At 38.0% G+C, this 64,006-nt stretch overlaps 1 protein-coding gene across 4 annotated transcripts; it reads right to left on the minus strand.

Annotated features, from left to right (window-relative positions):
• Positions 1-1,995: 1,995 nt before the first annotated feature.
• KYAT3 (kynurenine aminotransferase 3) lies at positions 1,996-55,612 on the minus strand. Of its 4 annotated transcripts, XM_068538056.1 has the most exons (15): positions 55,552-55,570; positions 48,213-48,312; positions 35,544-35,607; positions 32,616-32,674; positions 31,879-32,023; positions 31,086-31,235; positions 27,157-27,243; positions 26,247-26,372; positions 26,030-26,150; positions 20,057-20,133; positions 18,960-19,049; positions 14,769-14,955; positions 10,060-10,136; positions 9,461-9,547; positions 1,996-2,368 (listed from the first exon to the last, which is right to left on the minus strand). In XM_068538056.1, the coding sequence occupies exons 4-15, from the start codon at positions 32,669-32,671 to the stop codon at positions 2,306-2,308; spliced, it is 1,266 nt and encodes a 421-aa protein (XP_068394157.1). In that variant the 5' UTR covers positions 32,672-32,674; positions 35,544-35,607; positions 48,213-48,312; positions 55,552-55,570; the 3' UTR covers positions 1,996-2,305. The 4 variants fall into 4 exon arrangements, with proteins under 4 accessions (XP_068394157.1, XP_068394155.1, XP_068394154.1 ...); XM_068538054.1 differs by lacking the exon at positions 35,544-35,607 and having other exon boundaries at positions 55,552-55,612; XM_068538053.1 differs by lacking the exon at positions 35,544-35,607 and having other exon boundaries at positions 55,500-55,576.
• Between the last annotated feature and the right edge of the window lie 8,394 nt (positions 55,613-64,006).

Consider the following 64,006-nt stretch of genomic DNA (forward strand, 5'->3'; position numbering starts at 1 on the left):
GCCATGTATAAGTTTTACAATATATTTCATTACATTTATGATTTAGTTATTGTCTCTCCCCTATCTAGAAGGAAAGCCCTAGAAGGCAGGGATCTTTGGTTCATTTGTTCACTGATATATCCTAAGTGCCTGAATATCTTAGGACAGTGCCTGGCACATATGAGGAGTTCAATGAATATTTGTTAAAGGAAAAAATGAAGGATGGAGGGAGGCCAGTAGGGAGAGAGAAAAAAATGGAAGGAAGAAATTTTGCCCTGAAGAGGAAGAGATAATAGGGTTGTAGATAGAATCAGGGAAAGGATTTTCTAAGATGGGAGAGATTTGAAAGTATCTTACTGTTGAGGAAGGGTTCCAGTAGAGGCTGAAGATCTAAGAGAATAGGCTGAACCAAGTCCCTGAGAATGTGAGAAGACATGGGATCCAGAGTACAGGTGGTGGGATTAGCACTGGACAAGTCCAAGGCTGCACAGAGTGGATTTAAACCCTGGTGAAAATTTTATCAAGTCCCCTACACGAGTGGACAGGCACAATTTTCACATGGGATTTGTTTTGCTGCAACAGTTGGCTCTTGAGGCCCTGGCCTCCTTCTGGATGGCTGGGCCTAGTACTGTTTAACCACCAATCCTCCCCACCGTCCCCAGGCCCTGGGGGCAATAAAGAAAGGATGGATGCTGATGTAGATGTCACAGACTCACTTATTGGTAGAATCCCAGCTGGGAGTGCTGGTCTGGTGGTTCCTACTTTTTCATTTTTTTTTAATTTTGTTTTTCACAGAAGCTGGAGACTAGGTCATTTAATAGTACTGGCAGGGGTGGGCTTTGAGGTGTAGGAGAATGGAGAAGGCTGGATATTTTTACTATGGAGAAAGGAAGAACATTAGGAATTGCTGTTGTGGTAAAATGTAGAGAAAGCTCACTAGGGGAACACAGAAGAATTAAGTCAAGTTAAGGTCAATGACGTGCATTCATGGTTGTTAGAACCTGCCCAACTATGCATTTTGCTACAGCAGCACTCAGCAGCCCAGATGCAAGCATGGAACTTCAACCCCAGGGGTGAGTTGCTGTTTATTTATTTATTTATTTTGACCAGGTAGGTGAGATAGAACAATGAGAAAGTTATTCAAGGCAGCAAAAGTATCTTGGCTGAAGTTATGGATGATGAAATCTAACCTGGATATGGAAGGGGGTGAAGATACAAAGAGATTGATAGAAGGTTCTACAGACTACAGCAATGATTTTCAAACTTTAGTGGGAATAAGAATCACCTGGAAAGGGCCAGATTCTGAAATTATTATTCAGTAAGTCTGGGGTGAAGGCCAAAATCTATTTTCAACAAAGATCCTAGTTGATTCTGATGTAAGAGGGCCATGGACCAATTTTTGAGAAATAGTGGATTTGAAATGATAGTTTAAAGTAATATTTTGAGAGGAGCTGAGTGAGAGAGAGAGAGAGACAGAGAGAGAGAGAGAGAGAGAGAGAGAGAGAGAGAGAGAGGGAGAGAGAGGGAAATATTGGCCGGGGCCGGGGCGGGGGGATACTTAGTGTAAGAATAGGTGGTTACAGTGTGAAATGACTAACTTATTATCTCAAAGATGGAACAGCCTGAAATGATGAAAGGTTTAGGGTATGCCCAAGGGAGTGGGTGGCTGAAGTGGAGAGTGGAGTGGAGGTGAGTATCACCAGAGGTGAACAAAGTACCAAAAGCCTAGGTAATCCGTGGGGACCTTGAAGCCACCCCAGATGATGGCAGTACTTACAACAGAGAGGCAAAACTATGAGCAAAGTTCAAAGCCGTTAGTAAGTGAAGGGGAGAGAACTACAGGTGGGTAGAGACAAAGCAAAGATACAGAGTTGAGGGGGATGTAACTGGTTAAGGGTTTTCACGCAATGGCAGAGAAGTGAAACTGGCCAAGAGTAGTTGAGTGCTTATTGTTTGCCAGGCTTTACATACATCAGTCCATTTCATCCTCACAAATAACAACTCACAAACTTCATATAAAGTAGGTGCTATTTTTATTCCCCTTTTATGAGGAAACTGAAGCACAGAAACGTTAAGCATCAACCAGCATCTCACAGTTCTTACCACTGCACTATATTGACTCATAAAACGGTCTAAAAGGTGTTTTAATACATTTCAGCTGAAAAAAAAATCAGATCTCCTGAATATTGTCAGTAGTGGGATTAACAGTGGAAATAGTCCTTTAAATTTCATTTGTACTGACATTTTTTTTTCAATACCCAGCAAGTAGCAGTACTAAATAATTCCATACTAAGTCATTTAATAGAAACAATGCAGTCTGCATGTATCAAAACTTCTGTCTACTCCATGCCTTGATGATTTCTTCAGCAGCATCCAGTGTACTGTCTTTCTGTAAATTAATGAAATAATCATCATTACATATCAAAATAAATTCAAGATGAAATAAAGATTTAAATATAAAAAAATATACCAAAATCAGTCCATCTGTAACAGTCATGTAGTGATTTGGGAACCTAGTGCTTCTCAACCCCTGATAACGTGAGCTGGGCCCAGATGGGCTCCAGCCAGTCCTTGGCCTCTGCAGCTAAGACAGAGCCCAGGAGCATTCATGGGGTGGGGGCAGGGGTGGGGGACACCTTGAGTTGTGTCACTGGAAGCTCTGCCCCATATTAAGCCACTTCATCTCAGCAGGAACACAGAGACTGGGAAATGGCATCCACAGCATCATGCCTTACCTTGGTGGCCAAATACACAAGTCCCAAGCGCTTTAAGGAGCCCAGTAGCAAATCAAACAAACCAATTATTTATAATGCTATATCCCATTGCCGTCAGGCTAGAAAAGTGAATGAACCTCACAAGAATTCAATGTTAGGGGAGCTAGAGAAGCATCACGGCAATCACTACATCATACTGTTTTGTGATGCTGGCTGCCAATTCAGGTCACTTTATTACTACTTTCCTGACACCAAAGAAATCTACAAATTAACCAGTAGAGGGCCAAAGAGCATCACCAAAAAAAAAAAATGACTGACAAACTGTATATACAGCTCAGACTGAAAACAGTTTAACCTGATCCCAGCCAAAACCATGTCCGTCAGTGTGAACACCCTCACTCATAACCACCTGTGGCAGCCCAAGGGGCCTGCAGCACCAAAGACCCAGACTCGTAAATTAACACTGATGCAGGAGGAGAGTCTGAAGGATGTGCTGATGGGATCCATATTCACTGTTTCGTCCATTTGGGTAGGAAGTGTACAAAATCACAGACCTCTTTCAAAGAGGCTTCTAGACAACAGAAGAAAATCCCTCCCTTAGCTCCCAACACACACAGGATGCCAGGCGGAGCAAGAATGGAGGAATAAATTAATACACTATTACAGAAAAGAGTCCAAGAGTACAGAAGAGTTTACATTGAAAAATAATCATCTGCTTCTTCCCTCCCCACCCCTTCCTACTACTCCCACCATCCCCCAACACAACAATTTATGGCAATTTCTGGTTTTAGTTCTAGTGGTTGCCACTAAAATCTAAATAATGTGTGTTTCTAATTTTTTATTTATCAACTTCAGACAATGTTCACCATTCTCTGCTCTGAATGAGGAAACACTGGTTCATTCACACTCGTCTGCCCCCTCCCATCTAAGTCTCACAGTTATAAGCCCCTAACTCCCACAGTTTGAGGGTCAACTGTATTGATAAAATTCATTTGTTTTTTGAATAGGTAATATCTACATATGGTAAAACATTAAATTGATGGATAAACTTCCTCTTCCGCTTTCTCTATTTCTCCTTTTCCTTTCTGTTCCATCTCCACAGAGTGATTTAGTCCAAAAGCCATTACATGGGGCTGAGTGAAATAGGAGATCATGTATGGGAGCAGGGGGAGCCTTGGCAGCCTGGTGCAGGGTGCTGCAGCCAGAGTGGAGTGAGGAAACTTTCCAATGTTGGTGGCATGACGTGGTGGTGATGGCAGTGGTGGCACTGACCAGGAACAGGGTGTCAGAGTCGAGGGGGGTAAGTAAGCAAGGCATCTGTATGGCAGGGTGGTTCCAGGCAGCTTGGAGCCTGGAGGGGATGAGGCAGACAGGCATGGAGTGTCAGAGCCCGTAAGGGAAGAGGAGGGCTTCTATGCAGTGGGTGACAGTGGTGGCCTAGGAGACTTAGAGGAGGGTATCTCTGCAGGAGAGTGACAGCAGCAGGTCAGCACAGGGTGTTGAAGCTCAGGTGAGGTGAGGATGGTGGCCATACAGGGGACAGGGGCAGCAGCCTGGTAGAAGTGTCAAAGCCTGAGAAGGGTAAAAGCTGCCTGTCAGGGGTGCTGGGTGGAGGGGCAGTGGTACTGACAGGAGACTGGTCACATACAGAAGTACTGATTAAAGAAGTGGTTACGTGATGAGCCAGGTGTTTTACTGTCAAAGAAGGGAGGGACAAATATGGAGAGGGAGAAAGCTAGAATAAACTCTGTGGTTTCAATATATTTAGATAGACATAGAAATAAGTAGAATAGACACACACATAGAATGTATGTATATACATTTACATATTCCCTACGTCTGTCCCCTGGGAGGGCCTGGGAATACTAATACCCCAACAGCAATGAGCACTCCTAATGCCCAGATCTTGGTTTCTTAATACCATTCTCCACTAAAAGGTGATTCCAAGTTGGGCTAGATAATGACAAAATGAACCTGGTGCATCTTGCTATGCCAGAAAGTAAGGAAGTGCTCAAAAAATGATGGGGACATGTCAAAGGAAACAGAGGCCAGCCTAAAGGGGCTCCTAATGGCCAAATCTGGGGAAATTTGAGCATCAAAATAAGTAATAATAATGATAAATTATAACCCACTGAATGAAACAGGAATCCATGGGTCCTTACATATATGAATGGATAAATAAATTGCTTGATGAGAGATGGAATATTTTCATAGTTTCAAAGTACCTCACCGCAAAACATTCATTATTTGTCAAGGGAAAAAAGTGAAACTTTACAGTAGAGAAGCCTGGCAGACACCACCTCAATAAAGTAATTAAATTTAACATTACCAGCAGTAGGAAAAACTAAAATCATGTGCTGATAGGATGTAAAACAGTGAATAAAGCATCACTTCCATGGTTCCCTGCCAAAGGTGCATAATCTGAGTCTATTCACGAGTAAATGTCAAACAAATGTTGAGGGACCTTCTTCAAAATAATTGGTCAATAATTTTCAGAAGTATCAAGGTCATGAATGTCAAGGAAAACTGAGGAACCATTCTAGCTTGAAGGAGACATGACAGCTAAATACAATGCACAATTCTGGCCTGGACTGACTGATTGATGACTGGCTGACTGACACGATTATGGCCTGGATTCATTTATTTACTTGCTTGTTTGTTATAAAAAGGACATTATTGGGGCAATTAGTGAAACTTGAATTGGATCTGAGATTAGATAGAATGATATAGCAACGTTAAGTTCATGATTTTGATGGTTATACTGTAGAAGAATGTTGTATAATGGGGAATACATAATAAGGTATTTGGGAGTGATAGAGGCATCAACAATTCAGTTAGGAACTTATATAAAATTGTTTGGAAAAACAGTTCTTGAAACTTATTTATTAAGAATATTTCAAAATATTTTTTTAAAGTAACCCAGCCTCCCACCCTCCTCCCTCAACCACTCAGTTCTCCTTGCCAGAGGCAACACCGGGATTTTATTACGTCTCCTTCCAGGGACAGTCTAGGCACTTAAAAGCTTCCATCTCCCTCCCTCCCTTTTTCTTTTTATACAGATGATAGTGTTCCTCACAAACTGGTCTGCTCCTTGCTTTTACCTTATGCTCTATCACTCCCTGGAGCTCCTTCACACTCTTATGGATGTGAATGTACCATAATTTATTCAAGCAGCCTTCATTGGTGAATATTTTGTTTATAATCCTTTGATATTATAAACAGTGTTTCACTGAAAATCCTAGAACACAAGACATTCAATGTACAAGTAAATCCACAGGAAAAAATCCTACAAGCAGAACTGCTGGGTCAGAAGACATGTGCATTTATACTTGGATGATACATTTTCATACTACTGCAGAGATTTTACACATTATACTTGTACTCTCAATCAATGCATGAGAGTATCTTATGACACTTTTCAGTTGTTTTGGTTGTTTCCAAATTATCAGATAAAACAAAATTTCACTGCAGTTTTATTTTTCTTTTCTCTTATTATGAGTGTGGTATAGCATCCTTTCATATATTTGACAGCTACTGAGGACTTTACCCATAATCATTGTAAAGTGCTGCTGCTTTTGGCTTGTTTTGCCCTAAATCCAACCTGCTTTCTTTCAATTTCCACTTTCTTGGCACGTTTTGCCACCCTTTTATTTTTTGCTTTTCCAAGAGGTTGGATGAGGTGTGTCAGCTTTCCCTAGGGACTTCTTGGTGTTGCTCCGCTATCTTCCAATATTGAATGCTGATGCAAAGGAGGTGGGTCCACACTGATCCTCCTCTCCTGTCTCCACGGAGGCCTTGATCATCTTGTCTAGATGCCAAAGGATCACTTACAAAGTCCAATAGATTAAAACAAGGCATATCTCAGTGTTATTCTGTGACAATGTTCCCTGAGACAAGCCATTCCCTTCCCATTTTTAGATTTACTTGTTTGTTTTCAGTGGAAAGCATTCTCAAAATAAAGCTATACAATTCTTTCCCAGTTCCACTGGTCTGCCTCCCCGCACCACTCCCTCCAGGAACTCTAGGTATTTCATTTGTCTTCCACGTCTAATTTTTCTAACATTTTAAAATTCTTTGTTCCTGGGAGTTCCCTGGTGGTCCAGTGGTTAAGACTCCGCACTTTCACTGCCGTGGCCTGGATTCAATCCCTGGTTGGGAAATTAAGATCCCACAAGCCACACGGTGCCGCCAAAAATAAAAATTCTTTGTTCCTTTCTACTTCTTTTTGCTCACTCTTCTCAAGCCTCAGTGTGCTTACAGAAGTATTTAGTGTTCTCTGCGCTGTTTCCAATGTCACTACAATTACCAATAGCTTTATTTTTTCCCTTCAATTTCTTACCTGAGCTCTGACAGCTGCCATTTCATCTTCTTACATTATCTTACTCTATCTTCCCCGAACTTTTAAAAACCTCTGCTGTAACTCTTGTTTTACATGTTTTGAATTTGAAATATCACATTTTTGGTTTGCTCTATGGAAACAGGTTTTTTCTTTTTTTGGTTGAATATTCTCTGTCTGATACTTGTTTTTCACTGTACCTTTCTCCTTTTCCCCTTATAGTATCTTTTTAGATTCATAGCTGGTTCCTTTTAATTACTCATCTTTGATTGAATTCTCTTTGTAAGCTCCCACGGCCAGCACACCTACGTACGGCTGGCTCCTATTGTTCTGGGTAATGAGTAAGCTACCTGCTGGCTCTGTCTATGATCTGAAGACGTATTTGCAGGTTTGTATAAAGGAAGATCCAGGGAACCACTAGAAGGGAGTAGAAATTATCTCTGGCTCACAAGGTTAAATATGATTAACGTAGAGTTCAGAGAGAGGGAGTTCTTTTAGACTTTATTTCTTTCCAACTAATTTAATTGGCTCCCTCCAATTTAATGTATCCACACTGCCTCAACACAGCTTTAGCAAAAATGACAGAGGTGAAGAGCAAATCTATACAGCCCTTTCTTTCCACCTGGTTTGCACAGGTGCTAGATGACATGACTGTATGTTTCTACTCTGCCTCTTCCATGGGGCCAAATGGCTCTGGAGAAGTTCCCACTACCAGTGCACTTACTGTTCCTGCTGTTCTGGATAATGAGTAGGCTACCTGTTAGCTCTGTCTATAATTTGAAGATGTAGAAGCAGAAGCCTTTCTTCGTGTCTTCCCTCTACCATTACCTTCACTGATTTGGCAACTCTTTCTCACTTCCTGGGGGATTTGTGAATTTGTTTTCCACTCTCCTAGTTGTTTCTTTAATAATTTCCAAGAAGAGAATGGGGAAGGGCTGTGTTTACCATTCTAAAACTGGAAGTCTTATGCTACTTTTTTCTTCTGTTAGTTCTGTTTATAACTTCAAATAATATACCTCTGTTTCTAGATCCACTATAAGATGCGAGTGTTAATGGCCTTACCCTTTCTTCTACATTTCAGACAATTAAATGTTGACATTGTTATGTTGGTAAGATTTATATTCTATTCTGGATAAGTCTCCTATAGTTTGTCTATAGGATGGCTCTAAAAGTCGAAAACAGTGTTTACATCATTCTGTCTATACTTATACATGAGTGTGCAGGTATAGAGAGTGCCTTAATCTTCATAAGACTGTTTTCAGTAGTGATAACATCTTATCACTAAATTGTTAAAAATAGCAATAATACGTTCAGATTATTTTTAGCACAGATCTGATGGTACTGAATTCTCTTAGCTTTCATTTACCAGGGATGTATACTGTTTTCAGTTTTAAAGGATATTTTCCTGGATATAGAATTCTAGGCTGACATAATTTTTATTTCAGCACTTTAAAGGAGTCGTTTCATTGTAATCTGGTCTCCGCTGTTTCTGATAGGAAGTAAATTAACATTCGTACCTTTGCTCCCATGCATGTGAGGTGTAGTTTTTCTCTGGCTGCTTTCAAGATCTTATCATTATCTTTGGTTTTCAACAGTTTGATTATGATGTGTCAAGATGTGATTTTTATTTGTATCCTGTGTGGTTCACTGAATTTTTAGATCTCTAAGTGGCTTTTCACCAAATATGGGGAAATTTTGGCCATTATTTCTTAAAATATTTTTTTTGCCACATTCTCTCTCTCTCTTTTTTTTTGATACTCCAGTTACATGTATATTATTACTTGACACTGACTCATAGATCTGAGACTCTGCTTATTTTTCAAAAATAATTTTTCCCTCTTTTTTCAGATTGGATGATTTCTGTGGATCTGTATTCATGTGGACCCATTTTTTTTTTCACAACCTCAATCCTCTGTGTTAAGCCCCATATATTTTTCGTATCAGATATTACTTTTTAAAATTCTTAAAGTTCCATTTGGTTCCTTTTTAAGAATTTAAAATTAATCTAGTCACTCATTACGACCATATTTTCCTTTAATTTCTTGAACACATTTATAATACCTGCTTTAAAGTCCTTGTCTGCTAATTCCTACATCTGGGTCACCTTAAGATCTATTTCTATTGACTGCATAGAAGTCACATGTTTTTTCATTAAGGGTCACATTTTCTTGTGTCTTCACATGTGTATTAATGTTTGGTTGCACGCTGGACATTGTAATGTTACAGGTAAGGAGTCTGATTACATTGTAATCCAGTAAGCTCAACTTCAAAAAGTGCTGAGTTTTGTTCTGGTAGTTAATTTTATGGCAGCAAGCCAAAAATTAAAAATTGCATATGAGCACATCAAGTCTAGCAACAGAAAAAAATGGTGTTTTATAAATCAGAAGGAAGGACATTATAAATGTGTTTTTGAGTAGAACAGGGAACTTACTTTAATGAAGCAAAATCGCACAAATTTCTCAAACTGTAATTTGGTCTCTGCATTACAGAATGCTGAAACTGGGATGGCTGACAATTTCTGAAAAACAAATAGGAATATAAAATAGGAAAAACAGGAAAACTACTTACACTTTAAATATCAATTTTTGGAGCATAAACATTAAAAACAAATAGATACTTCTAAATATTCACAATAATTTCCAAAAGAAAAATGTTTTAAAAATCCTCCAGGGAATTCCCTAGTGGTCCAGTGGTTAGGACTCCACACTTTCACTGCCGAGAGCCCGGGTTCAATCCCTAGTTAGGGAACTAAGATCCCGTAAGCCATACAGCGCAGCCAAAAATAAAATAAAATAAAATAAAATAAAATAAAATAAAATAAAATAAAATAAAATAAAATAAATAAAATAAAATAAAATAAAATAAATAAAATAAAATAAAATAAAATAAAATAAAATAAAATCTTCCAGATAGCTATGAGTAGAATATCATGTAACAAAACTACAGTTAACATTTTTCAAAGCATGTCAGCAGGTTTCCTTCATAAATTATAACATACAGCACAATATTGCAAAGGCCAATAAACATTACCTTATTTTTAGTCATCCATTTTACAAATTTATAGTCATAAGGTTCGTTGCTGTTCTTCATATCAGAAAGGTCTGTATCTAAAACAACAATAAAAATTGGATGGCCTATGTATTACATCTGAGGCAACGTGTATTTCATTTGTCTATCAAGATTCAAAATTTTCTCTCAAAATGTTCTCATGCTGGATTTATACTGCATGGTGTGGTGGGAAGTAAGGAATTCACAGAGAAGCTTTACTGATACTCTAAGGCAGTACTCACATATACATCTGATTGATCATGCTTGTGTATACAGCTTTTAGCACTGGAAGAGAGTAGGAAAGGGGAAGGACAAAGAGGAGTGTTGCTTTCCGTTTAAAAATAATATAAGCCTCTATGATCATTATTAAGGAAATAACACCTACATTTAGAGTACTCATCTGTAATAATTATGTCTCTAAATGGTAATTCATTATTAGATTGTAAGCTCCACAGGGGTATTGCAATCTATCACTATCCCCATCTCCTAGGTCAGAGTCTAGCATATAAGTAATGAAAAGCATATTTGTAGAATGAATAAGTTAATATTATTCATTATTTATGAAGGGAAAATGTCTATGTAGTTCTCCCAAGTGATATCTTTATTGTTTCCTCTTCCAAACATTATGCTTAAAAAAATTTTTTTTTTAAATTTGGTGAAAAACTTCAAATATGTATTCTTATACTTATCTCTTGTTCCAATCTTGCTTTAAGGTCTGGGCAAGATATTTCTCTGGCATTCAGATTCAGCAATCTACATTTCATATTGTTTCGATTTTACTGACTTGTACTCAAGATCTTTTTGAATGCCCCAAAGCAACAAAACATTGATGGTTACTGTAATCAGTGAAATTTTACAATTTATTGCTCAAAATAAATTGAGGCAGTTACCTTTACCTTTTTTCTTTTATTCACTAAATACTACTGGGTCCCTTCAAATTAACAGTGTAAAAACCTTGACATTGAAGAAAGTTTCACCTGTATTTTTTTTAAATGACTTAATATGGTTTTCCTTAATGATTGTATTTCAATTTTCTCCTGTGCTTTAAGAATGTAAAATTTCCATATAATAATGCTAATAATACTCTACCATTTATTACTATTTGTTAAGCATGTTACATGATTCTCTCATTTATCTGTCCTACAATTCTGAGAGAAGCAACAATCCTCATTTTACAAATGAAGAAGTTAAATTACTATTTCAAGTCATATGTATGTATGTGTGTATAATTCAGATTTGGCTCTAACAAAATGACAACTTAAAATAGAGTCTAACTGTAAATTATGTGAAAACTCCAAGTGACAAGTACACAATAGTAGCATACTCAAAGGTAACCTGGAGAAAGGAGTGATTACAGCAGTAGAAGAAAGAACAGGAGGGTACTGACTAACTGTAATTGACACAGGCTATACTACTCATTTATTCTTTTTTTTTTTAATTTTTATTGGGGTATAGTTGATTTACAATGTTGTATTACTTTCTGCTGTATAGCAAAGTGAGTCAGTTATATGTATACATATATCCACTCTTTTTTAGGTTCTTTTCCCATATAGGTCATTACGGAATATTGAGAAGAGTTGCCTGTGCTATACAACAGGTCCTTATTAGTTATCTATTTTATATATAGTAGTGTGTATATGTCAATCCCAATTCTTCCAACTTAACCACCCCCTCCACGCCTGCTTTCCCCCTTGGTAACCGTAAGTTTGTTTGCTACATCTGTGACTCTATTTCTGTTTGTAAATAAGTTCATTTGTACCATTCTTTAGATTCCACATATGAGCGATATCATATATTTGTCTTTCTCTGTCTGACTTACTTCACTCAACTACTTATTTATTCTTGTAACGCTTAGAAAAGAGAAATTTATTGCCATGGTGCTCAAAGAAAAATAAGGGAATAAATACAATTCTAAAGACTTTATAGTTAGGAAAAAGTTGGAATCTACTTCTTTTGAATGCTTGAGTCAGAAAAAACTGACTCAAAAAACTAAACAAAAAAACTAAACAAAATATTTCTTTATTGAAGGTAGGAGTTTGAACCATATTATAATAGCACTAGCTTATTTAAGTAACCTATGAGAATCAAAATTGGTTGTTGCATTCCTACTAACTCCTCCCTAATTTTGGAACTTATCTCACTAGAACAACTGTAATAATCTTCTTATTTGTAATCTTGTCTTCTAATCAAATGTTTCCCTTTTTAGTTCTAGGATGACGCTCATCGGTCAGGAAAGTTGCTTAGTATAGCAGAAAAAAGGTAAGTTCACTGGTTAGGACATGCATCTCTGGATTCAGAGCCTAGCTCTGCTACTTATCAGTTGATTAACTTCAGTAAATTTCTTGATTTTCTATCTCATCTTTCTCAACTATCAATGGGGATATAATAGCACCAATCTCATAGGGCTTTTGTGAGAATTGTGATATTTGTAAAGCTCTTAGCATAATACCTACTAGATCATAAATGCTCAAAAAATATTAACCAGTTAGCCATTGCTATGAGTTTTAAAGAGAATTACTATGTCCATGAATTTTATGGCTCATTTTTATTTTTAAGCTACCATCAAGTGAAAGTGTTGTTTCTTGCTTCTGTCTTCAGCAAATTGTGGGACCAACCTCCAGTATATGGAAGAATTTCTACACTCAAATCAATCTGAGAAGACGAAAGAGTAAAATAAAATGAACTTATCTTCATATGTAGAAGGGTCTTATAGATACTACCATTTTTTTCACACAGGTGAAGGAGGGCCATAAATAACACACATCTTTTTTCCCCATCATCATTAAAGGTTTTCTAGCCCAAATCCTTTCTGCTCCTATTACAACCACACTAGTTCAAGATCTAGGACCTACACCAATATTACATGCAGGCTGGATCAACTGAGGATAGAATGAGAAACTGTTTAAGAGCTTGATGCAAGTAAAAGTTGCATTACTGTCCTTTTGATGTTTAATGTCAAAATGTGATAAGTGCCTTTTAGTTTGGTTCTAGAAGAGACTTACTCTTATCTAAAAAGCTGTTAAGTTTACTTTTATCCAAGAATTATGTAACTAATTCCATTTTTCTATTTGCCTTTGCTGCCATGAAGTTTGGACTCAAGTTAATGCTAATTACAATACAGCTGACCCTTGAACAACACAGGTTTGAACTGCATAAATCCACTTATACACAGATTTTTTTTTCAATAGTAAATATCATGGTACTATACAATCCAGAGTTGGTTAAATCCACTTATGTAGAACCTTGGATAAGGAGGGACTGCATGTACAGAGGGACCTCAGATACAGAGGGCCAACTATAAGTTATACATGGATTTTCAACTGTACAGAGAGTTGGCACCACTAACCCTGCATTATTCTAGGGTCAACTACCATATGAACCTAGGTGACTAAACTATTTGCTTCCCCCACTCCATGTTACATTGATATATGAATATTTCTACTTACATATTATTGCATAGAAGACTTTAAATATGAATTAACTCAAATTCTTGTTGGAAGCAGATAAAATAATTTTCTCCTAAACAGATGAAAACTGTGCTATTTCTTTTTATCACTGCATGAAATGAGCTGCACATTTAGGCCCAGTACAGGAAAGGTGATTTCCAAATCTTAGAATATAGAACAGTATAAAGGGTTTTATATAAGAATGGAGCTTGGGAGCCTGACAAATACAGCTCTCCGGCAACAGCAGAACAAGAACCTCTGGTCACCATGGCCTCTGCTTCTCTCACGACAAATGAGGAAATAACAATCACTGTTTTGTTATAAAATTGAAAGTTTCTAGCTTTATAAAATTTATAAAATTTGGTATATTTAAAAGACTTTTCAAGTTTGGTGGCATATCACTTCATTGTAATAAAACCTTAAAACATTTAAAACTGTTCAGAATGGCTGTAATTTCTATAATTTCTGTCAAAATAAATTATGCTTTTAAATTTACTATGACTAACACTACAGTTTTCGGGAAGAAAGATGTTAGACATAAAACATTATCATGCTTCTAACTTTAGATTTGTGTGGCATGTCAGAATTACATATAACAGCTTCAGGTAATATAAAGGCCATTGCTTTTTGGAGACAGAACTATTTGGAATCTAGCTGTGTGACTTCAGGCAAGTTATTTAATATTTTCTAAATCTTCATGTCCTTAAAAATGGAGCAAACTGCTTTTTTTCAAAAGAGTGTCTGAAAGTGCTTGGCATGCAGTAGACCTTCAATAAATATTACTTTCCTTCGTAACTTCATTTCAGTAAACTCTAAATATTACTTTCCTTCGTAACTTCATTTCAGCAAACTCTAAAATGACAGGTATTCCTCAATAGCATCAATATTCTAGAAATCATATTTTTTTTAAGTAAAAAGGAAACTAAAATTATACTAAAAGGAACACAAGGAACATATATTATTTCATGTACCTGTGTTTTAAATTACTTACCAGAACAAGATGACAGCAAATTCTATGCTTAATAGAATATCTAGAACAAATGACTCCAAACCATGTAACAACAGTCATATTTAAGGTTAAGAACCTAATCACCAAGATGATTGTAGATGACTGACACTGTGGAAATCCATTTTTCCATAAATGAAATGCTGATATGGCTTTGACACCAATCTTTTCTTCATAATTCTGATATAATTTCACTCTTAAGTTTCTGTATGTTTGAAATAATAAAAACCTTTACAAACCTAGCGAAGACACATCAGCAATGATGAAGTATCCCCCATCAGGAACTATGGGTTTTAGGCCAACACTTTCAAGTAAATGCACCATCCGATTTCTTTTTACTTCTAACTCTTTTGGCAAAGAATTAAAGTAGCATTCTGGGTCATCCATGCGCTTGATGTCAATCCAAAGAGCTTGAGCCAAAGCTTCCTGTATATTAAGATTGAAAAATGTGGAAACGAAATATGGTAATGTTATTTACTGCAGAGTTTATTGGTATAATAAATAAAGATTGTTGGCAAAAAGTCATTCAGGGAATTACAGTTGAATTCCTGTGAACCTATGTGAATTTCTACAGATTAATGGAGGAATCAGTTACATGGAAATGATTAAATCTAATGTGAAGAGCTGAGAATGAACCATGAATATCCAAACTGAAACAGAGGTACAGTTGTCCCTTGGTATTCACGGGGGATTTGTTCCAGGATTCCTGCAGATACCAAAATCCATGGATGCTCAAGTATCCATAATACACTCAACTCTCTGTATCCCTGGGTTCTGCATCTGTGAATTTCAACCAACTGTGAATCCACAATCTTTGGTTGAATCCATGGATATAGAACCCATGGATAGGGAGGGCTGACTGTAGTATATAAAGATGGCTTACTTGGCAATGAAAAGACATCGTTGTTTTCTATTGAGGTTAGCTTTAGACTTACTCGCTAGATCTAAGTCTGAAAGATGACCAGAGGAATGATGAACCAGCCAGCATTTTCCCATCACCTTGCAGGACGAGGTAGCGTAAATGAAAGCTGACCCACTGTGTCATTCCTCTTAAGTGTGCATATCCCTGCTCTAATCATTCACATCCCAGGAAGGAGGTCTAAGTCCCACAGCGGTTAGAAATGAGTTTCTGGGGGTATGTGGAGTTTCTTCCCTACCATTCTTCAGGAAAGTCAGAAGAGAAAGGGCCAAACAAAAAAGCCTGTGTTGTTTAGATCAGGCAGGTGTCTTAGAAGGCAACAGGTCAGGAACAGATAAAGAAGTCCAAGTCCAAATCAGAACAGATAAAGAAGTCCAAATCAGTCCAAATCAGAAAACAAGGATGTGTACAAGCAGGAGGGCAGAAATTTGGTAGGTGAACTTAGAAATACCGGTTCTCAGAGCAAACAAGGAGATCCAAACAAATAATCAAGAACCTGGGACAGTTAAGAGACAGAGGGGCAGAACAAAATTGCCAAATTTTAAGGAAATTGATCAGAACCAAGAGACAGCAAGAACTAAAGGATAAATTCATTCACTCAGTCAATATATATTGAGTACCTATGTTAAACCTGGCATTGTGATAAATACTGGGGATATAATGATAAACAAGATAAACACGGTCCTTGCCTTTATGGAGATTCCAATTAGTGTGTATTGGCAGGGACATGTGAGAGGAATGAGAAAGAAAACAAAGAGATGAAAAGGTCAGGATATAATTTGTTCTGCTGGAAGAACTGTGAAGTCTGGTGTGGTTGAAGGGTAGCAAGAGAGATAGCATGCCAAGAGAAGACACTGAGACGGAGAAGGGTAAAATAACAGAGAAGACTGCATGTCAAAAACATTCAGCAGGAAAACAGCAATAATAATAACTCCCCAGAACTAAGAAAAAATCTTGGATAAATAAGGATCAGTTGCTTCAGCCTCAGAATCTGTGGTTCACCATTGGAATCTATGGTTCCAGTTTCCAAACATGGTTGTCTGAGGGCATGGGAAAGAAACAGGCACTTAGCTGAAATGGAGAATAAGATAGTTCAGAAAAACATGTTCTAGGTTCTTAGATGAATCTTTCTTTTCCTCAGTAACTTATCATTCGCTATAGTAAGAGATATTGCCTAGAAAATTCAAAGCCCAGGAGACATAAATACCTGTCCTCACCATAAAATTATACTGGACTCCTCTCTTTGTCTCACACCCCACACGTGATCCACTGGCCAATACTGTCAGCTCTACCTTCAAAATATATGCAGAACCCAATCACTACCTACCACTCCTACCATCTCCGTATGGGTTCAGTCCATTGCTGTCTCTCTCCTGGATCATTTCAATAGTCTGCTAACTCAACAAAGCGGCTAGAGTCCCTTTGATAACACAAGTTAGATCATGTCACTCCTGTGCTCAAAACTCTCCAGTGGCTTCCTATCTCACCCAGGCTTTACAGTGACAAACATATCCCTACTCGATCTGGCTCCCAGCTACCTCTCTGATTTATTCCCTCCTATTCTGCTCCCTTGATCATCCCGTCCCAGCCTTTGTGCTTTTCACTGGTAGAAACTGCCTGCCCTAGGGCCTTGTACTGGTTTTCTCAGTCTGGAAGGCTCTTCTCTAGTTAACCATGTGACTGCTTAACCTCCTTCAGTTCTCAGCTCAAATGCCACCTTCTCAGTGAGGCTTTCAAAGACTACTCCTTTTAACATTGTGTATTTTCCCCATTAGCACTTTATATTCTTCCTCATCTGTATTTTATTTTTCTCCATTGCTTCTATCAACACCCGACATATTATGTTATTAGGACATTTACTTGTTTTTGATCTGCACTCCCCCACAAGGCTGTAAGCTCCAGAAGGGCAGGAATTTTTGACTGCTCTATCTCCAATGCTCAGTAAATATTTACTGAATAGGTGAATGGATCTATTTTGAGAGGATGAAATGAGTTTAAAATATAATAAAACTAATGTCCAACTAGCCTTTATCATCATATCACTTTAGAGAGTCACTGGAAAAAGAATTTTAAATTAGGATTCTTTTTCTCCTTCAGTAGGTATTTTTGACAGGAGGCAAAAAAGTTTATTGTAGCCAACATATTTTACTGTTTTGGCCTTTTAACTGCCTTCCAAAAAAATAAATTTTTTCTCAGTGTTCTGATTATTCACAAAGTAATAGTACACAGATCCCTGTTTTACAGGTATTAAAAAAATAGAAAATATAAAAAGTCTTGCAACCCACCCCTGACCCTATCTACTAATTTCATCTATTCCCCCCTTACCCCTACAAATAGCCACATTTACTAGTTTCTTACGGATTATTCCAGAGATCCTTTAAGAAAATATAAGCAAATTGTTTCCCCCCTTTCTTATACAGAATACAGCATAAATATATACTGCTCTGTTATCTTGCTTTTTTTACTTTATAATATATCCTGGAAATCTTTCCATGTCAGTAATTATAGAGCTTCCTCATTCTTTTTTTTTCTTTCTTTCCCTTTCCTTTCTTTTCTTTTCACTTTTAAACAGCCATGGTGATAGAGTAATGGTCCCCAAAGATGTCCATGTCTTAAAATCCAGAACCTGTAAATATTTCACCTTGCATGGTAAAATTAACTTTGCAAATGTGATTTAAGTTAAGATCTTGAGATGGAGAGGTTATCTTGGATTATCTGTGGGCCTAATGTAATCACAAGGATCCTTATAAGGGAAAGAAGGTGGCAAGAGAGTTAGTGTCACAGGGGGACATGTATTGACAGAGGCAGAGGTTGCAGTGATGTAACCACAAGCCAAGGAATGTGAGCAGCCCCAAGAAGCTGCAAAACACAAGGAGCAGATTCTCCCTTAGAGCCTCTAGAGGGAACGCAGCAAGGCCAACACCTTGCTTTTAGCCCCGTAAGATCCTTTTGGACTTCTGACCTCCAGAATTGTAAGATAAAAAATTTGTGTTGTTTTAAGCCACTAAGTTTGTGGTAATTTGGCACCAAGAAATAAGAAACTAATACAGTCATATAATATTTAAACGTTTAGACAGACCATAGTTTATTTAACCAATTGTCTATAGATGGACTATCCCCTATCTTCCACAATGAATGGTCATATACATAGAGCTTCTTAAGTGTGCAGATAATGGCTATAAGGTAAATTCCCAGAGGATACATTGCTGCTTCACAGAGCACATATATCTCTAGTTTTGCTTGGGGCTGTCACTGTCCTCCAGAGAGTTTGCAGTACTTTGTAATCCCACCAGCAATGTATGAGTGTTTAAAGTTAAAACTTCATGTATTAAAAACAAAACTATTCTTGATAGCAATGAGTTTGTGTTTGCTCCTAAATTTCCAAAGTATACTAGAAGCCCTGCTCAAAAAGGACATGAAGGGAGGAACGAAGCCAATTCAAGTACACAACATAAAAATAACACCTCCACCCAAAGACCATGCATCAGCCCCAAATTACTATAATGCCTACCTGTAAAGGAGTCGCACAAGTATAAACGGTGTTTTGTTGAACTGTCTGTAAATGTTTCATCAAATGTTTAGGACCAATGGACCAGCCAAGCTGGAAAAGAAAAGTAGATTTAAAAAATGAATCTAACTGTAAGTACCAAATCTGATAGAGTAGCTAAGCTTAATGTAATTATTAAATATATGCATTTCTAAAATGCTCACACTATGAAAGTAGTGTAGTCTTAGTAGTTAGAAACATTTCAACCCTGATCCTTTTGTGGAATAGTTTCCAACTGGAGTCACTAAGTTCTGCCTTCAGAAGGTAAACAGTGCCTGCAATCATTATTATCTTCCCCCCTCTTTGATTTGCTACTTCTGATATTCTGGAGGTCTAATAACCAGTAAAAAGCTTGTTTGAATTCAATATAGGTAAAAGTAACTCTGAATGAGGGCCGTAGGGAGTCTTCCATAATTTGGTTCTCCAGCGCTCATTTTTGATACTCTCTGCTTCTTAGCCAAGTTTAGAAGAGGTGAAGTTGGAAGATAACCAAGTTTCAATTGGATCAGTTGTGACTGTACTACACAGTGCAGTGGTTAAGTGAGTGGATTCTGAACCTAGACTTCCTGCCCTGGCTGGAATTCAAATTCATTAGCAAGGTAACCTTAGGCAAGTTACTTAGCTTCTCTGTACTTTAGTTTTATTGTCTGTAAATAGGAATAATAAATTATACCCACCTCATAATGTGGTTATGAGAATGAAAGGAATCAGTATGTGGAAAGCTCTTAGAACCTGACACATAGTAAGTGCCAAAACGTTAGCTATTATTTTTTCTCCTTTAATATTAATATACAATAATCTGAACATTCTTTGCAAAGAAAAGAGTACCATTAGTTGGTTACTTATAAAATTAAAAAATTACCTAATTTTTCTTACTTTTAAAGGAACGATTAAGTCTCAAAAAGGATAAAGGCCAATATGAAAACTGAATGAGTAAATAAGCAGATCAGTAAGTATAAAACCCTGTGTAAACTAATATCTATGCATTTAAAACACAAAAAATTCTACAAGAAGTAAAATACAGGCCTGTTTTCAAACAGTTAAATTCTTCTTCATCTTACCTTCCAGCCAGTTACACTGAAAGTCTTTCCAGCACTTCCTATCGTTACTGTTCTCTCCCACATACCTGGAAAAGTGGCTGAACAGAAAAAAGAAAAAAAGAAAAAAGGTTAGATAATTGCTTTATAACCAGTCTACACTCAGTATAATCTAAAAACATAAATGCCTTATAATATAGTCAGTATAGTTATTTCAATAGGTTTTTTAGAGATAATTTAACTTTAACCCAAACACAGTTGAAAATGTTACCATGCTTGAAAACATTTAAGTGGCAAAATTATCTCCCAGGGCAGGAATGGCAGAGGTGCCAGCAGGCAGCGCTCCAGGCCGGTTCAGTGCTGTGGTCACAGGAGCAACAGTGCTCAGTGCTCAGTGTTAGTAGTAGCTGCGTGCCCAGCATAATCATTCTGTGGCACAGTTTTGCTTGTGGTTCTGGCTAGTGTTTAGCTCACCTCTACTCTGCCCATTTTCTGAGTCTATTTCTACAGGATTCCTAGGGCAATGGTTCTTAAAATACGGTCCCCACACAGCAATAGCAGTATCACTGGGGAACTTGTAAGAAAGGCAAATTCTTGGATCCTCAGAAACTCTGGGGAAGGGCCAACAATCTGCATGCATGTGCGTGAGTGTGTGTATGTGTTTTATAAATCACTTACTGAGATATAAATCCCACGACATATAGTTCACTCGTTTAAGTGTACCATATCCACAAAGTTGAGCAACAATTACTACAATCAATTTTAGAACTTTTTTTTTTCACCCCAAAAGAAGCCCTATACCTATTAGGTATCAACCACTAATATTCCCATGGCCAATAATTTTAGAACGTCTGCCTGAATGGAGCTTATCTAACACATGTATTTTCTCTGTAATGCACAACACAGCTTTCCTGCTCTTAGCAGCATTAGACAGCACTTCAGCACTATGTTTGGGGGCCATTTAAACTAGCAAAATGACTGTGAAAAGAACACTTGCTTATAGAACAAGCTGTAATAAGAAGGCAGAGTGTTGCCTTGTTGACCTTAACTGGAAACAGGCATGTCAGGCAACTCAAATTTTTCACCCCTATGCACATGTCTGCGAATGAAGCACTCTAGTGATTTGGGGGTTACAAATGTATTTTAGTGAGTAGATGAATTCACGAATACAGATTTCATGAAAATGGCAAACGACTATATAAAAATTTTCAAGTTGATTGATACCTTTAGTAAAATCATTCATTCACTTATTCATACACTCATCAAACATTTATTAGCAATGATCAGGTGCCAGGGACTAAGCTAGGTCTAGAGGAAACAATGACAAGAAAGATGCAGTTCCTATCTTCAAGGAGCTTAATGTTTAGTGGGTGTAAGAGACAAGAAGAACAATTGTATTACAGTGTGATAAGTGCTATAATAGCAACAGGCATGGAATATTCTGCAAGGAGAGGAGACGGTGTTAGGGGTAGTTCTCTGCAGTCAGTAATGCTTGAGGGTGAGACTTGGATGACCACATAGGGCTTTGCTGGGTAGAGAAGGGAAAAAAAGGTGTTTTGGGCAAAGGACATGCAGGTATCAAAGTCATGGAGGTATAAAATACAAGAGTTGGTGAATTCTGTTGGACACTGGTAAACTATTCCTCTGTTAATCTTCTGAGACTGCTACCTACAAAACTGCTTTTTGGATTCCTCAAGTAATTTAGTTGTGAAATTCTTCACGTGCAATTCCACAAGTTTTTCACCTGTTTTTTTAGAGGTACAATAGATGCTCTTATATTGTTCTAAGAGTGTTGCTATGCACAGAGGGAAAATAAATACCCATTTCTGCGGGGCTAAGTTACTGTCTTCTTGAAGTAATCTTCTCACAAGCAAGTAAAGTGCCTACTAAAATGTAAGATAGCTAAAGAAAGTTCCAAAATGGATGCATATGCAATTTTAGCCTATCATGAAATACCTGTCAACATTTGTAAAGGCAGGAAAACCAAATAAATCAGAAAAGTTACCACTGTATTCTCTGTGAAGTATAAGAAAACCCAAAAAGATAAATGAAGAAAATATTTAGAGGGTCCATTCGAAGAAGGAATATTCTAACATTTGATGTAAATAACCATATCCTTTCAAGTTGTGAGACATTTCTAGTCTTCTAAAATATTCCAAAGGACACGACAGATGTCCCACTTTCCTATTTGATCACAGAAAAATCCAAACTATGTATAATGCAGATTATCACTTCCTTTAAAGTAATAATATATATCCAAAATCAGGAAGGCCTATTAGTAAAAACAATATTTAGAAATAAATTCTTTGAAAATAAAAATTACCCAAACTAATATAATACTAATATGTTTTAAAAATAAGTTATACATGAAGGAAATAAAAACTATGCACACATCAAATGTAGGTTTCATTCACAAAATATCAAATCTAACTATAGCATAAATTTAAAAGGAGAGCTAAGTAATTTCTTGATGGCTATTTTGGCCATATAAAAGTGGATGTCTTTTTTTCAAGGAGTCAGCTGATCAGCTAAATAATTTACAAGGAATTTTATACTAATTTTCCAAATATCAATGGATTAGTACATAAATATCAGTGTATTAGTATAATCTCTTCCAGAAGAGAGGTTTCATTTGTCGACTGTAATGTCATTTTACTGAAACCTGGAGAAATCATTTGAGTCAAGAATCTGATTCAGTAAGAACAAGTTCTACTATTTCAATAAAAAGGGCCCTAAGTAATTTAAAACATCTGAAGGTCCATGTCCTCTCCATCTCAGAGATTTGGGGAGCTACAGAAGTTAATGTAAACAGATAGGCAGAGCAGATGACCACAGCACTGCATGTGAATACAGTAACCTAAAGAAATAAAAAAAATCTTTGCAGGTCTGATGATTTTAAAAAAACATATCCAGTTCCAGTATTGGTAAGTTTAGCTTGCAGTTATACCTGAAAGGCAGCTGGTCTTTGTACTTCTCATTTATGACCCATGATCCTTAAATCAGCCACAGCAGCTATAACAGTTATTCACAGGTGACTTAGGCTTCATTAGAAGTCAGATAAAATGAGAGACATGATGAAGAGTGAAAACTACACCAGGAAAAACTGCCTCTGTGACAACATGAAGATGATGCTAATTTCATGATGTATGGCCAGCAAGCCTTACTGTATTATATTAAAGAGCTACTATTGCACTCTGTAAATTGATGGAAGAGCCATTTAGCATCTTTCATGTAACAAAGGCCACTGTATTTAATAGAATAAGTTTTCACACATTTGCACTCTCTAAATAATGAAATAGTGAATTCATTTTTTTCTCGTTTTACTTTTATGAGTTGTTAAAACAACTAAAAAATCTGAGTTAAAAATATATGATATCTTTAGGAAATAATATCATCATTTACACTTTTACCATGAAGGGCTTATAATATAAGGTTTAAACAATAAATTTCAAGATCATTTAAAGTAATATTTTGGAAAGAATACTGCTAAACTGAGTTAACTAAATTTTTTAAAGCTTTGAGTCATTGCATAGGCATGAACATTTGTAAAACATGTAAAATGTTAAGTATAAAATTATATTTATTCATTAGATAGATACCTCTTCCTCTCTCTGCTTAATCTAAAAAAATTACCAAAACATTTAATTGTCCACGTTGGTCTGATTTTCAACTGGGGAGAAGTTAGTGACCTGAGACAGAGATCATCAACAAGATGTGAGAAGGTGAACTGTAATGCAATTTTGACAAATAACAAAAGTCTGCTGTGCTAAGGCACCATACCTTGCAAATCTCTGACCCTCTTCTCTGTTTATACATTTTTCCTTAGAAGATTCATTCTCTTCCATGGGTTCCACTATCAACAAAATTTTGATGACTGCTAAAAATAAATCCCTTCACAATTTGATCCTGACGATCAGGCCTATAATTCTACTTGTTTCTAGACATCTCCTCCTCTATGTCTCAAAGACACTGAAACTTAGCAAGACTAGAGCATAAGAAGCAGGAATTTCCTTTGCTCAGCTCTTCCCCACAGATTTGTTCCTCCTCCCACATCTCCGTCCCTGGGTGAGGGCCTCATCACTACCTAGTGGTCCAGGCTAGAGATCTCAGAATCACACTCGCTTGCTTTCCCACCTTCAAATGCTATATTCTGTGCCCTATAGTTTCTACTTCTAAGTAGCCCTCATGTATCATCTCCACTGCCAGGGCATCTGACTTAAGATCCTCACCTGTAGCTGGTTCTTACCTTTATAAAACAAATCCAATATGGAACTAATTACCCTGCCTCGTCACTACCTGTTGCAGTAGTTCTCAAAGTATGCTCACTGGTACCCTGATGATCAAATTAATTATTGAGTTTTTAAATAGAACTTAAAAAAATTAATTTTAAGTTTTCCACAAAATTTCTTAAGCCACAAAATTTTCTTAAGCACTTAAGGTAAGTGCTACCACTTATCTGATAGTGAATGCTACCAACAGTGAAACAAATGAGCATTAGAAAATGAACATTAATGGCAAAAATCAGAAAAACTCAGATGTATTGATTTCAATAGCACTTTGTTACAGGTAAATACACACAGACTTGTGGTTTTTACACTGAGTTCTAATTACTGAATTTCTGTTAAGAAAATTGCCTCTAGTTTCATGATGAAATAAGTACGTATTGTCACTATTTCATGATGTGAACATCATGACTTTAAGATGCTCTAATCACTAAAGTAAGTTTCAGAACCACTGACCCCCTCAATGAAGTTTAAACTCTTTATCCTCATATATATAGTCCTTCAGAATCACCCTACTTTTCCACTCTCATCTGTGCCAGTTACTGCAACACACCCTTCTACCACTTAAGTATATCTTGATCTTTCATGCCTCCTTGCCTCAGTACATAAAAGTTTATCTGATAGGAATTTTCTTTCTATTTCGCTGCCTAAGTCCCGTCTTTTGCCCACTGCTTTGTTGATCACCTGAAGCAGTTGCTTTCTCCTCTGTGTCTCTACAACAATTTGTAATTTGCCACGGATAATTATGATATGTGCAACAACTATTTATATATAAGTGCACTAATTTTAAAATTTATTGGTTCCTGCCAGTGATTTTAGTTATCCTTCCCTCACCCTTTTCATACTTCCTATTCATTTTATTCAACAATTACTTTCTGACTGTCTACCATGCACAAGACCCTTTCTGGGAACTAAGGAGTCAGAAGAGACCAAAACATTTAAAAATTCCTACCTCTTGCAGGTTAGAAGGAAAATATATAGATCTTGATATTTGTTATAGAGGAAAAAACAAAACAGAACAGAAAAAGGACAGAGAAAATGCTGGAAGGAGAGGTGTATCTATCTTAAACGTTGTGGTCATCAAATTTGACATCTGAATAAAGACCTCAGGGAGGTGACAGACTGAGCCGTTTGGATATCTGGGGAAAAGTGTTTCCAGGTACAGGTAGGGCAAGTGCAAAGACCGAAAGGTTGCAGACCAGTTTATAATCCTATAGTTGATATAAGTTTGGATTACCTCAGAAGACACTGTGGCTTTTGTGAGATGGCCCAGTAGTAATGGCGAAATCCCAGGCAAGGGCCACGCAGCAACACCTTACTGTCATGAAAATTTTTTCCTGTTGACCTGGCATTTTGGCAACCTGCTCAGCAGGGACAGACCAGTTCAGGAACAATTAAGTTCCCTGTGTCTTATATGCCAAGTAATAGCTGGATTCTTGAAAAAAGCTAAGAATAAAGGCAAAAGTACTACTTCTCTGGTTTCATAGTTTTATAGTGTGATCCAAAATCTCGTCTCCTAAGTTTGTACTGCTTGTCCTTCAATCTGCTCATAAATTCACTCAAGCATCATTCATTCAAGGCCCATCTTTAAGCGCTCACAGACATTTACCCATTACAAAGACTACTTTAAAGCTCTTCTGGGATCCTTTCCAATCAGATGTTCCACACATGCCCAAACACATTTAGATTTGTGACTCTATGTAATAATTGGTACCTATTTTAAAATGCTTATTTCCAGTATATACAAGCCATTCATAAACCTCATCACTGATGCAGAGTGTATCATATTTGATGCAAAGGTCAGCAATTACTTGGAGTTCATCTTTGGTATACACCTACACATATGAAAGGAAACAAAGGAGCAGAGCCAATTATTCAACATGTGAGAAAATGATGGACCAGAAGACTGTATAAAGAGATCAAAGACTCACCTTGCCAAGGGGGTTATGCGGAGTATTTAGTATTATAGCTTTAGTTTTGGAATTAAATTTGCTTGCCAGTTCTTGAGGATCTAATGTCCAGTCAGAACTAGACCATTTTTTCCCATCAAGAGGTTTCTAAGCATGAAGAATGAAGATGTGATTTAATTCAGTTAATTCATGTTTGCTGTCCTACAAATAAATAACCTAACAAGGAAAAAAAAGTAGAGAAAGGCATGGCAAAGGTAACTGAAGAGATGACAAACAAAGAAAAGAAATAGAACTAAGCTTTACTCTGCCTTAAGAGCCCAACAGGATGTGAGTTCCATGCTCATACCTGTTAATTGGCAACATGAACTCTGTCAACATTAATGGCTGTGAAAGTGCCTATATTCCTTCAAAGGAGCCAGCTGTAACTATGGTTAACACATCTGGTACTATAAGGCTAATAGAAGATTCTGTGATTCACCTTGTATCACTTATTTTGATGAAAATTTTAAAAAGACAATGGTACTATACTGTATTCCTACAGATAAAAGCAGAATTAAAAAAAAATTACTTCATTCAGAATTCAATAAGCATTTATTGAGCACCCAGCATATACCCTGCACTGTTAGTCACTGGGGACCGGAGCTATAAAAGTGAGTCAGAAATGGTTTCTGACCTGGTGGTGCTCAGTCAGTAGGGGAGACACATAACCACAAAAAATAATATTACATACAATGTAGACGCTGATACAACAGACAGACGCGCAAACACAAGATAAAGTAATAAAAGATCCCCCCTTAAAATTGTTACCTTCAGTCATAGTAGAGATATATAGTAAATCCCAAAGTGTAATCAAAGTAGGAACTTTATTGGCAACAAAGTAATGGTATTTACAAAACTTCTTAAAACATGTGAATCATAGGGGCAAACTTACAGATCTCAGGGGAATAAAAATAGGTATTGCTCCAGCCATTCTCACCATGGGCTCATAGCAGTCATAGAAAGGCACTATCACTATGACCTGGAATAAAACCAAATAACACAACATATCAATCATTAATCCATTTAACAAATATTGTGTACCTACTATGTGCAAGGCACTATACTACATGCTGAGATGCAGTAGTGTAGAAAGCAGGCTTTGTCTTCACACATCTGAGTGAAAAAGACCTTGGGGATAAACTTGTCGGGATCCTTAACTGGAGCCCTTGATCTCTTAGGGAGATCTGTGGATAGGCTTGCAGTGGGACCCTTGGAATTGTATGTAAAATTTTCTACATGCATAGGTATATTTTTCTGGGGAAAATATACCTATTTAATAGGTATATTTAATTTAAATATATTTAATTTAATTTAATATATTTAAATTAAATAAAATTTAAATATTAATAATATATAATATTATATAAAATATGTTTTATATAAAATATAATTTAAATATTAAACATAATTGTTTAATATTTATATTAATTAGTATAATTAATAATTATATTAATAATATAATTATTAAATATAATTTAAATATTAATATAATAGAATATAATATATAATAATTTAATATATTTAAATTAAATATATTTATATTTAATTTAAATATATTTAATGTAATTTAAATATACTGAATTTAAATATACCTATTTAAATATACCTATATAAAATTTTCTACATGCATAGGTATATTTTTTCTGGGGTCACAGCTTTCATCACATTCTCAAAGGGATGTTCCAGCCAAAAACATTGAGTTTAAATTTCAAATTAGAAAATAAATGATCAGTGGCAGAGCAAGACCATAAGGAAAGAAAGCACTGCAACTGATGCTCTCCGCTGTGGAGTACTAATTTATAAGTATTACTCTGAGAGTAAAGACGTTTGTCGCTTCTCAAAAGCATCCCCAAACAAAGAGCGTATGCAGGTAGACAGTTAGGATGCTACTGCTAATGTCTGATAACCACAATTTCCCTCCAGATGACTTCTATCTGGATCCTTTTTTCCTAGCCCCTTGAGATATACTCCCTGTTCCTTTGCTCCTACAGGCTCTCTCTCAATCACTCATGGCCTGGCTTTCAGGTCAGTGGGCCAGACTAACCTGTCCAGTCAGTATTCCTTCTGCAGTATGCCAGCCTGGACCTAGCATCCCTAACTTTTTGCTTTTCTATAAGGAGAGTTTGAACACATAATTTATATCCATTGTACACATTTGATTTTTCTATCCTTTTTAAACTTAGAAATATTTCACAAAAATTTTAATATTATTTAGTTTTAACACTTACTATTTTAAAGGCTATTTGAGAATCTATTGAATTCTAGAATAATTTTGTTATAGTTTGCTTGTATAAATAACAGTGCAATGTTCACTTGTGACTATGCATAGTATCTCCATTTTAAAATCATTTGCTGAATAAATTCACATGATTGCTACTGCTAGACTAAAGGGTATAAACATGTTTTATGGTACTTTATATATATAGTCAAACTGCTTGTGAAAAATCTGGCAACAATTTATAATTTTACAAGTCTACACTAAACTGCCGCATTTAAGTTTGTGTTGGTTAAATTCATGGTACCTAATTATCACCTTAAATTTGCACTTTTTACTGCTTGTACTTCTTTTTCAAGGCCCTTCTCATTGGAGTCATAGGAGGTCCTTACATTCTAAAGCCCCTTTGTTTGTACTAGTCATCCAACTCACACTGAGTAGTTCCTATACAATGTGCTATGTTAGTTGTTGGGTACTGTGCAGGACAAAGAAATGAGCCAGGAATGAATCTTTTCCTCAAGTTCTTAATTAGACTATGAAATTCTTAGGGACTAAGATGACCCATCTTTGTAGCCCTGGTGAGAAACAGTGCCTGGTATGAAGTGAGAGCTCAATGAAGGAAAGTAAATTGGGAAGGCAGTGAGGTGGAAATGAAGAATATACTTAACACTCTTCCCTGAAATATCCTTATTTTTACAATGGAAATAATTCCCCTCTCTTTTTGAGGAATATTTACTGAGCACTCACTATTTCAGGTGCTAGCTCTATAGCGATAAACTAGTTCTCCTGGAACTTACATTCTCCTGCAAGACATTTATAATAAATAAGAAAACAAGGAAGTAAATCAGCTAATTTCAGATAGTAATAAATACTATAAGGAAAATAATAGGTCAATATGATGGAAAGTGGTGTGTGTGGTTTCAAAATATTAGATAAGATGATCAGGGAAGAAAGAATAGAGGAAAGAGGGTCAAGGGCTGAGCCTTGGGACACACCAACAAAGTGCAGAGAAGGAGAAAGCAACAAAGGAGTAACAACATCAAAGTCTCAGATAAAACTTCCAACTATTTTATAGGAATAAAGGAGATTACGTATATGAAAGTATGACTGTACTTCCTTACCATGTCTCCTTAAGTAGCTTATTGTTTGGCGTAGTAGAGTGAATTGAGATGTAAAAGGATAATGTAACACAAAGTAACAGGTACCTTTCATAAAGGAGATACAGATAAAGTGCGGGGAGAGTTCAAAGAAAGGAATTAACAATACAGATCACAGCAAATATTCATTCTTCACACCCGGCTTAACCAACACCTCTCTAGAGCTTTCCAGACCTATATTAGCAGAGTTGATCACTTCTTCCTCTTGTCACCATGGTAACTTATACATTCCCCACCACCGCCTATAGCATTGCATTCCTCCTCATCTGTTTACAAGTCTATATCCTCTACTAAACAGGGAACCCCTTCCACGCAGAAACAGTCTTTTAAAAATCTCTCCCACAATGTCTAGCGTATTCTCAATAAATTCTGAATAGATGAAAGAGGTGAGGAAATACTGAAGCAGGGGTATTGGAATGATAAGGGGGAATTAGGGGCAGAGCTGACTGAGGTCAGTGCCAAAGTGGGTTTTATATCACATCACTAAATGAAGAAATCACTCAGCCTTCTTGTTATACATCTCTCACACGGTGCTGCTAACAACACAGGGTACAAAAAGACAGGGACCAAATACTTATTGACTGAGTTCAGATTAAAGGTTATTTTAGCAGTGAAAACTAAGATTCATTTTCCCACATCACTGCTAGCCCCTTTTACCTTCCCTTATCTAAATAGACTGTAAATATAAGAATAAATGACATGCAACAAAATGGATGACTCTCACAGACAAAATGATAAATGAGAGAAGCCAGACTCAAGAGTACATACTGCATGATTGTATTATATCAAGTTAAAGAGCTGACAAAATGAACCTATGGTGACAGAACACAGAAGAGTGGTTACCTCTGGAAGAATATAGACTACGAAGGGGCAAAAGGGAACCTTCTCGGTTGCTGGAAATGTACTACATCTTCATCTGGTTTGTGGTTACATGGAGACATACATATATATACATGTAAACATTTACTAAGTTGTACTTAACATTTGTGAACTTGACTGCACATACATTATACTTCAAAAATAATTCAAATAAAAAAGAGCGTAGGGCTTCCCTGGTGGCGTAGTGGTTGAGAGTCTGCCTGCCAGTGCGGGGGACGCGGGTTCGAGCCCTGGTCTGGGAGGATCCCACATGCCGCGGAGCGGCTGGGCCCGTGAGCCACAACTGCTGAGCCTGCGCGTCTGAAGCCTGTGCTCCGCAACAGGAGAGGCCGCGATGGTGAGAGGCCCGCGCACCGCGATGAAGAGTGGTCCCCGCTTGCCGCAGCTAGGGAAGGCCCTCGCACGGGGATGAGGACCCAACACAGCCAAAAATAAATAAATAAATAAATAAATAAGAACGTGAATTTCTTTAAAGAAAAAAAAAAAAAAAGAGCGTAAAATAAGTAAAAATAAAAGCAGGACAAATGATAGTGATTAATATAGGCAACATAATAATGTTAATATACTTACTTCATCTCCCTCATCAATTAATCCTTGAATGGCATTAAAAAGAGATCCATATGCTCCTACTGTCACAAGGATTTCTTTATTTGGATTTATTTGATTTTGATAAAACTTTTCATATAGGCAGGACAGAGCTTTCACAAGTGATGGATGACCCTGTTGAGTAAAAAGAAGAACAAAACCTTGAACTTAATTATGGGACCTACTTCTTTGAGATAGTTTGGCTCTAAAATGTAAGAATTTTTAACATCTGGGTTTAATAATTTTCCAATTTTTATTTTTAAATGGCAATAAATTAAAAAAATTTTTTTCCCATTTTCAGAGGGTTCCTGCATGAATGGTCGTGAAGACTTGTGGTGAGTTTTTCTTTTAGTAGAATCTATGAAATCTCTGGATATCCTAGGCATTCCACCACAGAAAGATGGAGGTTGTGCTGAGGTAGACAGAAAGAAAGTAACTAGTTGGAAATAGAGAATATTAAGTAAGAAACCAGTGCTGAGGCTGCATAAGTTTGAAAGGGAGAGAAAACACATCTAAAGTGAATATTCTCCTTCCCTGCTTGTCGTAGGACCCCATCCTGGAACAACGGTAAAGGAAGGGCCAAGACAGGACTGTGGAGAAGCTGGAAGTAGGGGACAGCTCACCCTAGGAGATAAGGGTAAGGGTGGGTGTTCCTCTGGTTATCAAGTTGGGACAGTTGGTTCCAGAAAGCCAATTACGGAGAAGTGATAGAAGTACATTCACGCACAATACAATATAAAATACAAGCTCACACCCCACATAGTCCTCATATACTTACAAAACCCCGTGTGTACTGATTCAGACTATCAATTGCTGCAATCTTTGATAATTCTTCCTTTACATATACAGGAGGAGATATATCTGGAAGGCCTTGGCCAAGATTCACAACAGAGGGGTCTGCAGCCAACTTGGTAAATTCAATCCTAAGATAAAAAATACTAATATTAGTAAGTATTAAAATTACAAAGTTAGCTTTTTATACCTCATAGTCTTTGCAAACTGAAAAATAAGACTTAGTTTAGTCTTACAGATCAAAAAAAATTAATGAATTCACGACAAGAATTTTACCATCTACAAAATGACTTTACCTGGAAAAATGATGGCTGAACTGATGAACTTAACGTTTCTTACAAATCTCAGTTCCGTGATACCCATATTTTAATCATATATATATTTTTCTCAACCATCTGCTGCTAGGTTCTCTTATCAACCATTAGAAAGGAGTGCTAATAGGAAAAGTTGATGGATTAGAAGGTAAGTTCCACAAGGGCATCCACCCAATCTGTCATTTTCTCTGTCCATTTCCAGTGCCTAGCTCAGGACCTGGCACATTTGCTAAGTGAATAAATCAGTGTATGAATCATTATTTCCTTCCATTTCCACTGAATGGATGAATTAAAATAAGTGGTTTTATTTATAGACTATAGATAAAGCTAAAAATTCCCAAATAAGGATATAAACATGTGGAGGAAAAAAACTTCACCCAATGATTATTGTTTATTCTAAGTTACTCACCACACATTGCTATCAAGGCCTTCAATTCGTTTTGCATTTTTGAATTTCAAAGACATTTTCTGAAAGATATAAATATTGAAAGGGTTTTAAAATTTCTTTAATCAAAACAAAAATGCCAGAAAATCATGGGTAACTCTTGCTTTTCCCTATCGGCACCATGGAAAAAGCAGCACTGTAGAGATAAATTCTAGACGCCAATAAAAAGTTCTGAAGAGGAATTCATCTCCCACCTACTGCTCTAAGGAGTGTTCTTCCTTATGAACCTTAGATGTTTATCTTCTCACATAAGAACAAAAATATCACCCTAGCCTAAAAAATAAATCAATTTAAAGGCCTGTAATATACTGAAGAGAACAATAATGATACTAAAAAATGTCAGTTTAAAGAAATATCTTGAGGGGACTTCCCTGGTGGTGCAGTGGATAAGACTCTGCACTCCTAATGCAGGGGGCCCGGGTTTGATCCCTGGTTGGGGAACTAGATCCCACATGCATGCTGCAACTAAAAATCCCGCATACCGCAGCTAAGAGTTCGCATGCCACAACTAAGGAGCCCACGTACCACAATTAAGGAGCCAGCGAGCTGCAACTAAGGAGCCTGTGAGCCGCAACTAAGACCCGGTGCAACAAAACATATAAATAAATAAATAAATGAATAAATAAGTAAATAAATAAATAAATAATCTTGACTCATGCTGTGAAGATCATTTGAGGTCAGGTGTACTAACAGTTTCACAATTAAGTTCCTTGTATGGCATACAGGAAGCACCAAAACAAATGGTTTTAAAACTACTTAATAAGGAGTTCTAAATAATAATAATAGTAGGTAACATTATTGGGTACTAAGTATGTACCAGGCACTGTTCTAAGTGTCTTAAATAATTAACTCATTTAATATTTACAACAACTCTATGTAGTGGTTCTATTATGAGCCATAATTTACACATGAGGAAAGTGAGGTACACAGAGGATAAGATCATGGAACTTTGCATCTGCCCAATTCACGAAAGCTAGTAGCATTTAAACCCAAACAGATTCAACTCAGGATGTGAACCCAGGTAGTGTGACTTCAGAACACATATTCAGTACTGTTTCCGCATACTGTTTTTTACTTAACAAGACCTTTGATTACTAGAATGCTGTCTCTTAAAAAAGTATATTAGACATTTAGGTCAGGTCTACTCACATCAAGCAAGTTAGGGCTGGGGTATAAAAATATTAAAAGCTAAAATTATGGAAGAGCATGCAATTTTTTAGTTCTTTAGAGCCTAAAATTAAGTTTATATTATCTCTCAAAAGCACTGAATTAGTTTTGGGTTCATTGTTGCCAAGCTGCTGGAAATTAAAAAAAAAAAAAAAGATTGGCAGCATTTTTGCAAAGATTTTCCTAATAGAAAATTAAAGTAATTTTAATTCCATCTGGGAGGGAGATAATGATAATGGTTATTATTAAACAGACCATTGTTCTCACTCTATTCCCAATAATGGAACCAAGAAAAATATCTTTTTACTCTCATATTTTTAATCTTTGAAACTCCAGTGAAGTAAATCACACGCAAATTCTCCAGAGGTTAATGTGCCTTCCAGAACAGCCTAATGATTAAATGCCCACCTGAACATGATGCTGTTATAGAGACTACAATTATAAAACTAAAAGTCTGAGAAAGATAGAAAAGGTATTCTAACAGTTGTTCTTTGTCATCTCTAAAACATGTTTAAAGTTAATGATTCATTTAATCTATGACTACAAACACAAAGTAGAAATTCATATATAAAAGTGAGCATAGTCTACAGTAGATAATTTAGACACAAAGTCCAATTTCACCTAAAATATTTAGATAATTGCAGTCAAAATGCATTTTTCAGATTTAATTTTCTTTAACATTTGTGAAAGAATGTTAGATGAGCCTCTTCTCCCACGACTCTCTGTGCCTCTGTTCCTTCCCACTGTATGCCTCAACCATTCTGACCTGTTAAATATGCTATAAGTCTTCTCTCACAAGCTCCGTATGTGATCCTTCCCTTACCCAAAAGGCCTTTCTACACCAATGTTCCTCAGCCTTTTCTTTTTGTCACCACCGTGCACCCCCTCTCCCAACCATGGAGACTTTCCAGACATTTTTTCTAATCATGTCTCCCCCGCTCCCTCATTAAATATTAAGGAATAAGATTTTGTCGGATAGAGTTGAGCTTTGGATGATCACAAAACATTGTAATAACCAAGATTTATTTCACCTGCCAAGCACCAGTTTCTCCCTCTTGGGGGCAATAATGCCCTTGTTAAGAATGCATGTTCTGCATTCGATCTAAGCCCTGGTCTCCACAACCTCGTCCCTTCACTTGGCTAACTCCTATTCCACCTGCCACCTTCAGTTCTCAAGTTAGACTTCATTCCCTCCAGAGAGCCTTCTCTGATTCCCCAAGTCATGGTTAGATGCTCCTCCTATGTGTTCCTATGACATGAAGCATTCCCAGCATTTACTACATAACATCGTCTTTTTTTCTGTTTATTTGTCTGTATTCTTCCTTAGACTATAAGCTCTATGAGGACTATTTCTAGGTTGTTTACTGTTCACTGACTGTGTATTAATCGGATTTCTCCAGAGAAACTGAACCAATCGGATGTGCATATATATACATAGAGAGAGAGAGAGAGAGAGAGAGGGATTTATTTCTAGGAATTGGCTCATGAGATTTGTGGCAGCTGGCAAGTTCAAAATCTGCAGAGCTCCAGCAGGCTGGAGACCCAAGGAAGAGCTCATGTTGCAGCTTGAGTCTGAAGGCAGTGTGGAGGCAGAATTCCCTCTTCCTGGGGGAACCTCAGTCTTTTTTTTCTCTTATAGCCTTTAGCTGACTGAATCAAGGCCACCCACATTATGGAGGGTAATCTGCTTTACTTAAAGTCTACTGATTGAAACGTTAATCTCACCTGAAAAATATCTTCACAGAAACAATCTAGACTGGTGTTTGACCAAACATCTGGGTAGTGTGGCCTAGGCAAATTGACAGATAAAATTAACCATCAGAGTGTCCAACACACAGTACTATGCCTAGCACATAGCAAGCTTTTAATAAATATCTGATGAATGAAAAAAACCCACACATTAGGAGTGAACTTATGGTGTCAGCTACCTTAAGTTAATGCTTCAGTAACACATGACCCCAAAGTCTTGGTTGCTTAAAATCATAAGGGGTTATTTGCTTCTCGTGCTACATATTCACTGAAAGTTAGCTGTTGCTCTGTTCCATGTCACTCTAACTCTTGAGACACAGGCTGATGAAATAGCCTCTATCTGGAATATGGCTAGTTTCATGGCAGAAGGAAAAAATTCTTAAAAAGTTTCTGCTTAGATGCAGACACATCACTTCTACTCACATTTTATTGGCCAAAGCAACTTCATGGCTAAGCCTGACACCAACATGGCAGAAATGAATCTGGAGTTATAATGAGATGCGTGGTTATTATGGGTTCAATTGTGCCCGCCCCCCGCACATTCTTATGTTGAAGTCTTAACATCCAGTACTTCAGAATGCGACCTTATTTGGAAATAGGTTCACTGCAGATGTAATTAGTTAAGTTGAGGTCATTAGGGTGGGCCCTAATCCAATGTGAATGGTGTTCATATGAAAAAGGGAAATTTGGAGACAGACTGGCATACAGGGAGAATGTCATATGAAGATGAAGGCCAAAATCAGGGTGATGCTTCTAGAAGTCAAGAAACACCAAAGTTTGTCGGAAGCTGGGAGACACGCATGGGACAGATTCCTCCTCACAGCCGTCAGAAGGAACCAATCCTGCCAACACCTTGATCCTGGACTTCTAGCCTCCTAAACTGTGCGGTAATACATTTTTATTGTTGAAACCACTCAATTTGTGCTACTTTGTTAAGGCAGCCCAAGGAAACGAAGATAGCAGTGAAATGTATAAGACATGCTATAATGCCCAAAGACATCAAGATTCAGCAGTAGCTGCAAATGCTCACTGTCTAAGAATTATTGTCCAGAGTAGATCCGGTATTAGGAAAAGAAAATAAACCTAGGGACTTCCCTGGTGGTGCAGTGGTTAAGAATCCGCCTGCCAATGCAGGCGACGCGGGTTCGAGCCCTGGTCCGGGAAGATCCCACATGCCACGGAGCAACTAAGCCCGTGTGCCGCAACTACTGAGCCTGCGCTCTAGAGTCTGTGCGCCACAACTACTGAGCCTGCACACCACAACTACTGAAGCCCGCACGCCTAGAGCCCATGCTCCGCAACAAGAGAAGCCACCGCAATGAGAAGCCCACACACCACAACGAAGAGTAGCCCCCGCTCGCCGCAACTAGAGAAAGCCTGCACGTAGCAATGAAGGCCCAATGCAGCCAAAAATAAATAAATTAATTAATTAAAAAAAGAAAAAAAAGAAAAGAAAAGAAACCTAAAATCCTATGGGGAATTAAACATGAGCCCCAAGTATACAATGGAACATCTGTAGGGCCTGTATAATTTCTGGGCAGCTAACTCCATGAGGTAGCTTCTGTTCCCAGGTAGATTAACACCTGGCATACATATACTGAACTGCTATGTTATAAATGCAAAACTGCTCATGTACTAATAAGCAGCACCTTTTATTGTTAATGTGAAGCTGAAAAAATACAGTTCTACAGAATCACCATTAAGTGCCACTCTTGGCAGAGATGAGAAAAAGCTTATTGTTATTGTCTTTAAAATGTTTACTGTACCTGTCAGAATAGCTATCATCAGGAACCTTCGTGCACTATTGGTGGGATTGTAAATTGGTGCAGCCACTATGGAAAATAGTATGGAGGTTCTTTAAAAAAATTAAAAATAGAACCACCATATGATCCAGTAATTTCACCTCTGAGTATTTACCCGAAGAAAACAAAGACACTAATTTGAAAAGATATATACACTCCAATGTTCACTGCCTCATTATTTACAAACAGCCAAGATAAGTGCCCATGGATAGACAAATGGATAAAGAAGATGTGATGTGTGTGTGTGTGTATATATATATTAAACATGGTGTGTGTGTATATATATATATACACACACATACACATACATAGAATATACTCAGCCATAAAAAAAAAAAATCTTACCATTTTTAATAACATGGATGGATCTAGAGGGCCTTATGCTAAATGACATAAGTCAGACAGAGAAAGACAAATACTGTATGATCTCACTTATATGTGGACTCCAAAAAACAAAACAAACAAACAAAACAAAATGAAAACAGATTCACAGATACAGAGAACAAATGAGTGGTTGCCAGAAGGGAGGGGGCGTGAAATAGCTGAACGGGGATTAAGAGGAACAAACCTCCAGTTATGTAAAAAATAAATCATAAGGATGTAATGTACAGCATAAGGAATATGGTCAACAATATTGTAATAACTTTGTATGGGTACAGACGGTTACTAGACTTATTGTTGTGATAATTTCATAATGTATACAAACGTCAAATCGTTATGTAATACACTTGAAACTAACATAATATTGTATGTCAAATACATTTCGACTTAAAAAAAAATGTTTACTGCAATGGTACTGGAACAGGAAAGTCTGGAAAGAAGAAAAAAATGTTACCCATTATCCTAAGACTCAAACATCCTCAAGTTTCAGTTGTATATAATTTGGGGGCCCTACCTGATTGACCTGATGCATCTAGATGGGATAGGACAAGTGTAGAAAAAACCCAAATGGTGAGCTGAAGCTGGGGAAATCAAGGCTGTCAATATCTGTGAATCACAGGGTATGAGTCAAGTATAAAAAAGATAAAGAATGCAAGAAAAGGCCAGAAACAGAACTTACAAAGCTAATTTTTTGAGAGGTGAAGACAATAACCAGGCATGAGAAGCAGATGGACTGAGTACTTCAAGACTAGGCTGGAGCAGAAAGGGAGCGCCCATGTAATGGGCATGCCTTTAATGTGGTGCCAGGCTGCTGGGGTAGCCTAAACATATATTATCTTTTAGATCTATGAATTAGGTATTTATAGTTGTAATCACATGTGATTTTTAAAAAAAATTTTGCCTTTTCTCTTGACGGAGTATCTTAAACATTTTATGAATTTTCTTAGTCATCATAAAATTTTCACTTTTAATTAGTAGGTAATATTTCAGGTTATGAATCACACCTTACTCCTTCATTCCCCTAGTTTGTGCATTTATTATTCAAGTGTTTGGCAGTTTTTGGTAGTATGTTTCTTCTGTATATTATGTGGTCCCTGCTTTGTTTCCTTCAGTTTTAGTTTGATGTGGAAAGTGAACGTTTAAACAGATCTGTTTCAAAAAGAAACGTTGTGCCTCTTTCCCTTTGGAAAGGTGATGTATTGACACATTACCAGTTTGAGAGTCTGCTAAAAATTTGATAGTTCCCCAACCTGACTAAAAGGAAACTTTGTTATACTCTTTCCTAGCTTGGAGAGAGAGAAACAGACCAGTGCATAGATGCCTTTGAAGCTCCAAAACTATATGAATCAGATCTCTTAGTTGCACAGGCAGAAACTCAATCTCAACAGCTTAGGGAAAAAGAGGAATTTATTAGAAAGCTCATGTCACCCTGAGAAGGTAAAAGGTGCAGCCAGCATCAAGGGTAACACTGAAACCAGAAACTTAAACCTCATCAGGGCTCTGCTTCGTCTACTTTTCTATGCAATCTCTGTCTGCTTTTCTCCACATGAGACAAAACACAGTTATACCTCCTAATTTCACCACATAGAGGGCCTGAGGGCTACCTTCTCTGGTGCCAATTTCAAAAATTCTAGGGAAGGGCTCTGAATGGCTCCTCCCCCCCTCCCCAATTTAAAAAGTACTATATTAATATGCCTGTTAAGACTATAATGAAAAGATATTAGAGCAGTGTGAAGCAAGATCATGAGAGAAATAGAGATGTAGTCAACCAAGGATGCCATTTTTTTGGATGCTTTTTTTTTTTCAAATGTACTTACTACCCAATCAAAAAACAGTATAGACCTGACTCCACAATCTCCAGCCCCTCTAGATGTGCTCCCTGAGCTAGAAGCTGTCACTGCCCCTGGTAGTATCTTTACAAATATACCAGCGCCTAACAAAACATATGTTTGGAATGGGGAAAAGAGCATTTTCCAGAAAGATAAGAGGAACTGCTGTCCTTAGAAAAAGGGAGGGGGTCCCAGGTCACAGCAGACTATGAAAGTCCATCTAAATGGGAAGGCTGATAGGGAGAGGGGTGCAGACACCCTACTTCTATCGCAGAGCTGAAGGTATGCAGTGTAAATTTCTATGTCTGGAACAGAGACCCAGGGAAGAGGTGAATGGAGAACCAAATTCTAAGGCAGGGGTGAAATTAAGTTTCCTCCTATATACCAATGCATTGATTGCAGTATCTCCCTTATATTCGAACCACACTGGCTTTCATTCACTCATGGAACAAATATTTATTGAATAATTATTTTATACAAGGCACTTTTCTTCTTGGGATACATCAGGGAGCAAAACAGACTAAAATTCTCTATTCTCATTGAGCCTTTCTTCTTTCTATGCCTTAGACACTCCAGGTTTGTTCCCATCTGTCATGGATTATATTACTCTGTATAATTATTCACCCCTCTTTTTCGGAAGGAGTGACTTTGAGAGTGGACGTGTGATTTGCTCTGGTCAGTGGAATGTGAGTGAATGTGACATATGGTCCAGGAGAAACTTTAAAAGCTGTTGCATGGTTTGGCTCAGCCTCTGGTTCTTCTCTCCTCTACTGTGCGAAGACCATGTCTCAGGTAGGGGTTACATTTTTACCTTAGATCCTGAAATTAAAAAAGACACATAAAGTGTAGCTGCAACCTGCAGCAAAGCCACAGCTGACTTATAGCCTACATAAAACCTGAGTGAGAATGGGAAGGTTACTGTTATAAGAAGGTAAGATTTGGTGGCTTTTGTTACAGCAGCAGAGCTGACTGATATAAAAGCTTCTGCAATTGCTGTGTCCTCTGCCTAGAATGCCCTCTCTTAGGTCTTCATGTGGCTGGTTCCTTATGTCCTTCTATTCGATATGCTCTCTATTCAAATAGAACCTCCTCAGAGAGGGCTGCCAAAACTATATGCCCTAACGTTACTCACCCCCTCTCTCCCACTAGTACCACCAATGGTTTTAGCAGTTTTCTCTATTTCATTTTCTTATGACATTCACAACTACCTAAAATTATTTTAACTTGTAAATGATCTGTCTCTCACTAAAATGAAAACCTCAGAAAACAAGACTTGTGCTGCTCATTGCTGTATCTCCGGTATCTAAAATCATGTATGAAAGGTAATGTGTTCAAAAGTATTTTTTGAACATATGAATGAAATCCTACCTCTTTAATTATCCTCATGTTGAATTATTTCAATGGCATTCTGCCTCTGATCCATCCTTTGCAGTGCTCCAGAGCTAGACACTTAAATCACAGACTGCGGGATGCTACTAGCTTGCTCTAAAATCTCCAGAGACTCTCCTCAGTCCACAAAACGTAACTCAAATTCGAACCTGGCACTCAAGGCTCTTAATCTCCTTTCAGCCTTCTCTCGCTCTGTGCTGCTGCCTCATGTACGGTGACTCAACAGCATAGGACCACTTGCCACTCTCTAATTACCTTCAGTGCGTTTCTGTTTCCGATGCTTTTATTCAAGTTCTTCCCTCTGTTTGAGATGATCTTCGCCGTAATCCCCACTGTGGTTGGCTCAGAAATGACCTCCCCCAAAAACATCTGCATCTTATCCCTGAAACCTGTGAATGTTACCTTATAGGGCAATATATAGCCTTATATCCTTGCAGATGTGATTAAATTAAGGATCTTGAGATGAGGAGATAATTTTGGATTATCCAGGTGGGCCCTAAATTTAATCACAGGTATCCATATAAGAGGGAGGCAGAGAGAGAGAGATTATATACACACAGAGAAGGCCATGTGAAGACGGAGCAGAGAGTGATTTGAAGATGCTGGCAATGAAGATTAGAGTGATGTGGCCATAAGCCAAAGAATACCAGCAGCCGTCAGAAGCTGGAAGAGGCTGGACTGGATTCTCTCTAGAGCCTCTGGGGGGGACTCTGGGTGACAATGATGTATCAAGGTAGGTTCAATGTTTGTAATAGATACACCACTCAGGTGAGGGATGTTGATAACGAGAGAGGCTATGCATGTGAGGGCCAGGGGATACATGGGAACTCTGTAGGTTCTGCTCAATTTTGCCCTGAAGCTATAATGTTCTTTAAAAAAAAAGTTTATTAAAATTTTAAAAACTTAAAAAAAAAAAAAGAGCTGCCAGGGTATTGTGAAATCATGTTCTCTTTCTCCCTTTGGACAAAATGCTGCTCAAGCAAGCAGGCACTAACAGAATTATCTCACAGGTATTAGATGTTTTCTAAGGTATGGCTCTCCATTCAAAAAAGCAGACAAATTACATTCTTTTGCCACTAGATGGCACAGGAAAATAACAGAATGTTCCTGTAATGAAAAAACTGAAAGTGGAAATGCAAAGTAGGGATGTAGACTTAAAAGTCTCAACAAAATATAAAACACTCATATACATGTTACCCAGATTCAGTAATGATATCAAGATTTTGCCTCATTTGCTTCATCTCTCCTGCTTTTCCTTTTCTTTCTTTCTTTTTTTTTTTTAATTGTTGAGTAATTTTAAAGCAAATCCTAGAACTTAAGTCATTTTGCCACTATATACTTGGCACATATCTCTAAAAAACATTAATATTCTCTTATATAACTTCAATGTCATCATCACAGCTTACTAACAATGATTCCTTGATATCATCTAATACCCAATCTACAGTCATATTACTCTGAGTGTCTTTAAAAATATCTCTTTACATTTCTGTTGATTGGGTCAAGTTCCTAAACAAGGTCCATATATCATACTGGTGGTTAAGCCTCTTTCTACCCCAGAGCAGTCCCTCTGAAACACTACCCACCACCACTTTTCCCCTGTGCTGACTTGTTGAAGAAACCAAGTCAGGAATCTATCCTGTGGTTATGACCCACATTCTGGATTTTTTTGCTTTTCCAATTCGTTACATAACTTGGTCCTCAATCTGCCATATCTCCTATAACTGGTCTGCACTTACAGTCACTATATAGTATCCTTTCTTGAGTAGACAGAGCCAGACTTTTAGAATACCAGAGCTAGACACAGGTGAGAATGGTATTTTAGTTATGCCACTTATAAGCTGTGTGACCTTGGGCAAATTACTAAACCTATTTAAGCCTCCACTGTTTCATTTGTAAAACAGGATTATAACAAATCATAACTTGAAGAATTTTGTAAATATAAAGTGACATAATAAGGGGATTAGATCAAGATGGCAGAGTAGGAGGACATGGAGATCACCTCCCCTAACAAACACATCAAAAATACATCTACAGGGGACTTCCCTGGTGGCGCAGTGGTTAAGAATCCACCTGCCAATGCAGGGACACAGGTTCGAGCCTTGGTCCAGGAAGATCCCACATGCCGCAGAGCAACTAAGCCTGTGTGCCACAACTACTGAGCCTGAACCCTAGAACCCATGAGCCACAACTACTGAGCCCACGTGCCACAACTACTGAAGCCCGTGCGCCTAGAGCCCGTGCTCCACAACAAGAGAAGCCACCGCAATGAGAAGCCTGTGCACCGCAACAAAGAGTAGCCCCCACTCACCGCAGCTAGAGAAAGCCCATGCGCAACAACAAAGACCCAACGCAGCCAAAAAAAATAGATAAATAAAAATAAATAAATAAATAAATTTACAAAAAAAAAAGAATGCACAGACTGAATATAGCATAGTAAGATGTTTAAAAAAAAAAAATACATCTACATGTGGAACGATTCTCATGGAAGACTAACTGGAAACTGACAGAAGAACGCCTATACAACCAAAGCTGCAAGAAAAGATTTCCACGTAACTGGGTAGAATGGAAAAAAGGCTTAGGGTAGGGAGGCCCGCCACAGTGAGGGATCTGAAAGGTCTGAGAGAACCCTCACCCTGGGGAGCAAGTGGGTTGAGCCACAGACGGGGTGTCCTAGTCCCAGGGTCCTACATGGAGGAGACAAGCCCCCTGGCTGCTGGGAGAATTACTGGAACAGAGAGAACTGGAGAAGCCTAGACTTTACCTGTGAAGAGTACATGGGGGCTGGCCTGCCAATAAACAGGGCAGAGAGAGCTCTGCACTGGTGGCTGCTGGCTCACTACATTTCCCAATCCGAGCAGAAAGAACACCCCAGCCCCACCCACTCCACATCACAGCTTGGCACTAGATCTGGGGCAGACACGTCCTGGGAGAAGACTCGATCTAGGGACACAGAGATGGCCTAGGGGCCTGGGTTGTGGTCCAGCTGGAGTGGTGGCCATTGTTAGCGCTTACTCCTGCAGTGCCTGGGAACCACCGTGACCAACATGATGAGGTCCCTTTCACAGACACATGAGTGTACCAGCTCCACCCACTCCATGCCAGAACTTGGCACTGGATCTTGGGCAGACAGGTCCTGGGAGAAGACTGCCACAGAGGCAGCCCAGATCTCTGGCAGCAGCACAGTCGCCTCATTTCTTACAGCCACAATGTCCTGGCCCCAGCCCCAGCCTAGTGAGTGCTTGGCCTGCCTGCTCCACACCACAGCCTTGCACTAGATCAGGGATAACCACAACAGGGTTAGGGATGTGACTTTGGGTTGTGTCTGAGTGGATCCACAGACACCTACTCAGGTGTTGCATCAGACCTCTGTGAGTGCACGAGCCAAACACTCAAGCAGAATGAAGCCTGATCAATCCAGAACCTCAGTGCTTCTGCTCCAAAAACTGGTGAGCAGACCCTACCACTGACAGGGTGGTGACAGCCACAGAGCAGACAGGAAGTCCTGCTTCATCCCCTGCACAGGCTCTAGATCCTCCAACACCAACCACAACCCCTAACAAGGTGATAGCAGCCAGCACACCCTAAGGGAGGAGCTGGCTGGCATCCATATCAAAACCAGCCTTCGCACCAAAGACACTGGTTTGTGTCTTTGAAGGATATGCACAGTCTGCACAGGGATGCTCCAATATGAAAGCACCCCTACAAGACCACAATAGATAACCATTTCTCCCCAGTTCAGACAGAAAGAGAAAGTTAAGTCAAATGAAAAGGCAGAGGAAATTCTCCCAATTAAAAGAGCAAGAGAAAGCCCCTGAAAAAACTAAATAATGAAACATATAATCAGTCTACCAGACACTGAGTTCAAAGAGTTACTAATAAAAATGCTGACTGAATTAAGAAAGAGAATTGATCTAAACACAGATTATTTCAACAAGGAACTATAAAGACCCAATTGAAAACAGATAATTGAATTTCTGAGATAAAAAGCACTCTAGGAATAATGAATAGCCATCTTAATGACACAAGAAATAATCTGGAAGATAAAATAAATCATCCAATCAGAACAACAGACAGAAAAACAAATGAAAAAAGAAAGAAAAAAAAGAAAGCAACATATGAGATCAATGGGATAATATAAAGTGTGCCAATCTATGTATAATAGGGGTTCCAGAAGGTGAAGAGAGAGAAGGCATTGAAAATGTATTTAAAGAAATTATGGCTGAAAAATTCCCAAACCTAAAGAAGGAAACAGATATCCAGGTATAGGATTGTTGTTCCCCAACAAGAGGAACTCAAACAGACCTACAGTAAGACATAATTAAAATAGCAAAAGTAAAAGAGAGAATTCAAAAGGCAGCAAGGGAAAACCAAAGAATCATTTACAAGGGAACACCCATGAGACTATCTACTGATAGAGGACCCAGCAAAACAAAACACAAAATGAAAGAGGGGCAATTGCAATACCACAGAGACTTAAAAAAAAAAAAAAAAAAAGAGAATACTGTGAACAATTATGTGCCAACAAATTGGACAACCTAGGAAAAATGTACAAATTTCTACACATACAGCTTGCCAAGAATGAGTCAAGAAGAAACAATTTAAACAGACCAATCACTAGAAGCAAAATAGAATCTGTAATTTAAAAAACTCCTCGCAAACAAAAGATCAGGACTCAATGGCTTCAATGGGGAATTCTACCAAACAAACAAAAAAAGAACTTATTCTTCTCAAAGTATTCCAAAAAAGTGAAGAAGAGGGAAAACTCCCAAATTCACTCTACAAGGCCACCATTACCCTGATACAAAACCAGACAAGGACACTACAAAATAAAAAAATTATTACAGGCCAATATCTTTGATGAATATAGAGGCAAAAATCCTCAACAAAAGATTAGCAAACTGAATCCAACAATACTTAAAGAGGATCATATACCATGATCAAGTTGGATTTATTCCAGTGTCACATGAATGGTTCAACATACACAAATCAATCAATGTGATACACCATATCAACAAAAGGAAACGCAAAAACTACATGTATTCTCAATAGATGCAGAAAAAGCATTTGACAGAATTCAACATCCATTCATGGTAAAAACTCTTGTCAAAGTGAGTATAGAGGGAAGGCCATTTATGACAAACTCACAGCTAACATAATATTCAATGGTGAAAAGCTGAAAGCCTTCCCACTAAATTCAGGAACAAGACAAGGATGCCCACTTTCGCTGCTTTTATTTAACATAATATTGGAAGTCCTAGACACAGCAATCAGACAAGAAAAAGAAATAAAAGGTATCCAAATTGGAAGGGAAGAGGTCAAACTGTCACTATTTGCAGATGACATGATACTCTATGTAGAGAACCATAAAGTCTCACACAAAACCCATTAGAACCAATAAATGAATTCAGCAAAGTTGCAGAATACAAGATTAATATACAGAAATCTATTGCTTTTCTATTCCCAAGTAATAAAATATCAGAAAGTGAAAGTAAAAAAAAAATCCCATTTAAAATCACATAAAAACAAAACAAAACAAAACAAAAAAACTTAGGAAAAACTTAACTAAGGAGATGAAAGATTTATACACTGAAAACTATAAAACACTGATACAGGAAATTGAAATGACTCAATGAAATGAAAAGATATCCTGTGCTCTTGAGTTGGAAGAATTGATATTGTTAAAATGGCCATACTACCCAAAGCAACCTACAAATTTAATGTGATCCCTATCAAATTGCCCATGAAATTTTTCACAGAACTAGAATAAATAATCCTAAAATTTATAGGGATAGGGAGGGTGGGAGGGAGATGCAAGGGGGAGGGGATATGGGGATATATGTATACATATAGCTGATTCACTTTGTTATACAGCAGAAACTAACACACCATTGTAAAGCAATTATACTCCAGTAAAGATGTTAAAAAAAAAAAATTTATAGGAACCATAAGAGATCCAGAATTGCCAAAGCAATCTTGATGAAAAAGAACAAAGCAGTAGGCATAACCCTCCCAGACTTCAGACAATACTACAAAGCTACAGTAATCAAAATAGCATGGTATTGGCACAAAAACAGACACCCACATTAATGGAACAGACTAGAGAGGCCAGGAATAAACCCACCCAGCTATGGTCAACTAATCTATGACAAAGTAGGCAAGAATATACATGGAGAAAAGATAATCTCTTCAATAAGTGGTGCTGGGAGAACTGGACAGACACATGTAAAACAATAAGGTTAGAACATTCCCTCACACCATATACAAAAATAAACTCGAAACAGCTTAAAGACCTAAATGTAAGATATAACAGCATAAAACACCTAGAAGAGAACATATGTGAAACAGTCTTTGACATAAATTGTAGCAATATTTTCTTAATTAGCCTCCCAAGGCAAAAGAAATAAAGGAAAAAATAAACAAATGGGACCTAATCAAACTTAAGTTTTTGCACAGCAAAGGAAACCATCAATGAAACAAGAAGACAACCTACGATGGGAGAAAATTCCATTTACAATGGAAGGAACCCAAGCATCAACAGATGACTGGCATAAGAAGATGCGGTATATATACAACGGAATACTACTCAGCCATAAAAAAGAATGAAATATTGCCATTTGCAGCAATGTGGATGGACCTAGAGAATATTATGCTTAGTAAAGTAAGTCATACAGAGAAAAACAATACTATATGACAGCACTTATATGTGGAATCTAAAAATACAAATGAATGTATATACAAAACAGAAACAGGCTTACAGACATAGAAAACAAACTTATGATTATCAAAGAGTGTGCAGGGGGAGGGAATTAGGAGTATGTGATTAACAGATACAAACTACTATACATAAAATAGATAAGCAACAAAGATTTACTGTATAACACAAGGAACTATACCCAATATCTTATAATAACCTATAATGAAATATAATCTGCAAAAAAATTGAATCACTATGCTGTACACCTGAAACTAACATAATATTGTAAATTAACTATACTTCAATTAAAAAAAATAAAATAAAGTGAGATATTGAATAAAATGCCCAGCAATATGCCTGATACATAGACAGGCAAGCAGCTGCCCAGTGAAGGTCAAGTCTAGCTGATGACAAGAGATAATTTCAGTTTATATAACAGAAATACCCATTCTAATAAAATAATTATAAAGTAGCTAAAAAATAATGTTTTTTGGACATTGCAGAATATGTGCAATATTATTTCTGTAAGTGATTAAGCAATACTTACAGCAGAAGTAGAGAGTCCAAGGATTTTTGAAGCACAAATTGTCTTCAGGAATTTAGGTCTATTGCCAAGGGTGCACAGTCTGCCCCGGGCCAAAAACATGCTACAGGACAAAAGAAAAAATTTTAAAGGGAGTAAATATATACTTATATCACTATTAAACATTTATAGCTAGGTGATAGACCATAAACTTGTATAAGATAGAAATAAAATTTATTGATAGCTGAGTTTTCTTTCTATGATATAATCTCTCATCACTAGAATCATTCTAATCATTCTAATAGAATCCTCCTTATACAAATTTATGCATGTGTCGTTTTAAAGTAGAGATCTGTAAGGATATGGTGAATTTAAAAAACAAAGTTCTAATTTAGTCAAGAGCATTAAACTACAGGAAGTAAAAGTTCCATTCCTAGTAGGCATAAAATCCAGAATATTTCAGTCTAAGAACTACTTAAATTTCAGAATCATCTGGAGAAGTCACTAGTAAAAACGCAATTTGTAACAGTAAATTAAAGTTGTTAGAAACAGGTTATTTAGAAAGTTGTTTGAAAAGGATTATAGTAGGTCCTTGATAAATATGAAGAATATATGAATGAATCGTCCCTTATTTTCTCAGGTGGTACTGCCCTCAACAATTCCAGAAGATAGCTAGGTAGCTGGAATCTATTGAAATGGCTTGCTAAGAGGCATGAATCTGGATTACTTCTCTACCTGTAAGGAAATCATTATCAATCATGGGTCAAAGTAGGGAGATCAAAGCAAAATGGAATTCTTATTATACTGCCATTTAGAAGTGAAAGCATTCAGGAAAGCAGAAACTTCCCATAAGGTTTTACTCTGACAATGTTCTATCAGTGGATGGCATTTCCTTCATCTCTAATAATCAAACTTTTAGAAAAAAAAGACATACTTTATGGATTCAAAGGGACCACTGAAACTATCAATAGCTATGAATCTCTTTAAGTTACCAAAATGTGAAGGCTACAGATGTGAAAGATAATATATTGGATGTTTCTTAAAAAGTGAAATAGAACATCCTTACCTTGTCAATAAAATCTCAGCTTAAATGGCAGCCTCTTAGCCATTCTACATCACATCAGCCTAGGATAATTCTCTGCAAAGCACTTTCTGTTTGTTTGGCTGACCACTCACTCATTCATTCGATAATTTAATGTAAGTGCCATGAACAGGGGGACCTGGTGCGTTTAGTTCACCACTGTCTTCTCTGGCACATAGGAGGCACGTGATAAATAAATGTGTCACATGACTGAATGAATACATAAAATCACATTATAAATTAATGATTTCAGTGAACTATTTATGATGAGTCCTTTTATGAAATACTGATTCCTTTTTAAAGTAAATAATTACCTCTTATGTTTTACGCCTTTCAAGTCAAAGACCAGGTTTTCTTAAATCAAGAAATGCCTATTCTTTGGTCATTAATAGTTCTGTTCAGGAATAAAATATTAATTGGATTAGGCAGTAGGGCTAGTTCTGAGGAAAAGTATTACCAAACAACAGTGACTATGTTGAACAATCTTCATTCAGCATCATAGAGTTACTTGATTTAGGACAATATATTTTTCAGAAAATAAATGCCCATTTATTTAAATTCAACCTAATTTATTTGGTATTAAGGAAAGTATAAGTAAAATTCTTTCTTGCAAGTAGAAAAGTGAGAGAAACCTCTTCTACCTTCTTCAGATAAATGGGGCTGGGGAGCTGGGAGGGGAGCAAACAGGACTAGGAGTCAGGATACCTGGATTCTAACCCTTATTTTTGATACTAAAAAAAGGTTTCTATCCTTGGACAATTCCCTGACCCTTGGTGAGCCTTAGTTTCCCCATATTTCAAAACAGATGAATAAATGAATCCTTGGTTTCAAGGTAATCTCAGAAAGTACTGTAAGTCAGTGGCTGGTTGTGTGTGACCTCAGACTGCAGGTCTTGGGAGATTCCCCCCAGGTTGGGTGAGCCACACCCTCTGGCCACCACACCTCAATACCCATTCCCCTTTGAAAGTTGACACTAAATCTACCTGTTTTCATCTGGAAATCCCAAAGCCTAATTCCCACCTCTTCTTCCCTGTTTTCTGCAGCACATTACCGCCAAAATGCAATGTATTGCCTGGAAACTGACCCAGCCCTTCATTTCTCTTCCACTTTCCAAACTTTCTACTGTGTCTTTTGGAACAGCTGCACCATTCTCAGTAAATCCCATTACATCTTTGTTTTCAGAGTGTTCCTTGTACCTCCTAGCTTGAACTGAAACCTTATTGCTCCCTGAAGATACCACTCCTATATGCCTCAGTGTCAGCTTTTGCTTGTATATGCCCCACTTATCTCTTTCTTACCATCTATTTTACCATCACCAGACTACTACTTTCCTCATCTGCCTCAATGATATTATCTTCTGGCCTGCTGATAACTCCTTGTCATTCATCAGAGATTTTGTCATTAGGCACACAGTTTTCTTCTCAACTCTAAATACTGTGATCATCCCAGGTAATTCCCATGTCTTCAGAGATGGCCCATCCAACAACTGACAACCCTGTGCCCATCGCTCTTCTCTTCCATCCCACCCTAGGCACTCTCTCCTATAGTCACACCCTGCACCTTGCCATTACCTCAATCTGGTCTAATTCCAAAACAATTAATTGAAGTATTCTGATCTTTGACCATAAACTACCTATCCTTCCAATTTGCTTACTTATTCCAATGATTACTATTCTTAAATATCATCAAGATCTCTAGGAGGCTGCCTCTCTTTTTCTCAATCAGCCCTCACCTTCCTTTTTCTTCCAGTTTAGACACCAGTTCCACTGCTTCAATAATGTTCTTTACAATGCCCTAGCTCCCCCTGTCTGTCTTTTATAGATAGGCATCTATAAAACCCTGGCCCTGGATGAACTCAATTACAGTGTCTGTTTTTCCTATGGCCCATGAAGCTGTGGACTGCTGGAGAAAATCACAAAGGATAGGATTGGTTTCACCACAAATTATGGTCATTAATCTCAAATTGACCCCCAACACTCTCCAGCATTTCTACTATATTCTATAGGTAGAGGATGGCAGAATATACCCCCCCCCCCCACCAAATTGCCACTTTGGCCTAAGGATTATTGGGAGCTAAAGGCACTGGAAAAACAGCCGAGGCAAGAAGAGTGATCTGATCTCCCCCTTTCTTCCTGAAAACAGGAGATAAAATTCCCATGTGAAAGATACCTGCCCTATACTGGGAAAAAAGAAACACTCTTAGACAGGGAGTTAAAGCTGAGAGAATTCTGTGCAAACAGACCTTGTTAAAATAATTCTTATCTTCCTTTAGTCTCCCCATATTTTTGGGTTACTTTTCCACAATGGCCTCTCTTTGTTCAATCTAGCATAAAAGCACTTGGTTTTGCTACTTCTTTGGGTCTTCATTTCCTTGTGAAAGCTCCTGTGTCACATAGAACTTTTATCAAATGTGTGCTTTTCTCCTGTTAATCTGTATTATGTCAGTTTAATTCTTGGGCCCACCCAAAAGCCATAAGAGACTAGGCAATATTTCTCTCCCATAGTACAAAATTATTTAAATTTTTCCCACACTCCTCTAACATAAAACCCTCTTTAGTCTAAGCAGATGACCTTGCTCTCTATTACAGAGAAAACAGAAGCCATCAGATGCGAACTCTTTCAACCTACCCACATCTAAAGAACCAAACCTAAAAATATTCCTTTTTTCTTCCTACTATAATAAAGGAAGTGACCCTGCTACAAAAGGACAGTCCCTCCTCCCATGACTTAGATGTCATTCCTCTCCCCTCCACAGAGACTTTGCTCCATTGATTATTACCCCTCTCCTCGGCATATTCAGCTTTCCTTGCTCAAGTCCCTTCTAGTTATTGGGTTGGCCAAAAAGTTTAAGGTAAAAATAAAAGACACATTATTCATTTTCACCAAGAACTTCATTGAACAACGTATTCACTGTTTTGTTCCACGACCTTCTGCCATTTTTCAGGCAACTTCATAATTCCATCTTCCCAAAACTTTTTATTTTTTTGAGCAAAGAACTGTTCCAGGTGCCTTTTACAGTCTTCGAGGGAATTAAAATTTTTTCCATTAAGAGAATTTTGTAAAGACTGAAATAAATGGAAATCCAAAGGTACAATGTCTGGTAAATACGGCAGATGAATCAGAACTTCCCAACCAAGCTGTTTTTGTCTGGTCATCAAAGAAACATGTGGTCTTGCATTATCCTGATGGAAGATCATGCGTTTTCTGTTGACTAATTCCGGACGCTTTTTGTCAACTGCTGCTTTCAGTTGGTCTAATTGGGAGCAGTACTTGTTGGAATTAATCGTTTGGTTTTCTGGAAGGACCTCATAATAGAGGACTCCCTTCCAATCCCACCATATACACAACATCACCTTCTTTAGGTGAAGACCGGCCTTTGATGTGGTTGCTGGTGGTTCATTTCCCTTGCCCCACGATCTCTTCCGTTCCACATTATTGTACAGTATCCACTTTTCACCGCCTGTCCCAATTTGTTTTAAAAACGTAACGTTTTCATTACGTTTAAGTAGAGAATTGCATGCGGAAGTATGGTCAAGAAGGTTTTCTTCGCTTAACTTGTGTGGAACCCAAACATCAAAGTGATTCACATAACCAAGCTGATGCAAATGATTTTCAACGTTTGATTTGGATATTTTGAGTATGTTGGCTATCTCCCGTGTGGTATAATGTTGATTGTTGTCAATCAATGTCTCGATTTGATCACTATCAACTTCGACTGGTCTACCCGACCGTGGAGCATCGTCCAGCGAGAAATCTCCAGCACAAAACTTCACAAGACACTTTTGACACGTTCAGTCAGTCACAGCACCTTCTCCATACACTGCAGAAATTTTTTTTTGCACTTAGGTTGCGTTTTTACCTTTCTTGAAACAATAAAGCATAATATGCAGAAAATATTGTTTTCTTCCATCGTCAATATTAAAATGGCTATACAAAAATTCACCAATTTTGATAAGTTTTTAAAAAATGCACACTGATATGACAGCTGTCACAATACAATCTAATAAAATTGTTTCGAATGAAGTTAAAGACAACTAAGTGCTACTAGAGCCATCTTATTGAAAAAAACCGAACTTTTTGGCCAACCCAATGAAAACACATCATTTTATTAACTGTCCCCTCTCCTCAATCTACACTCCTTAACCCAGTGCAATCTGAGTTTTGTACCCATCATTCCATAGAGGCAGCTCTTGTGCAAGTCAATTTTGACATTCATATTGTTAAATTCACTGGACATTTTGCAATTCTCACTTTCCTTGAGCTCTCTACAGCTTTAGATCAGCTGGTCAAGCCCTGTCTCCTCCCAGAAACACCATTTTCCCTTGGCTTTTGACCTATGACAATCTTTCATTTTCCCAAACTTAAATGACAGAATTCCTCAATGCCCAGATCGTTTTTCTTCTCACTCATTACTCTCTCACTAGGTAATTTCATTGTAAAAGGAACTGTGAGGGCACCAGTGAATTATTGGCTCCAAAGAAATCTAAGCAGACTGATAGATACAGATTCAGAACCCCTGAAGCTTTTTTTCTTCTGTACTTTAAATAAACATTTTTTGAGCAGCACTTTTCTAAAGCAATTAACATTCCATATGCATATTCACCGAGAAGCTAAATGAATAAATTGGGATGTCACTGAAAAGTTGGACAAAATCAAAAGGTATATGGCTTTTCATTTTAAACAATATTTTCACTGTATTTTTTTATTTCAAAATCAAAAGGTATATGGTTTTTCATTTTAAACAGTATTTTCACTGTTTCATTTATACTTAAAACCAGGGTTCTGTGAAGAAAATCAGGAAATTGTGAATCAGGGTGATCTAGTAAACCTGATCATGGCATATTATACATAAGATAAGCTCCGTAGTCATATACGCATGATCAATAGAAAATTAAACTATTTATTATCATTGGTGTAGACTGTTTAAAATGAAGATACAGAAGATATGTGTGGCACAGCGTGGGGGGACCTGAAGCTGAGAAGGCTGATGGATTGTTGGAGAATCCAGAGCTAAAAGATGAGTAAAGCAGTCAAGATGAATTGTAAAAAGTTTGAAACTCTGGACTTAAACCCAGATAATCAATTCATAACCACTTTGCATATGTGGAGGAGAGGTAGGAAAAGATTTAGTGAATTTCACAAAGTACAGATGTTCAGGTTAACAACAAGCTCAAGGAAGATTAATGTGAGGTGACTGCAAAAAGGCCTAGTGCTAATGAATGCACAACCCAGGTTAAGAGTCTGACCCAAGGAAAGTTTATTTCCACCTCACGCTGTACCTGTTGGTCCACTTCTAGAATGTTTATAAGGCTTACTGATACAACAGAGGGCATATAGGAGGTGAACAAGGTACTGGCGGGGGAAGTACAGTGGGAATAAGCCTCAAAGCCACGTCACTGAAGCAAGAATGGAAAAAATCAGCCCTACTGAGCCGGCACAAGACTTAAGTTAGGAGACATGATCCTGAAATTGCTGAAAAGCTGTTTTGTGAAAATGGGATTCGTGTAATTAATTATAAATTTCTGCAGAGGGAAGGAATCTGGCTGTCCGGTTTAAGTTGTCACGAGTTTGGTTTCAGCCCCACGTGAGTTAAAACTTTGTAATGGTGGGTGTGCAGCCCGGTGTGGAAGGAGCCAGCTGCCCGGCTGCGCCCTCAGGTAGCAGCGGAGGAGCCGCGCGCCAGCAAGACGGAAGAATGTCCGTACTGGGTGGGGGGCTCCAAAAGCAACAGATTGGGCCTCTTTTCTCTTTTATCTAAAAACTATGGGTTCCACTAAGAGTCACTTATGTGGCAAGTGAGCAGCCTTTGTTCCCTTTTTTTAATTGAGAATCCCGATTACGGATGAACTGGAGTCGGTGTCAGCTTCCCACACCGTTTACAAAATGCCCAAATTGCAAAAATGAAGCGCAAAAGGAGCAGACGAGGACCGGGGTCCAAGGGACCCCACCCTAGAAGACCAGTCACCTCAGGGCCATTCCCTCTCCGGAGCAAGCAAACTCTGAAATTCCAACGCTGACCCTCTGCTACCAGCCCCGTGGTCCGCCAGGGCCGGGTGTCAGCGGCCCAGGCCTGCGCTCCCGCCTCAGCTCCGGAAGGCGAGTCCGAATGCTGAAGGAAATCCAGCCCTGGCTCTTCCTCCCAGCCCGCCAGGCGCGCGGCCCGGCGAGCGCACCCCAGCTAGGCCTGCCTCCCTCCCTCCCTCCCAGCCTCCCTCCGCGCGGCTCCGCACCCGAGACCACTGCCGTCACCGCCACCAAGTGCCCGCCTTGCGCCCCACTCACAGCCCTCGCGCGAACAGCTCGCCTCCCTGAGTTCCAGTCCCGCGAGGTCTCGAGAGCCTGATGGGGCGGGACTCGGACGTGGGGGCGGAGCCTGGACGGGATTGACTGTGGGGTCGGAATTCCAAACGCCGATTGGCTGAGGGGTAGGCCGGGGTAGCGGACTGGACGCAACTGGGCGGGCGTGGAGAAGGGGGCGGTGAAAGGCGCCGGGCATAGGAGAGTAAGGGGGCGGGATGGAGGTGCGCGGGGATGTGGCGGGGGATTGGCTGTGGGGTCTAGACTCGGGCGCGATGTGCTGTGAGGACAGCCGGGAACCCGGACTGGACTTGGCAGGTGGAGGTGCGGAGCCGGATCAGGGCCGTGCAATAGACGCGGGTCTGGGTAAGGGGTGGAATGGGGCGGAGGCTTGTATATGGCCGGGATTGGATGTGAAATTGAGGTCTAATTGGATGTATGTGACCTATTGATTTGGGGCGGGTCATAGGACAAAGGATTGATTTGGAGGAAAAGGCAAGCTGTGAGGTCACAGGGCTTAGGTGAGCGGAAAGCTGTAGTTTGAATGATGTTAGAAGGTGCCAGAGAGGGCAAGGCTAAAGAGAGTGTGCGAAAAGTTTTGTAGATGTATTTATCACCTATGATGGTGGAGAGGGGGGAAAAAAAAGGAACTTTACTTTCCTGAACAGTAAAACGAATTCGATCAGAGAACCGAGAATGGAATAGGGTATGAAACTGAGAAGGAAAATAAGTGACACTTTAAACGTGAAGAAGAAAAATCAGCCAAGAGAAAAAGGAACACCAGAAATTACTCCTTTATTGAGGGCAGTGTTAGCAAAAGGAGAGGTTCTGGTAAGAATTAGGTTTCATAACTAGATTTTCCTTATCTCCTAATTTAAGAAAATGAGAGGATAGAAGGAGTTGGGGGGCAGTAGCTTGTTATTCAACTGCAGAGGAAAGAACAAAGATACTCTCTGGTTGAAGGAATCTACTCTGCAACTAGGTACTGCGAGATTCAGAAGATGATTAGGTGAATGGAGAGATGCTTGTGTACAATAGGGACAAGTATTTGAGCTTGTATTGGGTGATTTGGAGGGGAGGGTTCAAGGAAATGGAGATTCATGCTGTTTTGGGTGCTGTCTGGAAGTGGGGGTGATTATTAGATTGGGCATCATAATACATCTTATGTAGAAGAAGGGAGGAAAGTTGCAAGGCTAAGTCTGTAGTTGGTAAAGAAGCAATGGTTTTGCTAGCCGGGAGAAGAGGAGGTTTGCTATTTTTGTAGTTTGCAGTGACCTTGTTTTTATTTGAGTTTAGGCAAGTTTATTGAGTGATCTTATCTGTTGTCTCATTTCATCATAATCAGAGAGTGACTGATGTTAGTGTTCTGTTGGATTTTCATATTTTACAGGGGAACACCAGGTCTAGTTCCTAACAATACCAAAGCCTTAAGGGTAAGTGTCAGTTCAGTTCCTGATGCCAGGTACTGCTTATCTTTTTCTCATATTTAACAAATACATGAATTGAAAACAGAGGTTTGGAGGCTTCTGGGGGAAATGAGGCAGAGAAAGTGAGTGCCTCAAACCTTAAAGAGGAAGAAACAGGCAACAGACAAGTAAGTATATACAATGACTTCAGATGGTGATAAGCGCTATGAAAGAAGCAATGAGGGGTGGAGACTGCAGATAGTTTAAATACAATAGTCAGGATAGGCTTTTTTTGAGAAGGTAACATTTGAACCAGAATTGAATGATAAAGACACAACTTTGCAAAAAATGATTCTGGATAGGAATATAGCAGTTGAAAAGGCTCTGATATGAGAATAAACTTGGCATGCAAGGAATAAGAAAGAGGCCAGTGTGTCTAAAGCACTGTAATCCAGGGAAAAGTGCTTCCAGATTAGGGTGGAGAGGAAAGCAGGGACCAGATCATGCAGAACCTTGAAGACCACAGATAGTTTCGATTTTATATTGAAGTAGCCATTGGAAGATCTTAAGCAGAGGAATAACATAATCTTAATTACATTTTAAAAAGACACTCTAGTTGCTTTGGAGAAGAGACTTGCAGGTAGGTGAGAGTAGAAGCAGGAAGGAGGAGGTTAGGAGGCTGTTAGTGGGAGATATGATGTTGTCTGGGCTAGGGCGGTGGCAGAGGAAGAAAAGGGGGCTAGGGTCACAACGTTCATTCTGCCGACATTCACTTATTCCTCTTTTTCAGCTCTACCACTCCACAGCCACCTCTGCCTAGTTTCTCCTAATTCAGACACTCTCTGTTTACCCTCTTCAGAGTATAAACTGCCAACCTCTTGCTGAGGTGAAGGAGGAAATTTGGTGGGGATGTGTGAACTTGCAGTGTGGATCTGAGGATCTAGCTGTTTCTTAGAAAGGCCTTTAAATGACCCTCGTGTTTTTAGTCCTGAACCTTTGGAGAGTTCTGTGGAGGTAGATCTAGTTGCTTTTTTGGCTTTCTTTGTGATGAATCTGGGATTCAGCTTTTTTTTTTTTTTTTTATAAATTTATCTATTTATTTATTTATGGCTGTGTTGGGTCTTCGTTTCTGTGCGAGGGCTTTCTCTAGTTGCGGCAAGTGGGGGCCACTCTTCATCGCGGTGCACGGGCCTCTCACTATCGCGGCCTCTCTTGTTGCGGAGCACAGGCTCCAGACGCGCAGGCTCAGTAATTGTGGCTCACGGGCCTAGCTGCTCCGCGGCATGTGGGATCTTCCCAGGCCAGGGCTCGAACCCGTGTCCCCTGCATTGGCAGGCAGATTCTCAACCACTGCGCCACCAGGGAAGCCCGGGATGCAGCTTTTTTGAATCTGCTGTCAGTTTCTACCTGCCTGTTTGCTTTCTAAGGTCTATAAACTTGTTGTCACTGTCTTTCCCCTTGTTCTTTTTCTCACAGGCTTATGGCTTGAAAGAACCCCCTCACTGTTATTTCAGTGTGGTTTAAGTAGAGAGAGAGAGAGTATAAATATGTTTGATTTGCCATCTCTTGTTGTTGTTATTGGTTTACATGCACATTCATTCAATGATTGGAAGACCAAATGCTGGGCATTCAAATACTTTGTTCATATGCCAAGCTTTGTGTTATTCTTTATACTCATGTTGGCTTTTAAAACAGAAATGTAAGTGACTCCTTGGAATTAATAGCTAAAGGCTGTGCTTTTCTTATATCTTGTGCTCATTTGTTTTCTGAATAAAAAGACTATCTCCCTTTTAAAGTCTTTTCCACTTTCTCATACAGAGGGCTAAAAATATTCTGAAATACAGCAGAGAGAAGGCAGTATAGCTTAGTTGGCAAGCCAACCTGTCTGGTTCAGATCTCAACTCTGCAATTTTCTAGCTGTGTAAACTTGGGCAAGTTACTTCATTTCTCTGTGTTTCAATTTCCTTATCTGTAAAATGTGTGTAATAGAACCTTACTTATAGTGCTATTTTAAGGATTAAATGACTTCATAGACCAAAAAAAAAAAAAAAAGAAAGAAAACCTTAGAACTGTGCTTGGTTCTTACTAAGTACTATACAACTTTTCCTTAAGAAAAAGGGAAAGAGAATCTTTAGGATGGGGCTGCTAGTTATGCCCCAATATTTAGTATTCTTTTCTTCTATAGCAATACAACCCCCAAATTTCAGCAGAGTATATGAGTGCTTGGTATAAAGACTGGATTTCCAGTCTCTGTTTTAGCTGGGTGGGAGCCATATGACTAAATTCTAGCCAATGGGATATAAGTGGAGGCTGTATGTGCTGCTTCCAGGAAATGTCTTGAAGGATCATATGCCCTTATTGCTCCCTCTGTTTGTGGTTTCCCTGACAGTTTGAGTACAGACATGTTGGCTACCACCCTCTTGCACCACCAGGTAGAATCTTCAAGTTGAAGATGGTAGAACAATAGTATGGGAGACAAGGATCCTGAGCCCTGATATCATGAAGCTACCACTCTAGCTCCAGACCTACTGTATTGACATAAGAGAGAAATCAACCTCAATTTTGTTTAAATCTTTTGTATAGGTTTCCTGACATGCAGTCATAGTACTGCTGTGATGGTTTACTGACTCCTCTCATTTGCTTACCAAAGGCATCTCACTTTACTTTACATGGACCTTGCAGGTGACAATAGAATGGCAGAGAGGAGAACAAAGTGGAAGATATGCCTTATTATCTGGAATAATAAGGCCACTTCTCAAGCAGCATCTGTCCCTTGTAGGTATTAAGGGTCAGGCAGGTAGAACTACATTCTTCCTTTACTCATAATACTCAAGCAGTACTAGGAAGGACCTGCTCCAGGAAAAAATGACAATTAAGTCTGGGTTTGTAAGTTCCTAAAGCGTTTTCCATCTGACACTCCTGCTATAGTTATGTTCTTGAAAGTTGCTGAGAGTAAATCTTAAGTGTTTTCAACATACACACACACACACACACACACACACAGAGACATATACACACAGAAAAGAGTTAACTATGTTAACTGTGTGAGGGGATGTATGTGTTAATTATCTTGATCTTTGTAATCATTCTAAAATGTATATATATATGGAATTACCATGTTGTCTACTTCAAATATATACGATTATATCTGTCAAAAAGAGTTATGTTTAGAAGACAGACAGCAGAAACAAGAACTACAATTCTGCAGCCTGTGGAACGAAAATCGCATTCACAGAAAGATAGACAAAATGAAAAGGCAGAGGGCTATATACCAGATGAAGGAACAAGATAAAATCCCAGAAAAACAACTAAATGAAGTGGAGATAGGCAACCTTCCAGAAAAAGAATTCAGAATAATGATAGTGAAGATGACCCAGGACCTCAGAAAAAGAATGGAGGCAAAGATCGAGAAGATGCAAGAAATGTTTAACAAAGACCTAGAAGAATTAAAGAACAAACACATAGAAAAATTAAACAACAAACACACAGAAATGAACAATACAATAACTGAAATGAAAAATACACTAGAAGGAATCAGTAGCAGAATAACTAAGGCAGAAGAACGGTTAAGTGACCTGGAAGATGGAATGGTGGAATTCACTGCTGTGGAACAGAATAAAGAGAAAAGAATGAAAAGAAATGAAGACAGCCTAAGAGACCTCTGGAACAACATGAAACACAACAACATTCACATAATAGGAATCCAGAAGGACAGGAGAGAGAGAAAAGACCTGAGAAAATATTTGAAGAGATTATAGTTGAAAACTTCTCTAACATGGGAAAAGAAGTAACCACCCAAGTCCAGGAAGTGCAGAGAGTCCCAGGGAGGATAAACCCAAGGAGAAACACACCAAGACACATAGTAATCAAACTGACAAAAAATTAAAGACAAAGAAAAATTATTGAAAGCAACAAGGGAAAAAGGACAAATATCATACAAAGGAATTCCCATAAGGTTAACAGATGATTTCTCAGCAGAAACTCTACAAACCAGAAGGGAGTGGCACAATATATATAAAATGATGAAAGGGAGGAACCTACAACCAAGATTACTCTACCCAGCAAGGATCTCATTCAGATTCAATGGAGAAATCAAAAGCTTTACAGACAAGCAAAAACTACGAGAATTCAGCACCACCAAACCAGCTCTACAACAAATGCTAAAAAAATTTCTCTAAGTGGGAAACACAAGAGAAGAAAAGGACCTACAAAAACAAACCCATAACAATTAAGAAAATGATAATAGGAACATACATCTTGATAATTACCTTAAACATGAATGGATTAAATGCTCCAACCAAAAGACACAGGCTTGCTGAATGGATACAAAAACAAGACCCATATATATGCTGTCTACAAGAAACCCACTTAAGATCTAGGGCCACATACAGACTGAAAGTGAGGGTATGGAAAAACATATTCCATGCAAATGGAAATCAAAAGAAAGCTGGAGTAGCAATACTCATATCAGATAAAACAGACTTTAAAATAAAGAATGTTACAAGAGACAAGGAAGGACACTACATAATGATCAAGGGATCAATCCAAGAAGAATATATAACAATCATAAATATAGATGCACACAACATAGCACCTTAGTACATAAGGCAACTGCTAACAGCTATAAAAGAGGAAATCGACAGTAACACAATAATAGTGGGGAACTTTAACACCTCACTTACACCAATGGACAGACCATACAGACAGAAAATTAATAAGGAAACACAAGCTTTAAATGACATAATAGACCAGATAGATTTAATTGATATTTATAGGACATTCCATCCGAAAACAGCAGATTACACTTTCTTCTCAAGTGCACACGGAGCGTTCTCCAGGATAGATCACATATTGGGTCACAAATCAAGCCTTGGTAAATTTAAGAAAATTGAATCATATCAAGTGTCTTTTTGGACCACAACGCTATGAGATTAGAAATCAGTTACTGGGAAGAAAAATGTAAAAAACACAAACACATGGAGGCTAAACAATAAGTTACTAAATAACCAAGAGATCACTGAAGAAATCAAAGAGGAAATCAAAAAACACCTAGAGACAAATGACAACAAAACATGACGATCCAAAACCTATGGGATGCAGCAAAAGCAGCTCTAAGAGAGAAGTTTATAGCAATACAATCCTACCTCAAGGAACAAGAAAAATCTCAAACAATCTAACCTTACACGTAAAGGAACTAGAGATAGAAGAACAAACAAAGCCCAAAGTTAGTAGAAGGAAAGAAATCATAAAGATCAGAGCAGAAATAAATGAAATAGAAATGAAGAAAACAATAGCAAAGATCAATAAAACTAAAAGCTGATTCTTTGAGAAAATAAAAAAAATTGATAAACCTTTAGCCAGACTCATCAAGAAAAAGAGGGAGAGGACTCAAATCAATAAAATTAGACATGAAAAAGGAGAAGTTACAACAGACACTGCAGAAATACAAAGCATCATAAAGACTACTACAAGCAACTCTATGCCAATAAAATGGACAACCTGGAAGAAATGGACAAATTCTTACAAACATATAAACTTCCAAGACTGAACCAGGAAGAAATAGAAAATATGAACAGACAAATCGCAAGTAATGAAATTGAAACTGTGATTAAAAATCTTCCAACAAACAAAAATCCAGGACCAGATGGCTTCACAGGTGAATTCTATCAAACATTTAGAGAAGAGCTAACACACATCCTTCTCAAACTCTTCCAAAAAATTGCAGAGGAAGGAACACTCCCAAACTCATTCTACGAGGCCACCATCACCCTGATACCAAAAGAAGACAAAGATACTACAAAAAAAGAAAATTACACACCGATATCACTGATGAATATGGATACAAAAATCCTCAACAAAATACTAGCAAACAGAATCCAACAACACATTAAAAGGATCATACACCATAATCAAGTAGGATTTATCCCAGGGATGCAAAGATTCTTCAATATATGCAAATCAATCAATGTGATACACCGTATTACCATATTAACAAATTGAAGAATAAAAACCATATGATCATCTCAATAGATGCAGAAAAAGCTTTTGACAAAATTCAACACTCGTTTATGATAAAAACTCTCCAGAAAGGGCATAGAGGGAACCTACCTAAACATAATAAAGGCCATATATGACAAACCCACAGGGAACATCATTCTCAGTGGTGAAAAACTGAAAGCATTTCCTCTAAGATCAGGAAGAAGACAAGTCCACTCTAGCCACTATTATTCAACATAGTTTTGGAAGTCCTAGCCACAACAATCAGAGAAGAAAAAGAAATAAAAGGAATTCAAATTGGAAAAGAAGAAGTAAAAATGCCACTGTTTGCAGACGGTATGATACTATACATACATAATCCTAAAGAAGCCACCAGAAAACTACTAGGGCTTATCTATGAATCTGGTAAAGTTGCAGGATACAGAATTAATGCACAGACATCTCTTGCATTCCTATACACTAACAACGAAAGATCAGAAAGAGAAATTAAGGAAACAATCCCATTCACCATTGCAAAAAAATGGAATAAAATACCTAGAAATAAAGCTACCTAAGGAGGTAAAAGACCTGTACTCAGAAAACTACAAGACACTGATGAAAGAAATCAAAGACGACACAAACAGATGGAGAGATATACCATGTTCTTGGATTGGAAGAATGAATATTGTGAAAATGACTATACTACCCAAAGCAATCTACAGATTCAGTGCAATCCCTATCAAATTACCAATGGCATTTTTTACAGAACTGGAACAAAAAATCTTAAAATTTGTATGGAGACACAAAAGACCCCAAATAGCCAAAGCAGTCTTGAGGGAAAAAAATGGAGCTGAAGGAATCAGATTCCCTGACTTCAGATTATACTACAAAGCTACAGTAATCAAGACAACATGGTACTTGCACAAAAACAGAAATATAGATCAATGGAACAGGATAGAAAGCCCAGAGATAAACCCACACACCTATGGTCAACTAATCTATGACAAAGAAGCAAGGATATACGATGGAGAAAAGACAGTGTCTTCAATAAGTGGTGC

This window comes from Eschrichtius robustus, chromosome 3 (genome assembly GCF_028021215.1).
Source record: "Eschrichtius robustus isolate mEscRob2 chromosome 3, mEscRob2.pri, whole genome shotgun sequence".
NCBI lineage: Eukaryota > Metazoa > Chordata > Mammalia > Artiodactyla > Eschrichtiidae > Eschrichtius > Eschrichtius robustus.

Coding starts and splice junctions, on each gene's coding strand:
- KYAT3 (XM_068538054.1), bottom strand. CDS start 48,311: ATGTTTTTGGCCCGGGGCAGACTGTGCACCCTTGGCAATAGACCTAAA. Junction 26,373..27,156: donor TTTTTATTCCCCTGAGATCT/GTAAGTTTGCCC, acceptor CTTCATGCTTAG/AAACCTCTTGATGGGAAAAA. Junction 10,137..14,768: donor TGCTGATGTGTCTTCGCTAG/GTTTGTAAAGGT, acceptor TTGTTGTTTTAG/ATACAGACCTTTCTGATATG.